The sequence below is a fragment of the Procambarus clarkii genome, chromosome 54 (genome assembly GCF_040958095.1).
Source record: "Procambarus clarkii isolate CNS0578487 chromosome 54, FALCON_Pclarkii_2.0, whole genome shotgun sequence".
NCBI lineage: Eukaryota > Metazoa > Arthropoda > Malacostraca > Decapoda > Cambaridae > Procambarus > Procambarus clarkii.
Genome location: NC_091203.1, coordinates 6,825,534 through 6,897,622, shown reverse-complemented (window position 1 = coordinate 6,897,622; position 72,089 = coordinate 6,825,534).

Below are 72,089 nucleotides of genomic sequence, written 5' to 3'. Positions count from 1 at the left end.
CCTTCTTCCTCTCTCCCCCACTCTGCTTATCTCCCTCTCTCCCTCGCTCTCCCTCACGCCATCTCTCCCTCGCTCTCCCTCACTCCCTTTCACACCCTCTCTCCCTTTCACTCCCTCTCTTCCTCTCCCTCCAGCCCCCACCAGTTAACCCCACCTCCCACCGTGGCACCCCCCACAATAAACACACACGCACACACACACACACACTGTACTCGGTCCTATCTTGCTCCTGATATATGTAAATGATCTCCCAGAGGGTATCGATTCATTTTTCTCGATGTTTGCAGACGATGCTAAAATTATGAGAAAGATTAAAACAGAAGAGGACTGTTTGAGGCTTCAAGAAGACCTAGACAAACTGAAGGAATGGTCGAACAAATGGTTGTTAGAGTTTAACCCAACCAAATGTAATGTAATGAAGATAGGTGTAGGGAGCAGGAGGCCAGATACAAGGTATCATCTGGGAGAGGAAATTCTTCAGGAGTCAGAGAAGGAAAAAGACTTGGGGGTTGATATCACGCCAGACCTGTCTCCTGCAGCACATATCAAGCGGATAACATCAGCGGCATATGCCAGGCTGGCCAACATACGAACGGCATTCAGAAACTTGTGTAAAGAATCATTCAGAACTTTGTATACCACATATGTTAGGCCAATCCTGGAGTATGCAGCCCCAGCATGGAGTCCATATCTAGTCAAGGATAAGACTAAACTGGAAAAGGTTCAAAGGTTTGCCACCAGACTAGTACCCGAGCTGAGAGGTATGAGCTACAAGGAGAGACTACGGGAATTAAACCTCACTTCGCTGGAAGACAGAAGAGTTAGGGGGGACATGATCACCACATTCAAGATTCTGAAGGGAATTGATAGGGTAGATAAAGACAGTCTATTTAACACAAGGGGAACATGTACAAGGGGACACAGGTGGAAACTGAGTGCCCAAATGAGCCACAGAGATATTAGAAAGAACTTTTTTAGTGTCAGAGTGGTGGACAAATGAAATGCATTAGGAAGAGATGTGGTGGAGGCTGACTCCATACACAGTTTCAAGTGTAGATATGATAGAGCCCAATAGGCTCAGGAATCTGTACACCTGTTGATTGACGGTTGAGAGGCGGGACCAAAGAGCCAGAGCTCAACCCCCGCAAACACAACTAGGTGAGTACACACACAGGTGTAGTTGGATGTTATGGAGGTTGGTTATTACAGGAAAGAGATGGTTGGGTTGACTGCATCTATCTGGACCTAAGAAAGGCTTTCGACAGAGTTCCACATAAGAGGTTGTTCTGGAAACTGGAAAATATTGGAGGGGTGACAGGTAAGCTTCTAACATGGATGAACAATTTTCTGACTGATAGAAAAATGAGGGCAGTGATCAGAGGCAATGTATCGGACTGGAGAAATGTCACAAGTGGAGTACCACAGGGTTCAGTTCTTGCACCAGTGATGTTTATTGTCTACATAAATGATCTACCAGTTGGTATACAGAATTATATGAACATGTTTGCTGTTGATGCTAAGGTAATAGGAAGGATAAATAACTTAGATGATTGTCATGCCCTTCAAGATGACCTGGACCAAATAATTATATGGAGCACCACTTGGCAATTTAAATTTAATGTTAATAAATGCCATGTTATGGAATGTGGAATAGGAGAACATAGACCTCACACAACCTATATATTATGTGAGAAATCTTTAAAGAATTCTGATAAAGAAAGAGATCTAGGGGTGGTTCTAGATAGAAAAATATCACCTGAGGACCACATAAAGAATATTGTGCGAGGAGCCTATGCCACGCTTTCTAACTTCAGAATTGCTTTTAAATACAGGGATGGCGATATACTAAAGAAATTGTTCACGACTTTTGTTAGGCCAAAGCTAGAATATGCAGCGGTTGTGTGGTGCCCATATCTTAAGAAGCACATCAACAAACTGGAAAAGGTGCAAAGACATGCTACTAAGTGGCTCCCAGATCTGAAGGGCAAGAGCTACGAGGAGAGATTAGAGGCATTAAATATGCCAAAAACAAGAAGACAGAAGAAAAAGAGGTGATATGATCAGTACATACAAAATAGTAACAGGAATTGATAAAATCGATAGGGAAGATTTCCTGAGACTTGGAACTTTAAGAACAAGAGGTCATAGATTTAAACTAGCTAAACACAGATGCCGAAGATATATAAGAAAATTCACTTTCGCAAACAGAGTGGTAGACGGTTGGAACAAGTTAGGTGAGAAGGTGGTGGAGGCCAAGACCGTCAGTAATTTCAAAGCGTTATATGACAAAGAGTGCTGGGAAGACGGGACACCACGAGCGTAACTCTCATCCTGTAACTACACTTAGGTAATTACACACACACACACACACACACACACACACACACACACACACACACACACACACACACACACACACACACACACACACACACACACACACACACACACACACACACACACACACACACACACACACACACAGAGGTCAAGCAGGATGGTAAGACAACAGAACGAAACTGGAGGAGAGGGACTGGATGAGTAACACATGGAGATGATTGCTAAGGCATGGAAAGAAATCAGTGGGGAATTGAAGGACCTGAGGGAAACTATATGTAAGCTGCAGATAGAAGTAAGTGCAGCGCAAGAGGAGATAAAAAGCCTAAAAACAGGTCCTCATCAGACTCTGGCCCAGGGGACCAACCCCCAGGTACCAGGAGATGTAGCAATGGCAGGGATTCCTTCAATTGGTCCAACCTTTGCTGAAATGCTGAAGAGCCCAGGAGCAATGTTCACAGTCAAGGAAGTTGTAATGAAAGCAGTAACCTCACAGGAGGCAGCTAGAAGCACAAGCCAGCTAATGGAAAGGAAAAGAGCTGTAGTAGTGGTAGGTGTGATGGAACAAGAGGGTTCCACAAGGGAGGAATCGAGGACTAAAGACAAAGCTGCAGTGGCAGGGATATTAAAGGAGATAGGAATGGAAGGGGCTGAACGAGACAGAACAGATTTTCCGGATTGACCAGTACAACAGAGACAAAAAGAGATTGATCAAGATAGTGTTCAAGAGCGAGGTCATCAAAGAGGACATCCTTGTAAAGAAGAGCAAACTGAGGTATGCAAGGAACTACAAAGAGGTATATGTTCAGAGGGACATGCCCAGGGACGAGATAGTAAGGGCAGCAGATGCAAGAAAAAGGCGCAGGGAGAGGGAAGGGAACCAGGGAACCTCAGCCTCCAACCCAGCAATTCCAGAGAGGAGTGGAGAACCCCAATCCTGCAACTCAGGAGCCCCAGGGGGAATGCAACACCCCAGCCCACCACCCAATAGGCGCCCCCTATCCCCCAGCACGAACCCTTCCTTGCCCCTGCACAATGCCTATCATAAAACGCAAATACTCCCTCTCCCCTTACCCCAAGTATCCCCTGCTTTCCTATCCCCTGGGCTTCTTCCTGCCCCAAGCAGGCGCAGGCGAGACCTAAGCCCTCCATCCCCCACTCCACCTCCCCCCAAACCCCTGTCAACTACACCGCAAGAGGGCGTGGCCTCTCCCCAAGCAACCCCTGCCGCCTCACCCCCAGGACTTCTTCCTGCCCCAAGCAGGCCTGAGCAAGACCTAAGCCCTCCATCCCCCACTACACCTCCCCCTGAACCCCTGGAAACTACCTTACAGGAGGATGAGCCTGCCCAAGTAGCAATGACCATGGAACAACTTCCTACACTTGTGGGGAGTGAGGGTGAAATTGGATATAAGAAAGTGAGCTTCAAGGTAATGTATTCAAACATTGATAGGATTATCAATAAAGCAAGTGAACTGGCAGAAAGGACCCAAGAAGAAAACACTGATGTAATAGGACTCACGGAAACAAAATTGTCAGGAGTCATAATAGATGCTGTGTTTCCAAAGGACTACTATATAGCAAGGAAAGACAGGGAAGGGAGAGGAAGTGGAGGAGTGGCCCTGCTGACAACGAAGGACTGGAGTTTTGATGAGATGGAAATTTCGGACTGTGAAGGATTCAGAGATTACATAACAGGAACTATAACAATGGGTGGACCTAAGATAATAGTGGCAGTCATTTACAACCCACCCTTAAATGACAGAAGACCTAGACAAGAGTTTGATAGGAATAACATGGCAACCATTAATATAATAGAGAGAGCAGCTTCAGTTGCCTTCAGGAATGGCTCAAGACTCTTAATCATGAGCGATTTCAACCATGGAAAGATAGACTGGGAAAATGGGGACCCACATGGTGCTGCCGATACGTGGAGAGCTAAACTCTTGGAAGTGGCAACAAGGAACTTTCTGAGCCAGCATGTCAAGGAACCCACAAGAGTGAGAGGCAATGATGAACCACTTGACTCGACTTGATATTCACTTGAATGAGTCATAAATAAGGGAAGTCATAGTTGAAGCCCTCTTAGGAATGAGTGACCACAGTGTACTGACTTTTGAGTACTTGGTGGAGGTAGGGATAACCTATCCAAGGATGGGATCGGAGGGAAAAAGACTAAATTACCGAAGAGGAAAATATGACGAGATGAGGAACTTCCTCAGAGGACTACCATGGGAAACAGAATTTAGAGACAAGAATGTGCAGGTCATGATGGATTTTGTCACCCAGAAGTTCCAGGAAGTTGCAAACAGGTTTATCCCTGTCCAAAAGGAGAAAAACGAAAAACAACAGAAAAACCCATGGTTCAACCAGGAATGCAAGGTAGCGAAGCAACTGAGTAAAAGAACATGGAGAAACTACAGAAACAGCAGAACACAGGAGAGCAGGGAGAGATACCGAAGGGCCAGAAATGAGTACCTCAGAGTGAGGAGGGAAGCAGAGAGACAGTTTAAAAATGACATAGCGAGTAAAGCCAAGACCCAACCAAAGCTGCTCCACAGCCACATCAGGAGGAAAACAGCACTGAAGGAACAAGTGATGCAACTGCGAAAAGGGAATGGAACGCTTGTGCTATCTAGAGTGGAGTACTGCTGCACAATGACAGCCCCTTTCAAAGCTGGAGAAATTGCTGACCTAGAGAGCGTGCAGAGATCCTTTACTGCTAGAATCCACTCAGTAAAACATCTAAATTACTGGGACCGACTAAAGAGCCTAAATCTGTACTCCCTTGAGCGCAGGCGGGAGAGATACATAATAATTTACACGTGGAAAATAATTGAGGGGCTGGTCCCAAACCTGCACACAGAAATAACACCACATGAGACCAGAAGACATGGCAGGATGTGCAGAATACCCCCGTTGAAAAGCAGAGGTGCAACAGGTACTCTGAGAGAGAACTCTATCAACATCAGAGGCCCGAGACTGTTCAACACGCTTCCACTACACATAAGGGGCATAACTGGCAAACCCCTCACAGTGTTCAAGAGAGAACTGGATAAGCACCTCCAAAGGATACCTGATCAACCAGGCTGTGACTCATACGTCAGGCTGCGAGCAGCCGCGTCTAACAGCCTGGTTGATCAGTCCAGCAACCAGGAGGCCTGGTCGACGACCGGGCCGCGGGGACACTAAGCCCCGGAAGCACCTCAAGGTAGCCTCAAGGTAGGTAGGTAGGGGAGAACAGATACACAGAGAATGACAAGGTGTGTAAAGAACTCAACTAGAGATTCCAGGAGGTCTTCACAATAGAACAAGGAGAAGCCCCTGCACTAAATGAGGAAGAAACAGACCAAGCAAGCTTGGAGGAATTGACCTCACCAGTGATGCAACTGGTGAGGTCAAACATTATAGCACCAAAACACAACATTTTTAGCACAAGACATTAACTATTGTAGCACAAGACCAATCACTGTAGCACCAGACCATAACCATTGTAGCACCAGACTACAACCACTGTAGCACCAGCCCACAAACACTGTAGCACCAAACCACAACCACTGTAGCACCAGACCACAACCACTGAAGCACCAGACCACAACCACTGAAGCACCAGACCACAACCACTTTAACACCAGACCACAATTTCTATAGCACCAGACCACAAACATTATAGCACTATACCACAACTATTATAGCCCCAACCAACAACGATTGTAGCACCAGACCACAACCACTGTGTAAGGAATCGTTCAGGACCCTGTATACCACTTATGCCACAAGACGAAGTTAGAGAAGATTCAGAGGTATGCCACCAGACTGGTCCCAGAACTGAGAGGAATGAGTTACGAGGAAAGGCTAAGGGAGCTGAACCTCACATCCCTGGAAAACAGAAGAGCAAGGGGAGACATGACAAGCACCTGCAAAATTCTCAGGGGAATTGACAGGGTGGACAAAGACAAACTCTTTAGCGCGGGTGGAACACGAACAAGGGGACACAGGTGGAAACTTAGTACCCAGATGAGCCACAGAGACGTTAGAAAGAATTTGTTTAGTGTTAGGGGTAGATAACAAAGGGAATGCATTAAGTAGTGTTGTTGTGGAGGCTGACTCCAGACACAGTTTCAAATGTAGATATGATAGAGCCCAAAAGTTCAGGAATCTGTACATCAGTTGATTGACAGTTGACAAGCGGGACCAAAGAGCCAGAGCTCAACACCCGCAAACACAACTAGGTGAATACAACTAGGTGAGTACTGTAGCACCAGACCACAATGATTGTCGCACCAGACCACAACCACTGAAGCACCAGACCACAACCACTGTATCACCAGAACACAACCACTGTAGCACTAGTCTACAACCTCTGTAGCACAAGACCACAATCACTGTATTCCCAGACCACAACCACTGTAACACCAGACCACAACCACTGTAGCACTAGACCACAACTATTGTAGCACCAGATCACAACCACTGTACCACCAGACCACAACCACTGTACCACCAGACCACAACCACTATACCATCAGACCACAACCACTGTAACACTGGACCACAACCACTGTAGCACCAGACAAGAACCACTTTTACACCGGACCACAACCATTGTAGCACCAGACAACAACTATTATAGCACCAGACCACAACCATTGTAGCACCAGACCACAACCATTGTAGCACAAAACAACAAACATTATACCAACAAACACAACAATTTTAGCTCAAGACATTAACTATTGTAGCACAAGACCACAACCATTGTAGCACCAGACCACAACCTCTGTAGCACCAGATTACAACCACTGTAGCTTCAGATCACAAACACTGTAGCACTAGACCACAACCACTGTTGCACCAGTCCACAACCTGTGCCGCACCAGACCACAACTACTGTAGCACCAGATCACAAACACTGTAGCAACAGGCCACAACCATTGTAATACCAGACCACAACCACTGAAGCACCAGATAACAACCATTGTAGCACCAGATTACAACCGTTGAAGCACCAGACCACAACCACTTTAGCACCAGTCTACAACCTCTGTAGCACAAGTCAACAAACACTCTACCCCCTGACCACAACCACTGTAGCACCATACCACAACTACTGTCGCACCAGACCACAACCTTTGTAGCACCAGACCACATCCACTGTAGCACCAGATCACAAACATTGTAGCACCAAACCACAACCACTGTAGCTCTAAACCACAGCCGCCGTCGTCCCAGACGACTACCACTGCAGCATCAGACCTTAACCACTGTAGCACTAGACCACAACCACTTTAACACTAGACCACAACCATTGTAGCACAAGACCACAACCACTTTAACACCAGAACACAGCCACTGTCGTACCAGACCACAACCACTGAAGCACCAGACCAAAACCACTATAGCACAAGACCACAACCATTGTAGCACAAGACTACAACCACTGTAGCACCAGACCACAACCATTGAAGCACCAGACATCAACCACTGAAGCACCTGACCAAAACCACTGTAGCACAGATTACAACCGCTGAAGCATCAGACCACAACCACTGTATCACTAGACCACAATCACTGTCGCACCAATCTACAACCTCTGTTTCACAAGACTGCAAACACTGTATCACCAAACCACGACCACTGTAGCACCAGGCCTCAACCATTGTAGCACCAGACCACAACCACTGAAGCACCAGACCAGAGCCTCTGTAGCACCAGATTTCAGCCGCTGAAGCACCAGACCACATCTACTGTATCACCAGACCACAACCACTTTAGCACCAGTTTACAACTTCTGTTGCACAAGACCACAAGCACTGTATCACCAGACTACACCCACTATAGCACCAGACCACAACCACTTCAGCACCAGACCACAACTACTGTCGCACCAGACCACAACCATTGTAGCACCTGACCACAACAATTGAAGCACAAAAGAACAAATATTATAGCACCAAAACACAACAATTTTAGCACAAGACATTGACTATTGTAGAACAAGACCACAACAACTGTAGCACCAGACCATAACCATTGTAGCACCAGACCCCAACCTCTGTAGCACCAGACTACAACCACTGTAGCACCAGACCACAACCACTGTAGCACCAGACCACAACCATTGAAGCACAAGACCACAACGATTGTAGCACCAGACCATAACGATTGTATCACCAGACCACAACCTCTGTAGCACCAGACCACAACCATTGTAGCACCAGACAACAATCACTGAAGCACCAGACCACAATCATTGTAGCACAAGACCACAACCACTGTAGCACCAGATTACAACGGCTGAAGCATCAGACCACAACCACTGATGCACCAGACCACAACCACTGTAGCACCAGACGACAGCCACTCTATCATCAGACCACAACCACTGTAGCACCAGACCACCACCTCTGTAGCACCAGACCACAAATATTGTAGCACTATACCACAACTATTATAGCATCAGACCATAACGATTGTATCACCAAACCACATCCACTGTATCACCGGACCACAACCACTGTATCACCGGTCTACAACCTCTCTAGCACAAGACTACAAGCAGTGTATCACCAGACCACAACCACTGTAGCACCAGACCACAACCATTGAAGCACCAGACCAATACCACTGAAGCACCAGACCATAACCACTGTAGCACCAGACCACAACCATTTTAGCACCAGACTACAACAACTTTAGCATCAGATTACAACCACTGTAGCATCAGATTACAACCACTGTAGCATCAGATTACAACCACTGTAGCACCGGACAACAACCACTGAAGCACCAGACCACAATCACTGTCGCACCAGATAACAACTGCTGAAGCACCAGACCACAAACATTGCAGCACCAGACCACAACCACTGTAGCACCAGACCACAACTATTGTAGCACCAGACCACAACCATTGTAGCACCAGACCACAACCACTGAAGCACCAGACCACAACCACTGTAGCACCAGATTACAACCGCTGAAGCACCAGACGAAAACCGCTCTATCATCAGACCACAACCAATGTAGCACCAGACCACAACCATAGTAGCACCAGACCACAAATATTGTAGCACTATACCTCAACTATTATAGCACCAGACCATAACGATTGTATCACCAGACCACAACCACTGTAGCACCAGGCCAAAACCATTGTAGCACCAGACCACAACCACTGTAGCACCAGATTACAACCGCTGAAGCACCAGACCACAACCATTGTAGCACCAAACCACAACCGCTGAAGCACCAGACCACAACCATTGTAGCACCAAACCACAACCACTATAGCACCAGACCATAACGATTGTATCACCAGACCACAACCACTGTATCACCATACCACATCCACTGTATCACCATACCACATCCACTGTATCACCATACCACATCCACTGTATCACCAGTCTACATCCTCTCTAGCACAAGACTACAAGCACTGTATCACCAGACCACAACCACCGTAGCACCAGACCACAACCATTGTAGCACCAGACCACAATTACTTTCGCACCAGACCACAACCCTTGTAGCACCAGACCACAACCACTATAGCACCAGACAACAACCAGTGTATCACCAGACCATAACCACTGAAGCACCAGACCACAACCACTGTAGCAACAGACCACAACCACTGTACCACCAGACCACAACCACTGTAGCACCAGGCCAGAACTGCTGAAGTTCGAGACCACAACCACTGCAGCACCAGAACGCAACCACTGTAGCATCAGACCACAACCACTTTAACACCAGACCACAACCACTGAAGCACTAGACCACAACCACTTTACCACTAAATCACAACCACTGTAGCACAAGACCACAAGCACTTTAACACCAGACCACAACAACTGTAGCACAAGACCACAACCATTGAAGAACTAGACGACAACCTCTTTAGCAGCAGACCAGATCCACTGTTGCACCAGACCACAAACAATGTAGCACCAAACCACAACCCCTGTAACTCTAGACCACAACAGCTGTAGTACCAAACCACAACCACTGTAGCACTACACCACAATCACTTTAACACCAGACCACAACCTCTGTATCACTAGACCACAACCACTTTAACACTAAACCACAACCATTGTAGCACAAGACCACATCCACTTTAACACCAGACGACAACCACTGTAGCACCAGACCACAACCTCTGAAGCACCAGACCACAACCATTGTAGCACCATACCACAACCACTGTAGCACCAGTCCACAACCATTGTAGCACGAGACCACAACCACTGAAGCACCATACCACAACCACTGTAGCACCAGATTACAACCGCTGAAGCACCAGACGACAACCACCCTATCATCAGACCACAACCACTGTAGCACCAGTCTACAACCTCTGTTTCACAAGACCACAAGCACTGTATCACCACATCACAACCTCTGTAGCCCCAGACACAACCACTGTAGCACCAGACCACAACCACTGTAGCACTAGACCACAACTACTGTCGCACCATACCTCTGTATGGTGGTGTGGTGCGACAGTAGAGCTACAACCATTGTAGCTACAGGTCAAGAGCTACATCTAGAGGTCATTGTAGGTCAAGAGCTACAACCATTGTAGCTCTTGACCACATTTATTGTAACACCAGACCGCAACCACTATAGCACCAGACCACAACCACTATAGCACCAGACCACAACCACTGAAACACCAGACCACAACCACTATCCCAGCAAACACAAAACGTTGTGGAAACCTTCATCAAAGTCTCAACATGGTTGTGAGGAGAGATAAGTTTCCTGTGTGGTTCAACAAGCACATGAGCAACTTTTAACTTATGAATGGTTAACATATTTCTTTATGTAATACAGCAAATGCTGCATTTTCTTACACAAGTTTCACCTATCTTTATTAAAAAAAATATTTTGTTCATGTTTAAATATTAAATTTATTTACATTATACATATAAATTGTGAATGCTGTGTCTTAGTTGTATGATAGGTGTGCGAAACATTTACTTTTTATTATGATCTTGCTAAAAATTGTTTTTATAGCCCTGTTTGCTAAATGTTGTATTCAGTAATACTGTTTTTATGTTTAAATTAAATTTTGGTACTTTATGCATAATACATCAACATAAATGGAAAATGCTGCTGCATAGGTGTATGAAGGACACACACAACATTTAATCTACCTTTTTTTTTTAATAAAAAATTAGAGTTCATCGAAATACCTCTTTATCACATGTATCTGTATAACTAGGAGAGTACATGTAGTTAGGTGAGTACCCCTTGGTGAACACTGCTAGATGAATACAAGTAGGTGAGTACAACTACATGAGAACTTTCAAGGGGAGTGCATGTATTTGAGTACAACTTAGTGAGCACTGTTAAGTGAATACAAGTAGGTGAGTACAACTTGGTAAGCACTGTTAGGTGAATACAAGTACGTGAGTAACCTACTCATAACACGAGAGCAACTAGGGTACTGTACAATGCCAGTTTATCAGACACACAAGTCCCCACTAGCATGGTGTACAATGCCAGTACAACTGACACACTAGTCCCCACTAGCACGGTGTACAATGCCAGTACAACAGACACAATAGCCCCCACTAGCTTGGTGTACAATACCAGTACAACTGACACAATAGTCCCCACTAGCATGGTGTAGAATGTCAGTACAACTGACACTCTAGTACCCACTATCATGGTGTACAATACTAGTACAACTGTCACAATAGTCCCCACAAGCATGGTGAACAATACAAGTACAACAGACACAATAGCCCCCACTAGCATGGTGTACAATACCAGTACAACTGACACAATAGTCCCCAATAGCATGGTGTACAATGCCAGTACAACAGACACAATAGTCCCCACTAACACGGTGTACAATACCAGTACAACTGACACAATAGCCCCCACTAGCATGGTGTACAATACCAGTACAACTGATACAATAGTCCCCAATAGCATGGTGTACAATGCCAGTACAACAGACACAATAGCCCCCACTAGCATGGTGTGCAATACCAGTACAACTGATACAATAGTCCCCACTAACATGGTGTACAATACCAGTACAACAGACACAATATTACCCACTAGCATGGTGTACAATGCCAGTACAACTGACACAATAGTCCCCATGTTACGGATATGAGCCCAGCGTCCGAGCACGGATCTGTGACGACCACGCCATCCGTGGGTCAGCTCCCGAAACCCCCTCCAAATGGACAGCGCCATCTAGTGAGGACGGGATCTATCGGCCACAGGGGCTGGTTTCTCGTCCTAATCAGCTCGTGACATAGTCGATGCTGACCTCTGAGGTGACGCTTAGACAGCAACGCCATCTATGGAGTGGATAGGTGGGCGTTTGTGTCTAAGCCTGTAAGTGAGGTGCCCTAGAGTGTAACTAATACTGATGACGTGTCTGATTACAGAGTCGACCTGGGACTGCTGTAATGGACGTTTGATCAGTCTACCCAAGGCAGCCGTAGTATCTCCACGCATTTGCTGCAGAAGCTGTGAGTCACAACCCCCCCCCCCTCCCCGATGAACACTGTTGTGTTAGCCTGCCTGTGAGGTGGCAGAACCAGGGATTGTCGTACCCGGGGCTGACTGGTGGAGAAGAATAGCCACTGGGGTGTTGTGGTGAGGAGAGTGATCTGTGGAATCACACGAGGCTCCTGCCTAGGGCTCGCAACCCTAGTATCGGTCGTGGAGTGGCCTACGCAGCGTAGCTGATTGGAACCTGCCAGCTACAGGCTGGATTTGTGGTTGAAGGCCTCCACGACGGTGCACCCAGTGGGACCGTGATTTGACTGACCTGTGGCTGGGGTAGACTCGTCTAGAGAATCTGAGGATTCATCATGAGGCCACGAGAAGAGGACGAAGGGCTAAGCATCGTTGAGCACCGTGGAGCATCCCGTGTTTTCGGAGGAAGACGAGCTATTGTAAATAAGAAGTGTAGTAATAGTAACCGCGTGTGACTGTGATATACTTATTAATGGTGATGGAATAATTATATATTTAATTTAGTGCTGTTTTATCCCTTCTCCTTTAATTTACTTGCATTAGGGAACACACCTCTTGAAAGCCACTACTAACTTGGGGCCGGATACCCAAACTCTACTAACATCAGAGAAAGAACCCAGTTGCGACCCAATAGGGCCGTAACACCCCACAAGCATGGTGTACAATACCAGTACAACAGACACAATAGTCCCCACTAGCATGGTGTACAATGTCAATACAACTGACACACTAGGCCTGGCCACACACTATGTGTGTGTGGCGTGTGTGAGGGTGTTGGTTGAGGGTGTTGTCGTGTGTGGGTGTAGCCAGTTGAAGGTGTTGTTGAGTGTGGGTGTAGCCGGGTGCGAGTGTAGCTGGTCGAGGGTGTAGCCAGTTGAGGGTGTAGTCATGTGTGGGTGTAGTCAGGTGTGGGTGTAGCCGGGTGTGAATGTAGCTGGTTGAGGGTGTAGTCATGTGTGGGTGTAGCCAGATGAGGGTGTAGTCATGTGTGGGTGTGTAGCCGGGTGTGAGTGTAGCAGATTGAGGGTGAAGCTGGTTGAGGGTGTAGCCTGTTGAGGGTGTAGCCGGTTGAGGGTGTAGCAGGTTGAGTGTGTAGCCGGTTGAGGGTGGAGCTGGTTGAGTGTGTAGCAGTGTGTGAGTGTAGCTGGTTGAGGGTGTAGCTGGTTGAGGATGTAGCCAGGTGTAACAGGTTGAGGGTGTAACCACTTGAGGGTGTAGCCACTTGAGGGTGTAGCAGGTTGAGGGTGTAGTAGGTTGAGGGTGTAGCAGGTTGAAGGTGTAGCTTGAGGGTGTAGCCGGGTGTGAGTGTAGCTGGTTGAGGGTGTAGCAGTTTGAGGGTGTAGCAGGTTGAGGGTGTAGCCGGGTGAGGGTGTATCAGATTGAGAGTGTAGCCGAGTGTGAGTGTAGTCGGTTGAGGGTGTAGCTGGTTGAGGGTGTAATCATGTGAGGGTGTAGCCAGGTGTGAGTGTAGCCGGGTGAGGGTGTAATCATGTGAGGATGTAGCCAGGTGTGAGTGTAGCTGGTCGAGGGTGTAGTCGTGTGTGGGTGTAGCCAGTTGAGGGTGTAGTCATGTGTGGGTGTAGTCAGGTGTGGGTGTAGCCGGGTATGAATGTAGCTGGTTGAGGGTGTAGTCATGTGTGGGTGTAGCCGGATGAGGGTGTAGTCATGTGTGGGTGTGTAGCCGGGTGTGAGTGTAGCAGGTTGAGGGTGAAGCTGGTTGAGGGTGTAGCCTGTTTAGGGTGTAGCCGGTTGAGGGTGTAGCCGGTTGAGGGTGGAGCTGGTTGAGTGTGTAGCAGTGTGTGAGTGTAGCTGGTTGAGGGTGTAGCCGCTTGAGGGTGTAGCCGGGTGTAACAGGTTGAGGGTGTAACCACTTGAGGGTGTAGCCACTTGAGGGTGTAGCAGGTTGAGGGTGTAGTAGGTTGAGGGTGTAGCAGGTTGAAGGTGTAGCTTGAGGGTGTAGCCGGGTGTGAGTGTAGCTGGTTGAGGGTGTAGCAGTTTGAGGGTGTAGCAGGTTGAGGGTGTAGTCGGGTGAGGGTGTATCAGATTGAGGGTGTAGCCGGGTGTGAGTGTAGCCGGGTGAGGGTGTAGCTGGTTGAGGGTGTAATCATGTGAGGGTGTAGCCAGGTGTGAGTGTAGCCGGGTAAGGGTGTAGCTGGTTGAGGGTGTAATCATGTGAGGGTGTAATCATGTGAGCCATAAAGATTAAGAGGCTTGGTGACTGTTACAGGATCCGGTCAAACCTTCAGTGTTTCCCTCAAATGCAATATTTTTGTTTTTAATATATCTTAATAATATATGTACATTTGTTCCAACTTATATTACAAGACAGCAAGGAAAATAGTTATTACACTAAAATTATTATCTTGCTATATATTGCTTATGTTGGGATTTAAATTTAAATAAATATGCACATAAAAATGGCAGCCGGGCAATACGGACAAGTTACCGGCAGGTCAAACTGTCTCCCCTCAGTCTATCTACAGCCCTTGTAGGACACTAACACACCCTCCTCTGGTTAGTAAGAATTGAACACCACCACACACACCACCACTACCACCCCACCACTAACACTACACTACCCAACACCCCCTCACAACACAACACCACCCAACACCTTCGCTCAACACTACACCACCCAACACCCCCTCTCAACACCACACCACCCAACACCCTCTCTGATAAACAAAACCCCACCAAAGATCAGAGGGTATGCATCCTATAATAACAGTAACGCCACAGGCCTATTAACATACGTCAGAAGTGATTTACCGCACATTCTTGTGAGCACGTCACACAATGTACACACACAGTACCATCATTTTCATGTACAAACTACAGCAGGCCACTTTTCATTCCTCAACATATACGCCAGAAGCCAGAAACTCAATGTAGCATTGTTCCCGGATCTAGACAATCATGGGACAATATACATGGGAGATTTTAATGCTAGACATATTATGCTGGGAGACATTACTAACAACGATAATGGATGCAAATTTATAAAATATGTTTATGACAACAGATTAACCGTGTATACTACGGATACCCAAACTCATTTATTGGGAGGCAGACTTGATTATGTAATGGGTAGAAACCTTGTGCAAGATAGGATGGAATGTTCGTTGGTAAATCACTTAGTTAGTGATCACTATGCAGTTTCTGCTTCCTATGAGGTACAGTGTGATGTACCTAATAGGCATCAGAGACGGAAAATGAATACTCCATATGGCTTGCATGACCACTTTATTAATTGTATTTCAAAATGGTATCAAGATTACATAATAACGAATGTACAAGCCTTCTCCAGAGATCTCGTTGATACGATTACTACCTACTATGACGCATGGGTGTGTTGGGGAACAGGTCGTAAGCCTAGCAGAAGTGGGCAACACCTACCACCACCCAAGTGGGTCCTTGACCCCGTATTTGTTAAAGAGGTTGTTGCCTGCCTGGCTGCGTGCTGACGTGGCCGTTTAGACATGGGGGGCCTGGCCATTCCTCCTGTGTTACGGGTAAATTCCGTGGGCCTGGAATTCACGTGTAAGGCTGGTTATCCGGCCATTGAGTTAGTTATGTGCAACATGCTTCGTGTCCCGGTGGAAGCTGTGTATGGCGTTGAGCTTGTTACGGCCCACCGGGTGATTGTCAAGTTCGTGGGGGAGTGATTGTCAAGTTCGTGGGGGAGGAGGAGTATCGGGATTTCCTCCGGCGGAACGAGGGGCGTTCATTGCAGTTGCCGGATGGCGCCGGCTCCGTTACGATCTCGGACCGAAGTGGTGCCCAGACATATGTCAGTGTGCACGGTGCGCCCCTGGAGTTCCCTGAAGACCTTCTCCGGCGCTTCTTCGGGAGGTATGGTGTAGTCATCAGTGTGCGGGTGAACAAGCAGTCCTCGGGGAAGTATGCTGGGAAGCAGACGAACGTCCGTACATTAGGTATGCGCCTGCGGTCGGATATCCCATCTTCTGTCCGGCTGCTGGGCTACTACGTTTGGGTGTACTATGCCCGGCAGCCCTGTACTTGTTTCCGGGGTGGCCAGTTGGGGCATCAGGCTGCCGGGTGCTCTGAGACACCTGCTGCACCTGTTAACTTATTCCGGGAGGAGGATTTCCCGCCGCTCCCTCAGGGCGTGGATTCCGGAGATGAAGTGGAGCAGGTCCCAGTCGCTGCTGATGCGGCCCCTCCTGCATCACCCGACATGCCCCCGGTGCTTGTTGTCCCTCAGCCGAGTGCCCCTGCGTATTCCTCGACTCCTGCTGCTGCGCCTGGTCCTGCACCCTCGCCAGGTGTTCCGGCTGTGCTGGGTGTTGGGGGGGCTGTGGAGCATCCTGTTGTGTGCGGCCCGGTTCCCCATGTGGTTGAGGCTGCTGCAGTACTGCGACGGGCGTTGCTTCGCCCGGTTCGTGAGGGCCGTGGTTCTGGGTCCGCCTCCGGCTGTGAGGATGTGCGGCCAGTGCCCAAGCGTTCTAGGCGCTCTTCTACTGCTTGGGCTGATATGGAGGACTACGACGCAGGTGGAGCTTCGGGAGATGGTGTGGCGATTCTGGGTGCCTCGTGCTCTACGACGCTGGTGGTGGCTGATGTCCATGTGTCAGCTGTTGACGATGATTGTGCGTCTAATTTACCTCCTGTTCTTTCTCCGGCAGAAGGTTCTCCGCAGTGGGAGGTGGTTGCTCCTACGGGCGTGGATGGTGCGGATCCTGGTGCGAGCCGGGGCATCAAGCTGGTGCTGAAAAAGGATGCCAAGCGTGGGGGGTCCCAGCAGATACAACGTTCGGTGGTTGACGAGGGGCCCTGTGAGGCAGCTGAGGAGGCTCCTAGTGTGCTGCCCATTGCCCGGCCTCATGGGAAGGTGCCTCTCCCTTTCATCTTGGTCTCCAGAGTGGCGAATGATGCTGACCATCCGTTGAGTTTTGATATTGTTGACCGTGTGCGTCCTGATCCGTGGTGCCCTTCTACCATCTAGATTCGTCGGGCTAAGTGTTTTATTGTAGGTGTGCCAGAGTTAATGCCTGATCCTCGTACGCTCAATAGTGACCATGTTTCGGAGGACATTATGCTACTTTGGGAGGCGTATTGTATTCGCTTCCCGGCGGAAGAGTGGCCGGACAAGTATGAGATCTTTTCGTAGTCTGTGTGCTTGCTGTGTGTTTGGTGTGGTGTTGTGATGTTTTGTTGTATTTTTTCTTTTGTTTTCTTGTGTTTTTGATGTCGGCCCTTCAGGCCGGTGTTTTGTGATTTTGTATGGTTGTGTATTAATTTGTTTGTTTCTTAATGTACTTTGTTGTTGCATTCTTGGTCCTTCAGGCTAGTTGTTGTGTTTATGCCTGATTTGTTTTCAGGTGTGCGTGTTTATTGTAATTGTTTATTTTGGCCTCGCCTTTTGTTTACGGGGCGGATGGCTTGGTTTTTTTTTTTTTTTTTTTTTTTTTTATTAATGTATTGATTTTATGTTGCTTTACCTGTTGTACGTGTTTGGACAGTCTTGTGTTTGCACTGTTCTGTCTCCTGCTATGTCTCTTGTTGTATGTTTTGTCTTTCTGGAGGTGTTTTTTTGTACTGTGATTGTTGGATTGCCATTGTATTCTGTTTTGTGCTTTGATGTATGCTGTATTTTTTATGTTTTTCTTGTGTATGTGTTTTGTTGTGCTATGCTGTTTTGTTGTGCTATGCTGTCGGCCCTTCTGGCCGGTGGTCTGTGGTTTTCCTTTATGTATTCTGTATTTTTATTGTATTTAATTTGCATGCTCTGCATGTAAAAAAAAAATAAAAAAAAAAAATTACTACCTACTATGACACATGGGTGTGATGGGGAACAGGTCGTAAGCCTAGCAGAAGTGGACAACACCTACCACCACCCAAGTGGGTCCTTGACCCCGTATTTGTTAAAGAACATGAACGAGTAAAGCAACTTGGAGATTCGTACAAACGAACCAAAGCACAAGGTGACTTGCATGCATTTCTAGTTGCAAATAGAGAGGTGAGAGACATGAGCAACGTCATACGTAATAAACACTGGGAAGAGTTTCTACAAAGTATAAATGAGCAAACAACACTTGTTGAAGTTTGGGAAAAGATACGAAAAATCTCTAGAAGCAGCCCAACCAAACCGCTGCACCACAGCCCACTAGAACAAGCAAACATCCTCCATGATCAATGGGCACTAACATCGAGCTACGACTCACTCCCAATTAACATACAGCACAAACTTGATGACACACGCCCCAACAGACAACGAACCATCAATCTTGCCTGTACAGCTATCGACGTGTCGGACCTTAATGATGTAACTGAATGGGAATTAAATCATGCACTAAAGATGGGAAAATCAACTGCTCCTGGATAGGATGGTATTACTTACAGTCTACTGAGATTAGTCTCACACGTACCAGGTAGTCCATTATTAGTGTTGTACAGAATGAGTTTACGTGAAGGAGTATTACCTGATGCTTGGACAAAGAGTGTCATTGTTCCCATCCCCAAACCACACTCAGATAATTATAGACCCATATCTCTAACATCGTGTGTTTGCAAAGTGCTTGAACGTATTGTTCTTAACCGGCTCATGTATCGTACACAGGGGCACCTGTCACCCCAACTGTTTGGATTTATGCCTGGGCTCAGTACACAACACTGTTTTGCTGAGTACTTCGCACATATTGAAGCTTCCCCTCAAACAGTCTTCATCGACCTAGCAGCAGCTTTTGATACAGCAAACAGAGAAATCATACTGGAACAGCTTGCCGAGCTGGGAATACAAGGAAAATTACTGAAATGGATAAAGGGCTATTTGTCTAATCGAACAGCATATGTTTTGTTTAATGGCGTTAAAAGCACAGAGAGCAAACACTTTGAACTGGGAACTCCACAAGGAGGGGTCCTCAGCCCCTTGTTGTTCAACGTTCTAATGCATAAACTTATTAAAGATCTTCCAACTAATAACGAAGACACTGTCATTTGTTATGCTGATGATATATGTTTACAGGCTGCCTCCGAGCCTAGAATGCAAGTTCTGCTCGACGCTTTTGCTACTAGAGCTGAGGAATGTGGCCTCCTTATCTCTGTACAGAAAACTCGTGCCCTCATTCCATGTGGTATTCCACCACCCAATTATCATATAGATGGGTGAGCACTTGAGAACTGCGAGTCTTACAGATACCTTGGTGTCCCCATTAACGACCCTGGGTACCTTTCTTCTCTCAAGAGGAGACTTTGGGAGAGATTAAAGCCCTTGCGGGTCCTTGTTGGTGTCAATCATGGACTTTAACGTGAGACTTGCTAAAATGTTTTATGTATCATTTATACGCTCTGTGATTGACTACAATGCTCTACATCTCACACTGTATACTGACAAAGAGCTGAAATATCTTGAAACCTTGCAAAATGAAGCTATGCGTCTATTATAGTACTGTGTTGGTGGTGTTGTCGTCGTTGATCCTTCTCTACGGACAACCCAACCCACAACTCGGTAGAGTGCTTATACTTCACTAGGAGATCACTCTTGGCGCTTCTGGCTCTTGGAGAGGGGCTCAACGTCACACATTTAGGGGATGCGGCTCCCACACCTAGCCTCGTTGTCACGTGCACACACCCACTCGAGCCGCTGTGACTCCCCACTCTCTCCTTAGGTAATATGATCTCCTCGATCCCCTTTTGGCTTATTAGTACTACCTTCTACCCTGTCCACAGCAGTGGTTCTTGGTTCTATCTCTCTCTCTCTCTCCTTCTTTACTACTTCCTGGGAAGCCTCACTAGGACAAGGGCAAACACCAGCAAATTGGGATACATTTACTGGACAAAGCACATACACAATACATACACATATAATAATAATGAATCCGATACTCTATAATATTACAATCGGGTTGCACTCCAACACAACCAGCACTCTACCATCAGCTTATCAAGTGGTATCCTATCTCCTGGTTCACCACCTGATACTATCAACCACCTCAAGTTGATCAAGTCTACATACACTGTTGCACTATCAGCAAGAGAATATATATATGTATCTATAAATATGTACAAAGAAAATCAGCATTTGAATGCAATAACATATATCAGTATAAATGTTCATTGATACACAACAATGATCAATCGATCACTCTATCAGTCCTAGAACGCATACATCTGTAGGTAATCCAGCCTACGACTGTAACTCTAAACTTCAGTGTAAAACACTCCTTGACATAAGAATGCAAACAGTCACTCACCTCTCACTGCGTCTTGCACGCTAATGACAACCAAACACTATCAACTCCCTACAAGTAATCCACCAGAACTTCCCCTTCCACCTCTGGAAGTTCACTACCCTGATATCTTCAGGTTCTTCCGGGCTTCACTACCAGGATCCTCTGCAGCTCCTCCAGGCTGCTATCATGAAGATTCCTTGAGCAACTATGGTGCTCTACTACTTCTGCTAGGTTCCTCCACAGCTCTCTTGGCTGCTACACCATGAAGTTTCCTCGAGCAACTATGGTGCTTCACCACCTCTACAGAAGCACGTGACACTCCTCTTCACCGCTTCTCCTCACAGCTCGAGGTCCTCTACTCCACTACCTTGGAGTCTCATCAGCTACTTCATCTGTGCTGGCTTCGAAGTTCTCAGCAACTTCTTCCCCAAAGACAAACCACAGATCGTCTGGTCGAGGGCGCTATCCCTCTGACAGAGCTTGGTCAAGGCGCTTCCACGGCCCACAATAATGCCTCTGGGCGGTTTAAAACTCTCCCCTTCGACCAGGACTTGAGACCACAACGTTCCCAGCTCAGTTCCACAGCTGGCACGTCTGCACACTTCTCTTCTCTTCGAGATATATCACTAGGGGTTCCCTTCTGACGGGAGCTCAACGGAGCGCGGCTTTCCCCTGCGATGTCTGGCACTCAAGTGAGGTCAAGGTCCTCCGGAAGCGAGCCTCACGCCTCCAGCAAAATGTCCACATCTCCTAGCCAGTCATCTATCTGTTTTCTTCTTCATTACCCATAATCTCAAACTGTTATACATATCCAGTCAACTATTTTACATATGCGTTATCACCTCAATATTTGCTAGACCTTCTAATCAGGTCAGGCTTGATGAATAACTCTCAAGGAGGGAGACTCGTTTCTCCTGCAGGCTGAGATCATAACACGTCTCATCCTTGGGGCTCCAAAGTCCACGAGAATAGTTAATATGAGAGCAGAGTTAAAATTACCTACCATAAGTGAGAGAATTTTGTCTATTAGCACAGTTTTCGGCGTGAAGGCATTGAGTAGATCTAGACAACACATGAAGTTTCAAGCTAAACTTTCTAATATGCTGCACTCACCTGAGGTCAATAGAAGAAGAACGAAATCTGATTATGTATATTGGTTCTACAAGGTAGCCAACTCCATCAAAATATTAAATATGTACCCAACTCAACTAATGATTAATCAGCCAATTACTCCATGGGATAACTGAGATCTATCAGTTGATTTTGTAAATGCGCCCAAGAAAGATAGTGTGCACAATACATTATTAAAACAGTTAACACTGAAAAGCATCACTGAAAGTACTCAGAGTATGGGTAACGATATTTATCAGTGCTATACCGACGGCTCTGTAGAAGAAGGTGGACGATGTACCCGATGTGCATGTAACATATTTCAACAATCTTCTCTCGTACATACAGCAATGAAGCGAGTCAATTACTGGGCAAGTACAACTCAAACCGAACTTGCAGGCATATACCTTGCCACTGAATTTTTAAAAGACAAAGGCAGTGGACTTATATACTGTGACTCGCAGAGTGCACTCCTGGCACTGAATGCACATAGTAGTGACACCCAGAAAATAGTCAGTGATATTCGAATGAATGTTTTAGCTGCTAAAGAAAACAGATTTGAGATTAAATTCCTATGGATACCATCACATGTTGGCATCTCAAGGCATGACACTGTTGATATGCTTGCTAAGACAGCCTGCAGAAAACCAGTGGTAGAAATTGATATGGGTGTTTCATTAGCAGTGACAAAGAGAATACTTAAACAAATATCTAATGAAAATCTCACCGACCTAACAAATTCACAAAGACCTGAAAGTTGTAGCATTAAATATTATGATAGATATCGTGAGGAGGCATTCACATATGGGACTAATTGAACAAGAACCCGGCAATGTGATGTTATAGTGGCCAGAATACGCCTGGGATATAGACGTATCTGGCAGCTTTCTCAAAACTCAAATGTCGAGTACACAATGTGTCAACTTTGTGAAAGAGAAAACATGCACTCTCTTGAACATTATATTGTAGAATGTCCCATACTGACTGACTTTCGCCCTCCTGGGCTGAACTCTGTAATTACTATATGAGTACTGGAACACTTGATGATATATTGGACTTGTATCCAAGATTGACCATGTAATATATCATTTATTCAATGTATATATATGATGTAACTATATAACCTGAGCTTGTAAAAGCACCTTCATCACCTTCAGTGATTAAGTGCTTAATTGCACACTAGTTTCTTTATCAGCTATTTCACCCTGTCAGAGTAAATGAGACAGATGTATGTGAATGCATGTGTGTGTATATGTGTATGTATATGTATGGGTATAAAGTTTATATGGAAGCTGATCAGAATTACATTTCACCTTTGTGAATGTACATTAATGACACTATGTAAAAAACACATCAAACACTTTAAGTAGGGCATATGTAAATCTGTGTATCTATGTATTTACGTATGTAGGTTAGCTTAGCATTTTAAAAGCACCGAATCACCTTCTGTGATTGAGTGTTCAATAAACCCTTGAACTCTATGTTTAACATTTCTCTAACCCTGTCCATGGAGGACAGAAGAAAATGTATATATGCTGGTTAGCATTGTAAATGTGTGGCCACGTCTGTGGTAAAAAATAATGATAAAAAAGACACCCTCTCTCAACATCACACCACCCAACACCCCCGCTCAACACTACACCACCCAACACCCCCTCTCAACACCACACCACCCAACACCTCTACACACCACGCCACCCAACACCCCCGCTCAACACTACACCACCCAACACCCTCGCTCAACACCACGCCACCCAACACCCCCTCACAACACCACCAAACTCCCTCGCTCAACACCACACCACCCAACACCCCCTCTCAACACCACTCCACCCAACACCCCCTCTCAACACCACACCACCCAACACCTCCCTCTAAACACCACACCACCCAACACCCCCTCTCACCACCACACCACCCAACACCTCCCTCTCAACACCACACCACCCAACACCCCCTCACAACACAACACCACCCAACACCCTCGCTCAACACCACGCCACCCAACACCCCCTCACAACACCACCAAACTCCCTCGCTCAACACCACACCACCCAACACCCCCTCACAACACCACCACCCAACATTCGCTCAACACCACACCACCCAACACCCACTCTCAACACCACACCACCAAACACCCCGTCTCAACACCACACCACCCAACACCCTCTCTCAACATCACACCACCCAACTCCCCGTCTCAACACCACTCCACCCGACACTCCTTCTCAACACCACACCACCCAACACCCCCTCTCAACACCACTCCACCCGACACCCCCTCTCAACACCACACCACCCAACACCCCCTCTCAACACCACACCACCCAACACCCCCTCTCACCACCACACCACCCAACACCCACCCAACCACCACTACCACCAGCAGTACCATACTACCACTACCACACCACCAATACCACACCACCACTCCTACAACACCACCACTAATACACCACCAATGCCACACCACCACAACCTCACCACCACAACCACACCACCACAGCCACACCACCACAACCACGCCACTACAACCACACCACCACTACCACAACCTTACCAACACAACCAAACCACAACAACACCACCACTACTACCACCACTACATCTCCACTACCACACTAGCAATACCACCACAATCAGCAGTACGACATCACCACTACCACACCACAACAACCACACAATCACTACTACAACTACAACACCACTATAACACCACCTCTACCACCACTACTAGCACTACCACATCACTACCAGCACTACCTCACACACCACCACTATCACACCACCACCACCACTACCAGCACTACCACACACACCACCATCACACCACCACCACCACATTACCACCTCCTCCACTACTACCACTACCACACTACCACTACCACAACTACAGCACTACCACACTACCACACCACCACTACCATACCACCACTACCACACTACCACTTCCAAAACTACAGCTGTACCACACCACCACTACCACTCAACCACTACCTCACTATCACTAACACCACTACCATACCACCACTTCCACTGCTACCACCATCACCACCACTACCACACCACCACTACTACTACTACACCACTACTACTACACCACTACTACTACACCACCATTACCACACCACAACTAAAACACTATCACACCACCACAACTACCGTACCACCATTACCAATGCCACCACTTCAACACCACTATCACACTACCACACAATCACTACAACCGCTACCACCCCAAACACCACTACCACTACTTCACCACCACTACCACACTACCAACACCACATATTACTACCACCACCAAACACTACCACCGCACACTACCACCATACACTACCACCACCACACCACCAGGCTACTACACCACACTACTACACCAGGCTATTAAACCACGCTACTACACCAGGCCACTACACCAGGTTACTACACCACGTTACTACACCAGGGTAATACATCAGGCTACTACACCACACAACTTGACCACGCAACTACACCAGGCTACTAAACCAGGCCACTACAGCAGGCTTCTATACCACTCTACTATACCAGGCAACTACACCAGGCTACTACACCTGGCTGCTACACCAGGCTGCTACACCACACTACTACATCATGCTACTACACCAGGCTACTACACCACACTACTACACCAGGCTACTACACCACACTACTACACCAGGCTACTACACCACACTACTACACCAGTCTACTACACCTGGCTGCTACACCATGCTACTACACCACACAACTAGACCACGCAACTACACCAGGCTACTAAACCAGGCCACTACAGCAGGCTTCTATACCACTCTACTATACCAGGCCGCTACACCAGGCTACTACACCACGCTACTACACCAGGCTACTACACCACACTACTACACCAGGCTACTACACCACACCACTATACCAGGCTACTACACCACACTATTTAATTGTTTATTTCAGAAACCTATTTAATTGCACACAAAATAAAGTATCTAATGCGAGAAAAAAACGTTTCCAATTCTTTCTAACACTTGCTAGGAACGTTTTGGAAACTTAAACATATATCCTGGGATAGCACCAGACCACAACCGCAATAACACCAGACCACAAACATTGTAACACTATACCAGAACTATTACAGAACAACACCACAACGATTGTAGCACCAGACCTCAAACACTGTAGCTCCAGTCCACAAACATTGTAGCACCATACCACAACCACTGAATCACCAGACCACAACCACTGAATCACCAGACCACAACCACTGTAGCGCCAGTCTACATCCTCTGTAGCACAAGACCACAACCACTCTAACAGCAGACTACAACTATTGTAGCACATGACAACAACCATTGAAGCACCAGACCACAACCGCAATAACACCAGACCACAAACATTGTAGCACTATACCACAACTATTATAGCACCAGACCACAACGATTGTAGCACCAGACCTCAAACACAGTAGCACCAGACCACAACCACTGTAGCACCAGACCACAACCACTGTAGCACCAGACCACAACCACTGTAGCACCAGACCACAACCACTGTAGCACCAGACCACAACCACTGTAGCACCAGACCACAACCACTGTAGCACCAGACCACAAGCACTGTAGCACCAGACCACAACCATTATATCAGCAGATCACAACCACTATAGCACCAGACCACAACCACTATAGCACCTGACCACAACCATTATAGCAGCAGACCACAACCACTATAGCACCAGACCACAACCACTATAGCACCAGACCACAACCACTGTAGCACAAGACCACAACCAGTGTAGCACCAGACCATTGTACCACTAGACCACAACCTCTGTAGTACCAGACCTGAACCACTGCAGCACCAGACCATAACCATTGTAGCACAAGAGCACAACCACTTTAAGACCAAACCACAATCACGGTAGCACCAAGCGAAAACCACTGAAGCACCAGACAACAACCAACATACCACCAGACCACAACCGATGAAATACCAGACCACATCTACCGCAGCACCAGCTCACAACAACTATAGCTACAGACCACAATCATGATAGCACCAGACCCCAACCACTGTAACACCAGATTACAACCGCCGAAGCATCAGACCACAACCACTGTATCACCAGACCACATGTACAGTAGCATCAGACCACAACCACTGCAGCACCAGACAATAACCATTGTAGCACAAGATCACAACCACTTTAACACCAGACCACAACCAAGGTAGCTTCAGACGAGAACCATTGTAGCACTAGACACCAACAACTTTAACACCAGGCCACAAACACTGTAGCACAAGACCACAAGTATAGTAGCACAAGACCACAACTATTTTAACAGCACACCACAACCAAGGTAGCACCTTACGACAACCACTGAAACACCAGATCACAACCACTATACCACCAGACCCCAACCATTGTAGCATCAGATCACAATAACTGTAGCACCAGACCACAATCATGGTAGCACCAGACCACAACCATTGTAGCACCAGATAACAACCATTGTAGCACAAAACAACAAACATTATAGCACCAAAACACAACAATTTTAGCACCAGACATTAACTATTGTAGCACAAAACCACAACCACTGTAGCACCACACCATAACCATTGTAGAACCAGACCTCATCCTTTGTAGCAAAAGACTACAACCACTGTAGCTTCAGACCACAACCACTGTAGCACCAGTCCACAACCTGTGCATCACCAGACCACAACCACTCTAGCACCAGATCACAACCACTGAAGAACCAGACCACTACCTCTGTAGCACCAGACTACAACCACTGTAGCATCAGCCAACATACACTGCAGCACAAGACAACAACCACTCTAGCACCAGATCACAACCACTGAAGAACCATACCACAACGTCTGTAGCAGCAGACCACAACGACTGTAGCACCAAACCATAACCACTGTAGCACCAGACAACAACTGCAGTAGTATCAGACCCCAACCACTTTAGAGCCAGAGTACAACCACGTAACACCAGACCTCAACCACTTTAACACCAGACCACAATCACTGTAGCACCAGACCACAATCATTTTAACAAAAAGACCACAACCACTGTAGCACAAGACAAAAACCATTGATGCACAATACCACAACCGCTATGACACCAGGCCTACAAACATTGTAGCACTATACAACAACAATTGAAGCACCAGATCACAACTATTTAATCACCAGACCAAAACTATTGTAGCACAAGACCACAATCTCTGTAGCACCAGACCACAACCATTGTACCACCAGATCACAACCTCTGTAGTACCAGACCACAACCACTGTAGCACCAGACCACAACCACTGTAGCACCAGACCTTAACCATTGTAGCACTTGACCACAACCACTTTAACACCTGACCATATTCCCTGAAGCACAAGACCACAACCACTTTAACACTAGATCACAAAATCTGTTGCACAAGACCTGAACAACTTCAACACCAGACCACGACCACGGTATCACCAGACCACAACCACTATACCACCAGACCACAACCACTATACCACCAGACCACAATCATGGTAGCACCAGATTACAACCACTGAAGCACCAGACTACAACCAATGTATTACCAGACCACACCCACTGTAGCACAAGTCTACAACCTCTGTAGCACCAGATCTCAACTACTGTCGCACCAGACAACAACCATTGTAGCACCAGACCACAACTATTGTAGCACCAGATAACAACCATTGGAGCACAAAACAACACACAATACAGCACCAAAACACAACAATTTTAGCACCAGACCATAACCATTGTAGCACCAGACCACATCTTCTGTAGCAAAAGACTACAACCACTGTAGCATCAGACCACAACCACTGAAGCACCAGTCCACAACCTGTGCAGCATCAGACCACAACCACTGTAGCACTAGATCACAACCACTGAAGAACCAGACCACAACCTCTATAACACCTCGACCGCAACCATTGTAGCGCCAGCCCACAAACACTGTAGCACAAGAACACAAACACTGTAGCACAAGACCACAACCACTGTAGCACCAGCCCACAAACTCTATAGCCCCAAACCGCAACCACTGTAGCACCAGACCACAACCACTGTAGCACCAGACCTCAACTACTTTAACACCAGAACACAACCACTGTAGCACCAAACCACAAACACTGTAGCACCAGACCACAAGCACTGTAGCACCAGACCACAAACACTGTAGCCTCTCTCTTCTTCTTCGTCGCAATACGTGCAGTTTGCATGAAGGGTTTGTCCTCCCGATGACTGCAGCCTCGTTTCTTCTTCTTCTTTTTGGTAGTAGGTGCTATATGCATGAGGAGTTTGTCCTCGAGATGACTGCACAGCCTCTCTCTTTGTTGGTTTACTCTCTACTCGGTTGGCTCCTCCTCCGACGCATCTCATAAAAATACGGTTCCAATTTCCTTGTCCTATTGACTTAGGGAGGTAACCTTTAGTTTTTTTGATAATTATATAAGATCCAGGCATTGAGAATTTTTTTGTTTATTAATTCTAACGTCTAGACCGGAGTTTAAGAGATACGTGTGTTGTTATATGAATATATATTGTGACGTCATGGATAGTCCATTTTCTGTAATTCGTTTACTGCCTAACTAAGGTAAATTAACAACATCAGCGATTGTTATGTTAGTATATTAGTATGTTATGTGTTGGATTTCCGACAGCTGGTAACAATAGAGAACCACTCACGAGGTGAGTATGATGTGAATATTTAACATCCACTCACAAGATGAGTATTATGGGAACAATAAACAACCACTTACAAGATAAGCATGATGGAAATAATAAAGAACCACTCAAAACATGAGTATGATGGGACCAATAAACAACCACTCACAACATGAGTATGATGGGAACAATTAACATCCACTCACAAGATGAGTATAAGGAGAACAGTAAACAACCACTCACAACATGAGTATTAGCGTACACAATATACTCATGACTTACGTGTACTCACCACAGGTACCAAAAACCAAAACAATCCTTCATGATTTTCTCTAGATGTTCAACCCCGGAAGCGTTGCCATTGGTGTATTTAAATAGAGAGGAGGGGGGGGGGGAAGGGGAGAAGAAACCCCCCGTTGTTACCATGGTAACCAGAGAAACTTTACAATTACAAATCGAACTGACCCCAAGATGTGCGCATCACTCTGCCAGGTGACGAGCCACGGTCACTTTAGGTGGGTGGCCGTAAGGAGAGCCTCTCCACCTCTGCTATGGGGACCTCGAACAACTCGTTCTCCTAACAGAACGTCCCATTCTGATGTATACTCTAAAGCCAAAAATCATCGTACTAGAAAATGGTAACGGCTCGTGTAATCGGCCCGTTTTCTGTTTTGTGTCCTCTGGTAGGTTAGGATAAGGGCACTTTAGTACAATCGTTTCCTGCAACTCGTCTTCAGGAACTTATGAAGTACCTATGAAGACATTACTTAGAGTACCAAAGCTGCATATATTCATAGTTCACTTGTGGTATACATAACTACCACCTATGGCTTCTTATTTCAGTATTTTGGATGAGTTTAAGGCTTAATAATTGAGATTTTTGTTCAGTCGTCAGCGATGATGATAGCTGTTGACAGCTGGATGCTCTCCTTACTAAAATAAAAATAGTTTAAAAATGTTATATTAAGTCTCCACTCTGTGCCAACTAATGTTTCAACGCATGAAGTAAGCCTCTATTCAACAGTGCATACTGTTAATGGTTAACACTTAGGATAAATCTTGGTGCTTCTCAGTAAACTATAATAAGCACCCTATATTATTATATATTATTACATATAATAATAATAAAACACTCTATGTAAATAAAGAGACCTAGTCTGTGGAACTCATTCCCAGACGAATTGAAACGCTGTTCAACCAATGCCTAATTTAAAAGGTGTAGGTTGTTTATTAAAAAAATATAAATACAAAAGTATTAATTTCATCCTCCTAGTTTCCTACCTAGTGCCTTAAACTTGCACTGTATCTTGTGCTACCGACTCCCCCAATATATGTGTCTAGGCTATTCAACCTCATCATTGTCATCACTGCTATCATTTTATATCATGATTGTTATATTGAACACATATTTTACTGCATTATACCTAGAAATAATCCTCAAACTATGCTACAATGTACCTGTTGATAATCCTCAAATTTTACTATAATGTACCTACTAATCTTTGCCAAATTTTCTTACAATGTACCTGTTAACATTTCTCAATTTGCTAGAAATGACCTACTTAATTAAAATTATCTGTTAGATTAAGGACCTGCCCGAAACCCAATGCGTGTTAGTGGCTTTACAAGAATGTAAAAACATCAATGTTATGTACTCTCATAAACCCAATGAACCTATTTGTATATATAAAAATAAAATAAAATTTTGGCCGTACCCGCATTGAACAACACCTCGACATCCTCACAGACCAACATCACCTCAGCACTGAAACAAGGATTATCAAGAAACTAACAACATTATATGGAGGACCTATGGCAATTCCACGACCAAGAGATGGCTTCCTGAACCTTGCAGGAATTAACCTCACTGAGGACCAAGTCACTCTCCTAAATCTGGGCATAAACTGTCATGTTATGTCCAGACCGAGTGAAATGGCCCGGAAAGTAGAGTTGGAAATTCTGTTGGACGACATATTCGACCTCGAGACACAAAAGAAGGTCACTACCAAAGATACCTTACAAGCAGAACTTATTGCAGAAGGAGGAAAGAATCGAGGCAACTACAGAAGCACCATACTGTCCCCCGAGCTTAAAGCGGCAGCTAAAAGCCTTCGTGAGAACAAGGAGATAGTTGTCAGGAGAGGTGACAAGTCGCCAATATATGTCATTCTTAAAAAAGACGAATATCTGGCGAAAATGAACATCATACTCTCTGACCAAACTAAGTTCCAAAGGGTAACGAAGGACACTACAGCCGAATTAAAAGCAAAGGTCAACAAACTGATCGAAACTGTGAACGCCAAGAAATCCGGACTCCACCTGCCAAAGATCATTGGGGAATATAAACCTGGATATGCGTATGGAAATGTCAAGACGCACAAGCCTGGAAACCCACTTCGGCCAATCATTAGCCAGATACCCACACCCACGTACAGACTGGCGAAGCGACTCAACGGCCTGCTGACTCCTTATGTTCCTTGCGCCTTCAGCCTGAAGTCTCCAAAGGAATTTGTGGACTTACTGCGGGGCGCACGGGCCACAGGGATAAGAGCCTCGTTGGACGTAGAATCGCTGTTTACCAACGAACCTGTGGACGAGACAATCGGAATGATAGCCGACAGAGTGTATCGTGATCCAGCCTGTACTCCTCTTGACATGCCAGAAAGTATTCTGAGGAAACTACTCCAAGCTTGTACTAAAGAGGCACCCTTCTTGAGCCCGGATGGGCACATGTATAAGCAAGTAGATGGGGTCGCCATGGGTTCTCCCCTAGGTGTCCTGTTTGCAAACTTCTACATGGGTACCATCGAGCAAAAAGTCTTAGTCGACATGAACTTGAAACCGGCCATATACTGCAGGTATGTTGACGACATTTTTACACAGGTACCTGATGTCAGACATCTGCAGGAGCTGAAGGAGGCATTTGAGCAGAGTTCCGTGCTGCGTTTCACTTACGAGACGGAAAAGGATGGGAAGCTGCCTTTTCTAGATGTAACAGTCATGGAAAAGGGCGGAGGTTTCCACACTGCAGTCTACACAAAGGAAACAAACATAGGAATGTGCCTAAATGCCAACAGCGACTGCCCTGACAGGTACAAGAGGAGTGTTGTTAACGCATACGTCGACCGTGCTCTCAGCCACAGCTCAGAATGGAAGCAAGTCGACGAAGAACTCTGTAGGGTAAGGCAGGTCCTAGTCAATAACGGCTTCTCCAATGGTTTCATCGAAGACATCATAAGAAGGAAAGTGAAAAGCCATGCAACCTCCGAAGAGACAACTAACACAACACCTATACCCCCTATTAGACTATTTTACAGGAACTTCTTTTCCACAGCTCATAAAACAGAGGAAAGGGTCCTGAAAGATATTGTTAATAGAAACGTTATCCCTACAGACAAAAATCAGAGGATACAACTGACGATTTACTATAAAACCAGAAAAACGGCCAGCCTACTCATGAGAAACTCTCCAGACACAAAACAGAACGCTTTAAAAGAGACTAACGTCGTCTATGCCTTCAAATGCCCACTTGGGGACTGTAAGCTCCAAAAAACCCAGTATATAGGCAAGACAACAACATCTCTTTCTAGGCGTTTAACGATGCATAAACAACAGGGCTCCATTAAGGAACATATAATCTCTTCCCATAACCAAACCATCGCCAGAGAAATCCTAGTAAACAACACAGAAATCATCGATAGATACAGCGATAGCAGGCGGCTTGACGTTTGCGAGGCACTACACATCAAGAAGTCAACACCAGCAATCAACAGCCAATTATTGCACAACTATATTCTACCCACCTCAAGACTCCGCTCCAATATAGAAGCATCAAGAAATATGGACCAATAGGCTTTCTACAAACACTTCTATTCAATACCCATTGTTTCTGTTCTGTCTTGTGTTGATACTTTTAATACCCTATTAATATCCCCTAGTGTTCTGTCTTGTGTTAATGCCACATCACCCTTCCCACCTCACTCAAATGTAATGCCACATCACCCTTCCCACCTCACTCAAATGTAGATATAAAATCAGGGAAACGCAAGTTCTAATCAGTTGTGTATTTGTGAAGTCTTTGAAAATGTAATAAGTTTTACGAAACGCGCCCGTGTCGCGTCAGACTAGAAATAAAAATGAATTTTGGAGAAGTGATTTTTGATTTACCTCCAACAGTGAAGCGTAATGTACGAAAGATTGAGAAAATTCGTGTTAGAATTATTAATCTTACTTTTTCGGTCATATTTAATAATATATGTCTACAGGAAAGACTGCTACCAAAATATACTAATGATAAAAATAAAAATAAATAAATTAATAAATAATTATGCTTGTGTCAAACAATATTATATACAAAAGTATATGCTTTTAAAAATTAAAGAGAATGTTTTGTTCAACGGGAACAGAAAACGAAGTAATTTTGGAATGTCTATTGGAAACTCTATTGCATACAGGATGGATATAGGGTCCTCAACAAGTCAAACGATGTGTATGGGGTCCACTTCCACCCGTAGGATGGGTATGGTGTCCACTACCACCTGTTGGATGGGTATGTGGTGTATTACCACCTGTTGGATGAATATGGGGTCCACTACCGCCCACAGGATGGATACATGATCCACTACCGCCCACACCATGGGTATTATGGGTCCACTATCGCCTTCAGGATTGGTTTGGGATCCACTACCGCTCACAGGATGAGGATGCGGGTTCACTACCGCCCACGGGATTGGTATGGGTTCCACTACCAGCCACAGAATGGGTATGGGGTCCAATACCGCCTGAACGATGGGTATGGAGCCCACTACCACCCACAGGATGGGTATGGGATCCAATACCATTCATACCTGGTTGATGGGGTTCTGGGAGTTCATAGGATGGGTATCGGGTCCACTACAACCCTCAGGTTAGATATTTACCTGATTTTACGTGAGGGCCACTAATAATTCTAGTGGCCTCGATGAGAACAGGAAGCCAGCACCTTGGCAAACGTCCCTCTATTTGCCTTGAAGATCTTTTTCATGTATATTTTAAAATGCAGCACTCATGGCAGTTACTGCTTCAGCGGGTAGGCAGTTCCATGGATTAATAACCCTGTGGATGAAAAAGTATCTCCAGTTCTCAGTCATACATTGTGCCCTGTTGAGCTTTAAACCATTGTTCCTTGTCTATATAACATCTGACCTTATGAAGAAAATATCCAGATCAACATCCTCTAACTTGTTCAGTATTTTAAGTTTCAATGAGATTCGCCCTGTCATGCCGGGTTTGCAGTGAAGTTAGCCATGTGGCCTTCAAGCGTTCCTGATATGAGAAATGACGTAGCTCTGGAATGAATTTTGTTTCCTGGTGTTGCACATTCGCCAGAGCAGCCATGTCATTCTGAAAATTAGGTCTCCATGCTTAGATACAGTAATCTAAGTAGGGGGTGCACAAGAGATTTATACAGATGAACCATTGCCTTCTTTTCCTTATAGTCAAAAGTATGCTTGATTATCCCAAGAGTTTGGTTAGCTTTTCTATTTTTGGAAAAGCTTTTTCTTTTTTGGTTAGGCCATCTAGGTTGCTGTACCCACCTGTGTGGGTGGGTGCAGCATTCTTTCTTCATCCCTTTTTTCATCAATCTGCTGTAATGTAATGCAATTAATGTGGTAGCTGTGGCGTGGGTTGTTATGCCTCACATGCGGCATGCATTTTTCGATATTAAAAAGCATTTGCCAGTCTTCTGACCATTTTTTGAGTTCATGTAGATATATCTCTTCGTAAAGCTTCAATATCGTTATCATTTTCCAATTTATTATAAATCTTTGTGTCATCTGCAAATTTAATGATGTGGATTGTAATATTCTCGTCTATTTATTTATTTTGATACACATATTTATTCAAGAGTTCTTATATTCTTGTACAACCACTAGCACACATAGCGTTTTGGGCAAGTCCTTAATTCTAATATTCCCCAGAATACGACCATCCTAATTGTTAACAACCTGGTACCCATTTTACTGTTGGGTAAACAGAGTTATTACGGTATCAGCACCATTGCTGGAGTGTGGAGTGGCGATTTCAGCGCCATCTATGGACCTGCACTCCAACTCTAAGGTATTAGGTGAGATGCAGACAACGCCGTCTGTTGGCATTGGTGTGGCATCGGTGAAAGGCTCCTGTTTCATACCTCAGTTAGGAGGTGAGATCGATGATGATGACCTCTAGCAGGTGGTGTAATGATATCAAGGCCATCTAGGTTGTGCAAGCAATTATAATTTCAGTTCCTCGGTGGAAGGGTGTTATCCTAAAGTCACCCAGTATACTGTCTGTCTAGCTAATGATGTTTATGTTCACAGAAGTGACGTGAGGAGGCGGTTGCGCTGAGGAGGGCAGTTCACCTTGGGCAGTCTAGAACTTTTGACTTGGTCCTGTTAAAGGACAAAGTGGCTGCCGTTGGTAGTAACAGTGTTTTGGTTGCTGGCTTTATGCATTATTGTATGGACTGACGTACTTGGGATTTGACCAAGAGGAGTTACGAGATGCCAGTAGTGTTCGTCTGTTGAGAAGTGTTGCCTGTGTGTAGTTAGACTTCTGCCAGGGTGTTACCTACCCTTATATGTGAGTATTTGAGACCCCCTGTCAGCTTGTTGCTGAAACCCTTTGCCAGTGTGATTCTGAAGAGCAGATGTGTGGTATTGGGACATTATGACGATACAATGTGTGGACTGGCCCATGTTGAAGGTGAACTTGCTGGTGATTACCTTTGAGCATGGACAACGTATATATGAAGATAGTGGACACACCGGGACTTGATGAACACTGCAGATCTATTGAGTGTCCTGGGTGAGAGCGACAGTGTAAATATGTGTAGTAATACTTAGATATAAAATATATATTGGTGAAGGTGTCAATGAAGGTGATAATATATTGGTGATGGTGTAATTGGGTCTTGTTTAACCCTCTTTATTCCTCACACTGTTACTTGCTACTGCCAATTCTTGAGAACTTGCCATTGACTTTGGGTAGGATCATAAAAGAAGAGGTTACAAGATACGTAAACAGAAAGAACCAGTTTACTGGCTCAAGCTGGCCATAACAAGAGTAAACAGGAGTTAAGGATTGGTACCCAATATATCCTACCCGGCCAGGATATGAACCCAGGCCAAAGCACTCGCGAAACACCAGGTGAATATCTTACCACTACGCCTGGTAGCGTCATTGATGTTTATGACAAAAAGGGTAGGTTCCAAAATGGACCTTGTGACACCCCACTTATCACATCTCGCCATTTAGATACATTTCCACTTAGCACGAACCTTCGTTTTCTTTCATTCAACCATTGTTTTATCCATTTTAATGTTTTACCCTTTATTCCATGGGCCTGTAATTACCTTACCAGTCAGTCTTTCATGTGGTACCTTATCAAAACCTTTAGCAAAATCCATGTATACTACATCCCTCGGAAGGTCTTTGAGTAACTAGTTACCTTTCCATAAATGTTAGCAAACTTGCAAGGAAGGATCTGTCTTTAACATATCTGTTGTGACTATTGTATAAGATTATTCACTAAAAGATGGTGAATGAGCCCCTCCTTGGGTTTCTCTCCATGATCTTGCAGATGTGTGATGTCAAGCTGATCTGCTGGTAGTTTTCTGCTGGGACGGGCTGAACAAGCTGATTGTTCCCAAGATCACTATGCTGTCATGTTGAGACCTGGTCCCTGTTGTTATCGTGACTATGATGAGCTGTGATCGTCAAGGTGGTCGTTCATCCTAGTGATCGTTAATCCTAGTGATCGTTTGTCCTGGTGATCATTTGCCCTGGTGATCGTTCATCCTGGTGATCTTTCGTCTTCATGATCATTCGTCCTGTCGATCGTTCATCTTGGTGTTCATTCGTCTTAGTGGTCGTTCGTCCTGGTGATCGTTCGTCCTGGTGATCGTTCGTCCTGGTGATCGTTCGTCCTGGTGATCGTTCGTCTTGGTGATTATCCTGATGATCGTTCATCTTGAAGATTGTTCATCCGGGTGATCGTTCATTCTGGTGATTGTTAGTCCTAGTCATCGTTCGTCCTGGTAATCGGTAGTCCTAGTGGTTGTTCATCAGTCATCGTTAGTCGTGGTGATTGTTAGGCCTAGTGATCGTTTGTCCTGGTGATCGTTAGGCCTAGTGATCGTTCGTCCTGGTGATTGTTCGTCTTGGTGATGGGTTATCTTGGTGATCGTTAGTCTTAACAATCATTCATAATGGTGATCGCTCGTTCTTGTGATATTTCGTTCTGGTGATTTCACACAGGCAATACTAAGACCAATTAGTTTTTTCCCGAGGGACGAGTTTATTGGGCAGCGCCACTCACCCTGTGAGTGGCCGCACAGGCAAAGCAGTTTGTACAACATCCCCCAATAGAAAGAAAACCCGCTGGGTTGTTCATCCAGTCACTTGTACCCAGTCACAACCGGGACTTGTTTAACTATCTGAAATTAACAGCTTATCAATCAAGATTAACCTTTGTCAAGCCTTAAAAACTGAAGTTATCTTGCTGGTGTAAAATGGTGAAATCTTTAGAGAACAAAATATATATTCTAGAGATAGTATTTTCCTAACTAGCACAATGTGGGGTTTACTATTCTACACACATTTATAATGTCTTAGATGTTCACATTATCTCTGTTAGTGGTCAAGGCGATGTCCGTCACTCTCACTACAAATTCTGCAACTCCACTACTCAGCTGTTGTTTCCATCCCGAATCGCTATAGATATTTGTATCCAAGACAAATTCTTATTACCAATTCGTTCACGCGGCCACCTCCTCTTCGTCCATAATGATTAGGATTGCCAGCTGCAACCGCATTTTACCAGCGTACAGATTCATTGGTTTGTGCCTCTGTCCTCCTTTCCTCAGTTACCCTGTCACGGTGATGATGCCTGATAATACCTCTCATTTGTAGAAGAGTCTTAAGGAGGAAGTATTAAACTTGGTCTCCTTCAGTATCCTCAGCAGCAAGCACATCTTCTCGATCATTTCTTCACAAAAAAATCCCAACACGGGAGGGAATCCACAGAAATTTGACGACTCTTCCGTGATTGGTTAGTACCCTCACAGCTCTTCTTAATTTCAGCAACTATCGCAAGGTTTTCTGTCCAATTTTTATTAAGGCTTTGTAGTGCTGCTTTTGAATCAATGCAGATCACTGCACCGTTAGTGTTTCTTTCCAGAAAACTTAACGCCATGACAATGGCAATTAGTTCTGCTTGCGTAGAAGAAGCATAGTTCTCAATACATTCTTTTTCTTCTCTTGCGTTTTGAAAGGCCTTGTTCCTTATTACAGTGTATGCTGCACCAGTCTTGCCATTGGCAGGATTAGATGACTTATCAGCGTAGATTTGATCTAATTCATTTGCAGCTTCTTTATAAATTTTCTCAAGATATTTATGCCTCATTTCTTGTGGTATCGTTTTGGATTTTTTCATTGTCATCTCGTTGATGATAATCCTACATGGTTCGTCCTACCAGGGCGGTAACCTCTCTACAGGCTTACATACAGGCTTCACCTGCTTGAGCAAGCTCACGGGCTTGCTCAAGTACGTGAAGATCTTCTAGGTTGCAGACTGAGCGGAGTTGCCATTTTTTTGGTTTTCCTGTCTCCCCCTGTGAGTAGCACAGAACTCAGTTTTTCCTTGGCCATATCATTGTAATGGGGGTCTTTGGCTATCTTAATTGCATGCTGAGCATTCAGTTCCCTGAATCTGTTTTTAACACTGGGGAGAAACCACTCCTCCTGTTGATTAGATGTTTTGCCAGTTCTTGAGACTCAAAGAATGATTGCCAGGGCTTCATCTTGTATGATTTCAAGCCCTTTCATATCGCTTAGGGAGTAGGTGCATAAAACTGGTGCAGCATAGTTTATGACGGAGCGCACATAGGCTGTGTACATCATTTTTAGCACGACAGTAGAGGCCCCATGGCAATTCCAGATCATAGCTTTCAGTGCCCCGAGTCGATGTTTGTATGTTCCTATGAGTTGGTTGAGCTCCTCTTGCTTCCCCTTGTTAGTCACCTTGCCGACAGTGATACAAAGATACCGATAGTGGTCAACCCAGTAAAGTGTTTCACCATTAATTTGCAGTTCTTCATTTTCTCTTCGCTTGTAATGACAATATGCTTTTGTTTTGTTTGTGGAGAGAGTGAAAGCGAGTTCAACAAACTTCCTTCCAAAAAGCTCAATTGACTTTTATTTCTCCCAAGGGTGGGGCTTGTATTATAACATCATATGCATATCCCACTTTCTGTGTTCCTTCCGGAAATTCAGTATTTGCAATCGCGTTCATAAGTATGTTGAATAATGTGGGGCTTAAGATTCCTCATGGTGGTCCAGAGTTTCATACTCATTGTTTTTTTAGACTGCTCCGTTGAAGCCGACCTTGGCTTTCCTCTTTGTGAGGTAGTCTTCAGTCTATTTCATGAGTATTCCCTTGACACCCATGCATGCAAGCTCGTCAAGGATCGCCATCCTTTGTGCTTTGTTAAAGGTTCCTTTTGATATCAACGAATACAGAGTACTTAGCTGTGTCATTAGCTAAGTAATTGATTATACAATTTGTTGTGCTCCGTCCTTTGACAAATCCACGAGAAATGTTTTCTATTAAGTTGTTGATCTTCTTTTCGTTGTACCTACCAAAGATGCTATGGAACCCTTGGTAGAAGTATACTGATATGACCCAGTTATGACTCTTATTTACTCAACTAATATAACTTATTTTAGGTATATAAATGAATAAATATGACTTATGACTCTAGTATAAAGCATTAGTTAAAATAAAGACACATAAGATTCAGACATTTATTGAGGTTTTTGATTTGTGTCGAGTGATTATACTGCGGGTGATGTATTTGTGTATGTTTATGCAATGTATTGTTATATTGTATCAATAGATGTGCGCGCGTGCATGTTAAACTTGGAGTGAGCTGATATTCTAGGCCTCGCGGGGACATGGTGTGACACGATGTGAGCACCAAGGGCACCAACTCTGAGTTGTTACGTGTGTTCTTGAGAGATTTGACATGTGTTGCTACTACTTGTTTAGAGTAGTTTGAGACCATGGAGGCAGCATACATAAAGTGTGTGCATTAATGCGTATAAGTATATGTTTGTTATCATCCTATATAGGGATTATTCAGTGTTGATTTCCCAGTTGTGCTGGGAAGCATGAGTAGGCAGGTCGCTTGACGACCACACGGTTGTTCTGTTGCCAAGTATCCTGGTTCATCATTTGTATAAATATCACGTATACTCTTAGTATTTATTTAGCAGCTTTCCTTGAGAAATTGCTTATGTACTTTTCCATTTGTGTGTGAAGGTTTATTCCTTAGTTTTGCCTAAGAGAATTTTAATTAGATTTTGTAATCACCTGAGGTAATTAAGAGGGCTGGTCAGTGCTACCACCCTAGTTATAATGTAGACATATATGTGTGTGTGTGTATATATATATATATATATATATATATATATATATATATATATATATATATATATATATATATATTTATATATTTATATATATATAAATATGTATTTATTTATATATATACCTAGAAGAGGTACCACCTCTGGTGCAAGTGTAAGGACCCATAGCCTCAGAGAAGACCTTGTGGATCCTCATTGAACACTGATATTTTCATCTCCTACCACCCCTATTCTTTTGATATGTGTGAATATATATCTAACTTTATATGAAAATGTCATTACACTAAAAGGGTTACAACATTGGTTACATGCAGGGTACAAGGCTACTTGTCACAAGTTGTAGAACTCCTACAGCTCCTCAGATGGCGGGCAGAAACCATGGATGCAGTGAGCATTTCCTCTCTGGATCGCTACACTAAGGCGCTGAAAGAGAAAACTGGCAGCTCTAGGGTCTTTAGTTGTTTCTTTTAGCTTGGACCCCTAATCCTTCAAAAATCTAGCAGCACTTTTACCCCAGGCACCAAGTGTCTCTGAGGCAATGGGGACAAAATTGTAGTGGTGCTCAAGGTCTCTGTATTTACGTGATTTGGCTGCTTCCTGGTGATTGGCAGCACCTCCTGCTTGTGTAGCACTGAAGTCAACATAGGTGTTGGCTAAAGTTGAAACGCAAGTGTAGTCCCACACCAACTGTCTACCATTCTTCCAGGGGTTCACCGTGATTCCGTCTGGGCGACCGACTGGCTCATCAGAGTTGCGGGACATTAGGTAACGGAGTTCTCTCTCTGCTGGACAACCGGATGTGGTAAGGCTTCTCTTGATAATGTCGTTAACCTCGCCGTGTCTTGCATGCCATCCTCCTGTCCTTTGGCAGAGAAGGTCATGCCGTCAGCACTTGTCCGCCTCTGCCTCGCCGCAAATACACCTGTATTCGGTGTTGATGGGCTCCGCCACGGCAATTCGGAGGGCCTGTGGTGTGAGACGGGTGCCGGTTGCAGACATTGGAGTTGCTAATAGGAAATCACCTGCATGGGGAGCTGCTACAGCTCTATGTTGGGCAGTGTCATGTGGTGTTGTCGCAGCTTCTAGCAAAGTCGCACCTTCTTGGTCGGCAATGGGGCGATCCCAGCTGGATTGCTTATGGGCTTCAGAAGGCGGTGGTTGGGGTGCTGGTCCTGTGAGAGAGACCCATTTGGTTGTGCAGTCTGTGAAGCTGGGATTATGTACCCCTGCCTGTTGAACAAGATGCTCAGGTAGGATTTCCTTCACCCAGTTGTCAAACGCCACTGAAAAGGACAGGAATGCTGGTACAGCAATTTGTGTTGCTGTGCGCACGCCAAGGCCCCCTGAGTCTGACAGGAAGGGAGGCCTGTTTCCACTATGAGTCGCTGAGGGAAAGGTTAAGGGCTTTTTCTAGTGTTGATTTCAGCAAGCTGTCGTACTCTTCTAATTTAATATTGTTGAAAGATGGCGAACATCTTCAAAAGTAAGTCAGCCTGGGAAGGGACAAGCATCTGGTGATTAGGTAAAGTGCATCATGAACATCGATGTCTTTAATCCTCTCGTTCATCCTCTTCAGGTCAGTGATCTTCTTACCAAGGACCTCGTCGATGGAGCTCCCTCCAAGAGGAGCACCTAGGAGTGTGCTGTCCTCAGGGTTGATTGTATGAATATCAGGCAAACAACCATTAGTTGCTCTATTATGTGCTGGTTGGTGGAAGTTATTTCGCACTTGGAAGAGTTCAGGGTGAGGCTTGCTCCTTGAAGACTTGCTCCTTGCTCCTGAATTATTATTATGTCGTCCAAGAATGTGGCTGAGGAGCCGGCTAGAATACCATCGTCAAAAACCAAATATTGAGCTCACTGGACAGGTTATCAGTGACTTCCTTAATGACTAGGCAGAAAAGAAAAGGAGCAAGGGGGTCACCCTGTTGGACACCTTGTGATTCAATATCATGTTCCCCGAATAGCAGAGTTAGATTCTTGCAGTAGCATGAGTTTACAAACGGGTAGAGGGAAGGAAAAAGGCGATGAACCGCACTGAGTACTGCATCTCTTCTAACCAGATTGAAAGCATTTTTGAAGTCCAGTTTTATCAGTGTGAGATTTTTTTTCTTTGACAGGTTATCAAAAGAATTAAGTGCTACTGATGTTACGTTAATCGTAACTACCTCGCAAGAGAGGCAGACCTTAAACAGCAAGAGCTGCCAGTGGCAGATATTTAATCTTAAAGCCTAAGATCATAGGACCGCGGGAGCAAACCGCCAGGCGAAACCACACGGGTAACACCTGTCACTTAGGTCGCTGGCTCCTCCTAGTTGACAAACTAGTAAAGGGTAGCCGACGGATTCTCACCTCATATTTATAGAAGTGTGGTGCTTTGCAATGGACTCGAGCTTTAGATACAGACTTAATATGAACATAAGCAGGCAAAGCGTTGCAGAACATAAAATGTGGGGCAGTAATATTGAAAGGTTTGACGTAAACGACCGTTTTCTATAACAAAACAATTTATTCACAAAACAAAACTAGAACTACTACACAGTGAATTTACGTTACTTTACTGTCACTCCAGTGGCACATTCAAGAACAGCTAATCAACAGCCTGATGGACCCACGGTATCCTTATCCCGTCGTCGCTGACTGACTAATGACACTAACTGAACAAAGCGGTGCCCACTGGTGACGCAAGCTTGCAATCAATATTGTCACGGCTTCACGGTGATCAATACTATAATCACAAAGACTTGACTGGCGCTCGCTGCCCTCAACAAGGTACCAAGTAACAAGGAGGTTAATCCAAGAATGATCACGTAAGATTTTTTATAAGGGGTTAACACTTGTCTCTCAGGACAATCAAAACAAAAGTTACTCTAATTGAATTTAAACAATTACTTTAATACACACGTGTCACAACGACACTTAAATGGCGGCAATAACTCGTACATCAATTAATTACATCAACTTGAAAGTCAAGCATTCGGTGAGTAATTCCCAATTAATTACTGAATACAACAGCCTATTAATTCAGACGAGTATTGATAAAGCCTACTGTCTCTCAACTGACAGTTTACTTCCGTTCTTACGACAAGATTACCTTAACGAGGGTAGACTACTGTACCACATGTCATGTTCACAGAAAATGGTACCATCCGTTTTCTATGTGCGGCGGCTGGGACGCCAGAGAGAGATTGGAGGTAAACAATAGAGCGTAGAGGACGCCCGCCAAGCTTGGTAGCTACTAGTCATGTAATCATATTAAGTATTAAAGTCAGTAACCAAGTCATGACTTTACATCAACCCTACAACCAAGACTTTCTCAGTAACACACAAACACCACATTGGCGACGAGGATGAACTGTGAACGCAGGTATTTGTTCAGTTTCAAACACAAGGGAGAAGCATGCTGCCTGGAGGAGGAAGAGAAGCTGTGAGCGCCATACCCGATGCTGTGTGCTAACCAATGCTGTGTGCTAAACGATGCTGTGTGCTAACCAATGCTGTGTGCTACCCAAGCTGTGTGCTACCCAAGCGGTGCTGAAGAAACAGTACTGAGGAATCTGCCGACGTTGTGTACGAAACGACGCTTTGATGTGTACAAAACCTGATGTTTTGGTTACGAAACGACGCTTCGTGCTACAAAATTCATCACACTGAACTGACTGCTGCACCAACTGCTGCACCAACTGCTGTACCAACTGCTGTACCAACTGCTGCTGTACCAACTGCTGCTGTACCAACTGCTGTGCCAACTGCTGTGCTGCTGCTGTGAGTAGGAACACATGTACACAAGGGCTAGGTAAGAAGTCAGTTGCTGCTATAGTGTGCACTGTTGTGAACTTTTGCATTAAAATGCTTGTGTGCTTTGCAAAATTAAAGTAATTACAGTGAATTCTTGACTAACATATACAGTGCAGTAAGTGTTTAATATTCTGAGGAACATTTAAGTGATAAGTTACATTTATTCAGTAAAAATGGCAAATATACCTCAGTTTCCTGCATTTGATCCTGACTGTGACCAGACAAACCTGTCACAGAGGTGGGTCAAATGGCTTAAAAGGTTTGAAAATTTGTTGATAGTTTCTGACATCAAAAGTGCTGAAAGAAAGCGTGCCTTTCTACTTCATTATGCAGGTGATAGAGTTTGTGACATCTTTGACACACTGAAAGACACTGGTGGTGCCAAAGATTATGACACTGCCAAAGCCAAACTAACAGAGCATTTCAAACCAAGGCAAAATACTGCAATGGAAATTATGCATTTCAGGAGAGCAAAACAACTCTCTAATGAAACTGTGGATCAATACCACACACGTCTGCAGGGTTTAGCAGCCCATTGTGAGTTTGCTGATGTTGACAAAGAAATCAAACAGCAAATAATTGAAACATGCACATCTACACGTCTTCGTCGAAGAGCTCTAGAACTTGTTGATGATGAAAGTTCTCTTACCAAGATACTGGATATTGCTCGTCGAATGGAAGATGCTGCACGTGATGCTCGTGTCATGGAGTGCAGTGCCAATAACGGTTCTGCCACTGTTACTAACAGTGATGAGGTATGTAAAGTTCAGGGAGGACACCGTGATCAAAGAAGATATCATGGCAAACCTAACAGTAAATTTAGCCGAGAACCACGTCACAACTGGGGTCAAGGAACAAGGCTCAAGCAGTCACAACGACCCACATCAGAGGGTGTCAACAATAAATGTTACAATTGTGGAGGAGACTACCCACACCAAGATAATGTTTGTCCTGCTCAAGGTAAGAAGTGCTATGTGTGTGGAAAACTAGGTCATTTTGGTGCTATGTGTCGTTCCGCACTAAAGAAACCACAGTCAATGAATAAAAGCACTGTACGAGGATCAGGTCATAGGGGTCGAGGTGGTAAACACAATATTGCACCTCATATCCAGAATGTTAATAATGTGCAAGACAACATTTCATTACAACCATTCTCAGATGACAGTGAATGTGATTATACTTATGGAGTACAAGCAATCACAGAATGGGATGATCTTCCAAACAACCTAGAGACATGTGTATACATTGCTGGTATTTGTCTCAAGGTTCTCATTGACATTGGATCAAACATTGACACCATTGCTGAGTGCCACTATGAGAAATTTAAAAAACAGTTCCCAAAGCTTGAAAACTATAATGGCAAAGCCACTGCCTATGCTTCAAAGGTAGCCTTGCCAGTGATTGGAACTTTCACTGCAGAGATTAAGTCAAAGAATGCAATGCTCATTACTACATTCCATGTTGTTAGGAATGCAAAGGAGTCTTTACTCAGTTACAAGACTTCAACTAAATTGGGGCTACTTCAGCTTTCTAATGCTGTAGCAGTGGAATCTGCAAACAATGTGGATGCTATTGTTGCTGAATTTTCTGATCGATTTAAATCCATAGGTTGTTATACTGATAGCAAAGTACATCTGCATATCAACCCAGATGTAATTCCAGTTGCCCAACCACATCACCGACAACCATTCCATACTCGCAAGAAAGTCGATGCCGAACTGGATAGGCTGATAGAACTAGATATCATTGAACCAGTAACAGGCCCAACACCATGGGTAAGCCCAATTGTCACTCCACCAAAGCCGAAGAATCCAGATGAGATACGCATTTGTGTGGACATGCGTGTTCCCAACAAGGCAATAATGCGTGAACGCCATCCTACACCGACTGTAGATGATATGATCTACCGCTTGAATGGTGCAACTATATTCAGCAAGTTAGATTTAAACAAGGGCTATCATCAGCTTGAACTTGATGATGAGAGTCGCTTCATCACAACGTTTACGACACATCGAGGTCTGTATAGGTACAAGCGCCTGAGTTTTGGTATCAACAGTGCTGCCGAGGTATTCCAGCACATCATCAGCCAGGTATTGCAAGACATACCTAATGCTGACAACATGTCTGATGACATCATTGTTTATGGCCGTACCCAAGCTGAACACGACAAAGCTCTTCGTGCAACATTGCAACGCTTACGAGAAAAGAATTTGACGTTAAGCCGAGCAAAGTGTGAGTTCAATCAACATAAAATTGAATTCTTTGGACATGTACTTAGTGACAAAGGTCTGTCTCCAGATCCTAAGAAAGTTGCAGATATCAAGAACGCTGCACCTCCTTCAACGTCCACTGAAGTACATAGTTTTCTGGGAATGGCAAACTACTGTTCTCGCTTCATTCCAGATTTTGCTACCATTACGAAGCCTCTACGTGAGCTCCTGAAGAAAAATGCATCATGGTACTGGAGCGATATCGAGCAAAATGCATTTGATGCTGTGAAAGATGCACTAGTAGAGAATGCGACTGCTGCATACTTTGATCCATCAATGGACACTGAGTTAACGGTGGATGCTAGTCCTGTTGGTTTAGGTGCTGTTTTAGCCCAACACAAACCTGGTCAACCAGATTCCCGAGTAGTAATTGCCTACGCCAGCCGTTCTCTCACAGATGTTGAGCAACGATACAGTCAGACAGAGAAGGAAGCTCTTGCTCTTGTATGGGGCTGTGAACACTTCAATGTGTATCTGCTTGGTGCACCCTTCACCACGATAGTCACTGACCACAAACCGTTGGAGACCATCTTCAATAATCCAAAGTCCAAACCACCAGCTCGCATTGAGAGATGGGCTCTTCGTTTGCAACCATACAACTTTACGGTGAAATACAAGCCGGGTGCAGGCAATCCCGCTGATTACATCAGTCGGCATCCTGCCAACAGTTTCACCATCACCAAGCATCAGCAAGTTGCCGAGGAATATGTACACTCTGTAACCTGTGATGCAGTCCCTAAGGCTCTCACTCTTGATGAAATCCGTACTGCAACCCTAGAGGACCCAACTCTGCAAGCAACAGTGGATGCATTGACTAAGAAAAAGTTTCCACGCATCCCACCCTCAGGAGTTGACCAAGATGCATTCAAAGCACTTGAACGCATCCAGACAGAATTAAGTGTTACGCAACAACGCGACACTGTGCTGCGAGGTACTCGTATCGTGATTCCAGCTGTTCTCCAGCAACGTGCTCTGAAGCTTGCACATCAAGGACACCAAGGTCTTGTTAGGACGAAACAGCTGCTACGAGAAAAGGTGTGGTTTCCTGGCATTGATCGTCAAGCAAAGGATATGCATGATGCCTGTGTCCCTTGCCGAGCTGCAGTGGATACTTCAAGACCAACACCTCTACAACCTTCACCACTACCTGCTGCACCATGGACGGAAGTATCGATGGACTTCTGCGGACCACTACCAACTGGAGAGTACTTGATGGTAGTCATTGATGATCACTCACGTTATCCAGAAGTAGAAATCATCAATTCCACATCTGCAAAGGCCGTCATCCCGAAACTCGACAAGATCTTTTCAAACTTTGGCATTCCTGAAGTTGTCAAGACAGACATTGGACCGCCATTCAATGGACAAGACTTCGTCAACTTTTCTGAGCATATTGGATTCAAACACCGCCGTGTGATGCCACTACATCCTCAAGCAAATGGAGAAGTTGAGAGATTCATGCAACCTCTCATGAAAGCGGTACGCTGTGCTCATGCCGAAGGACGATCCTGGAAACAAGCTATGTATGCTTTTCTCAGGAACTACCGTGCAACACCACATGGAACACTGGGCAAGTCGCCTGGCGAACTTTTATTTGGACGTCCTATGAGAATCGCACTACCCGTCATGCCAGCCGAGGTAACGGATAAACGTCTCGCTCAGAAGGATGCACTAGCCAAGGGCAAAATGAAAATGGCTCATGATCAACGTGCAAAGGAACAGTTCATAAAGGTTGGTGACACTGTTCTCGTTAAAAAGAAAAAAGAGGGAAAGTTAGATATGCCGTATGATACAAAACCATATAAAGTGATTAGTGTAAAAGGAACTATGGTAACAGCTAGTAATAGAGATCATAGTATAACACGTAATATGGCCTATTTCAAAGTGATTCCATCTAGTGTAGAAAATGATGAAGTGCAAAGTCGTGCAAAAGAAAAAGAAAAAAATAGTTATAACCCGACAAACAATTCATCAAGGGATGTTATTGCATTTAAGGACTCTCGTCCTAAACGTCATGTTAAACGCCCTACACGATTTGATGATTAATTGTGTTCCTATGTAATGAAAAGTATTTACTTATTGTGCTAAACTAAATTTAATATTGTTTGAATAATGCAGATATCTCATTCAATATTTTGTAACTTTGTATTACAGTTTCTTTCATGTTTGTTTAACATTGCATATGTATTTTTAACATTGAAATCCTTTGTGGAAAAGATTAAGTTGTTTAAATTCTTTGTGTGCTTAATTAATGTTAAATGTATGCAGTATCTCTTGATATGGTAATAACTTACTTTGTGTCAATAACTTTGCTTTGTGCTACAAGCATGGTAGACATCCTGTATTCATTCTTTTTAAAGAAAAGGAGGGATGTCATGTTCACAGAAAATGGTACCATCCGTTTTCTATGTGCGGCGGCTGGGACGCCAGAGAGAGATTGGAGGTAAACAATAGAGCGTAGAGGACGCCCGCCAAGCTTGGTAGCTACTAGTCATGTAATCATATTAAGTATTAAAGTCAGTAACCAAGTCATGACTTTACATCAACCCTACAACCAAGACTTTCTCAGTAACACACAAACACCACACCACACAATGTTACAACACACTCCGTGTAAACAACAACATCAACACCTGATGAATTCACTAAGTGGCGGTTACTAATTCTCTCTAATTAGCTACGAGTGCTTAATCACTCTGTCCGCAGACAGATCTGATCAGTCTAACGAATTACAGCAGCTTAATTACAGCGCAATTGACTCCGATCATAACAGACCGTCAACCTCTTACGTTAATCAATCAATTAACGACAGCTCGTTAAATCGTTAACACTACGTTAGTCTTCACTTGACAATTCCTCCACTGCGTGAATTTCACTGTGACTGTTGCCTTTACACGTCCCTACGTTAATCACAACAATGTTCAACGAACAAGTGACCTCGTTAAGTAAAATCGTGACCCCCGGTGACGTTAACTGACTTTAATTCTCACGGAATCCTTCACAGTACACAACGCCTTCCACCAAGGACAAACTTGTCTACGGTTTACACACATAGTACAACACAGTACATCACAGTACAACACGGTACATCCTTGCCACTCACGGCAAAACTTGTAAATGACTTCCCCCAGTAAATTATCCACCAATAATTCACATTTTCCCACAACATACCAGTAAAATTTATAACCAAGTGAAATCTCCCTGTTACCACTTTCACTGCTGAAAAAGGGAATCAAATTACAGCGAATACATACGCGGCACATAGAAAAAATAGAAGCAAATAACTCACTTTACTCTACCTCTGAATGTGTCACTAGGTGTCTTCACACACGTCAAAAATCACAGTTGGGCCCAACCTCAACTTGATGACGTCAAACAGGGTAGACTCACACGTCTCCAATTCCCATTCACCTCACCAGGTGGTCACAGGGACAAAGGACAGATGGAACACTGGGGGCGAACCCAGCTTCAGAGTTTTATTACCCAAACGGAAACAGTGTACTTACATCAATTAGCGGGCCGGCAACCTTCTTGCACACACTCATACACACGTCAAAATCACACTCCCGCTGCTGCTGCTGGATAATGACGTAGGCGTCCTCGCTTCCTACACGTGGTCAGGTGGAGCACAGGGTCCTAGACCACGGGGTTAGCTCCACACACAGAGACCAGGATGGCGCAGACACTCCGCCTTAGGCAGGCCAGGGTGAGCGCACAACAGCAGGGATGCGGTACCACGCCCTTCCACATGACACGGTACCCCAGGATACGACGGTACACGGTGTTACAAGGTACACGAGACCCAAGACGGAGTCCTTCACTGTTCCTCAGAATTAGAACTTTTAAGGTTTCTCTCATAACACTGAAACCTTCACTAGCACGTCTCACAGCAGTACCTTCAAACACAGATACGACAGACGGCGGATGTCACTTTCGTAGCCCGATAATTAATGCCTCAATCAGTCCAGTTGCTCTAAGATGGCGTCCCACAATTTCGCGGCTAGATGACAAGTTCACACGGTTCGGTACAAGCACCTTTCCGATTACCGGATTCTTACGCACGGCACACGGAAAGATAGCAAGATGATAGGCGTGACTTTAGTAACGTTGCAGGCGGTATTTCTCGATGCTTAGCCTAGCATGGGAAATTACGTCCTCCTCAAGCAACGTTCTAGGTAAGAATGTCTTTTCCTGCCAACACTATACCTGGGGTACCATGCGGTACCCCTCAGCGTCTTGGCCAATCACGGTTCAGCATTTCTGAGGCCCAGGCCCTTAGCCAATGGCGCACCTGCCCCATGACGCTACCCCCTCTCTCACGAGGTGGACACGTAATAGAGGGGGTGGTCTACGGCCGTTAACCCCCCATACCTCCCTCTCTACACTTGACTTGTACAAAATTTCCCTGAAATCAGCTCCCTCCTGTAATTTCCTTCACAGACCTGATACAGCGATCAGAATGATATCAATGGCTAGCAAATGTCATGGGCTGTCCAACGACACCCAACACAACTGTGGAAAAGTTATATTCAGAAAGTTGAATCACGGTGCACATCACTGGTGCACTATGGAATTTCGTATTTCATTTAGTGCACGAGAGAGCAGGAAAAATGTCCCCTGACAATCAGGGCTTTTTCATCCGTAATGTTGGCAATGAGGCTCTAGCTGAATGAACCGCTGCCTCACACCCTTGAGGAATGCCAACCCCAAGCTGTTTTTTTCTTCAGCATGTCCGCTGCTGCCTGACTAACTGTTCTAGCATCAGCTTTAACGACGAGGCGCCGAAGTGAACTGCCCATAGCTATCGATCTGATTCCTCCAACTTTTTCCCTCAGGGAACAGAGGGTAGCGCCAAAAAAGAGGCTGAATATATATATATATATATATATATATATATATATATATATATATATATATATATATATAATATAATATGCGAACAAGCCTGAATGGTCCCCAGGACTATATGCGAATGAAAACTCACACCCCAGAAGTGACTCGAACCCATACTCCCAGGAGCAACGCAACTGGTAACTACAGGGCGCCTTAATCCATTTGACCATCACGGCCGTCAAAAGGAAGTGATAGCCAAGGCTATTTGAGCCACTTCCCCGACGGCAACTCGGTTGGTAATCTTGGGCATAGCATTTCACCAAATCACCTCATTCTTTGGGGCACACGTGAGGAACACAAATGCGAACAAGCCTGAATGGTCCCCAGGACTATATGCGAATGAAAACTCACACCCCAGAAGTGACTCGAACCCATACTCCCAGGAGCAACGCAACTGGTAACTACAGGGCGCCTTAATCCACTTGACCATCACGGCCGTCAAAAGGAAGTGATAGCCAAGGCTATTTGAGCCACTTCCCCGACGGCAACTCGGATGATAATCTTGGGCATAGCATTTCACCAAATCACCTCATTCTTTGGAGCACACATGAGAAACACAAATGCGAACAAGCCTGAATGGTCCCCAGGACTATATGCAAATGAAAACTCACACCCCAGAAGTGACTCGAACTTCTGTTCGAGTGGATTAAGGCGCCCTGTAGTTACCAGTTGCGTTGCTCCTGGGAGTATGGGTTCGAGTCACTTCTGGGGTGTGAGTTTTCATTCGCATATAGTCCTGGGGACCATTCAGGCTTGTTCGCATTTGTGTTCCTCACGTGTGCCCCAAAGAATGAGGTGATTTGGTGAAATGCTATGCCCAAGATTACCATCCGAGTTGCCGTCGGGGAAGTGGCTCAAATAGCCTTGGCTATCACTTCCTTTTGACGGCCGTGATGGTCAAGTGGATTAAGGCGCCCTGTAGTTACCAGTTGCGTTGCTCCTGGGAGTATGGGTTCGAGTCACTTCTGGGGTGTGAGTTTTCATTCGCATATAGTCCTGGGGACCATTCAGGCTTGTTCGCATTTGTGTTCCTCACGTGTGCCCCAAAGAATGAGGTGATTTGGTGAAATGCTATGCCCAAGATTACCATCCGAGTTGCCGTCGGGGAAGTGGCTCAAATAGCCTTGGCTATCACTTCCTTTTGACGGCCGTGATGGTCAAGTGGATTAAGGCGCCCTGTAGTTACCAGTTGCGTTGCTCCTGGGAGTATGGGTTCGAGTCACTTCTGGGGTGTGAGTTTTCATTCGCATATAGTCCTGGGGACCATTCAGGCTTGTTCGCATTTGTGTTCCTCACGTGTGCCCCAAAGAATGAGGTGATTTGGTGAAATGCTATGCCCAAGATTACCATCCGAGTTGCCGTCGGGGAAGTGGCTCAAATAGCCTTGGCTATCACTTCCTTTTGACGGCCGTGATGGTCAAGTGGATTAAGGTGCCCTGTAGTTACCAGTTGCGTTGCTCCTGGGAGTATGGGTTCGAGTCACTTCTGGGGTGTGAGTTTTCATTCATATATATATATATATATATATATATATATATATATGTCGTACCTAGTAGCCAGAACGCACTTCTCGGCCTACTATTCAAGGCCCGATTTGCCTAATAAGCCAAGTTTTCCTGAATTAATATATTTTCTCTAATTTTTTTCTTATGAAATGATAAAGCTACCCATTTCATTATGTATGAGGTCAATTTTTTTTATTGGAGTTAAAATTAACGTAGATATATGACCGAACCTAACCAACCCTACCTAACCTAACCTAACCTATCTTTATAGGTTAGGTTGGGTTAGGTAGCCGAAAAAGTTAGGTTAGGTTAGGTTAGGTAGGTTAGATAGTCGAAAAACAATTAATTCATGAAAACTTAGCTTATTAGGCAAATCGGGCCTTGCATAGTAGGCTGAGAAGTGAGTTCTGGCTACTAGGTACGACATATATATATATATATATATATATATATATATATATATATATATATATATATATATATATATATATATATATGTAGAGATGATTCATTACTTAATGTTATGTTTAGCAAGTTAATTACCAGCATTGTATCACTTAGTAGTTTCTAAGTAAAGGATTGTAGGTTTTAGGGATATGGTTAGTTACCCTCCTGGCCGACTGGGAGCCAGTCGGTCGAGCGGACAGCACGCAGGGCTTGTGATCCTGTGGTCCTGGGTTCGATCCCAGGCGCCGGCGAGAAACAATGGGCAGAGTTTCTTTCATCCTATGCCCCAGTTACCTAGCAGTAAAATAGGTACCTGGGTGTTAGTCAGCTGTCACGGGCTGCTTCCTGGGGGTGGAGGCCTGGTCGAGGACCGAACAGCGGGGACACTAAAAGCCCCGAAATCATCTAGAGATGATTTCTTGAGGTTATCTTAAGATAACCCAGGCCTATTGGCCCAGGAATGTTGGTACTGGTGCAGGACGCCTGTAGGCAAGGGCGCGGGTTGGAGTCAGCTGTATAAGGGACGTGAGTGGTGGTGGTAGGGTTGTCCCCCTGAGCGCAGCAGCTTATTCAAAGTTAAGTAATTATGGTTGAGTTGGGCAACTGTTTTAGTTTCTTAGATGTTTCCAGTGTGAGTCCTTAGTGGAAAGTTAGTTAGCCATTTTCTTGCATTTACTTGTGTTAACCTGACTTTTGTTCTGAATACTGGACCGGTTACTTTTACTTTATTATTAAGTGTATGTACGAGTGTATTCTCAAGTAGTGTAATGAAATATTAAAATAAGACAAATTAAAGAAAAACTAAAGTGGAAAAAGTGGTATTCTGGAACTAGTTGATCTAATATTCCACGAATCTATATGAGGTTCCCATCAGCAACAAGTCAAGTGGCACTCGTTTCTCTTGTGCCAACACCGACTGTACCATGTTAGGCACTTACCCTACAGGAATCATGATACAACGTTGGGATAGACCAAAGTGTCTGTCCTTCAAACCTCGGAAAGACAGCAAGAGACAAATAGAAGACAAAAAATATTTGTATATATTTGTCAAATAGACAAATATAGATACACTTGATGACCACCAAAATACACGAATTCAGAATATGACAAAAATCACATTTATACAAACAAGAAAATTATTTATAAATTAAAATAAGACACAAAAGAAAGAATATCCGGTACTACATCTTGAGTGCGGTACTCGGTACGTACCCAGCCGTCGCTCTGATCATCGGCGGCACCCCGGCCCTCCCGGTACTCCTGGAACTGTGACGTCACGCACAGCACTGCATAGGTCTGGAGAAGGGATAAGGGAGATTTGAAGAGTAAGTAAATGGTTTGTATTGGTATCATTGCTTGAGGTGTAAGATATTATTGAGCAAATTCACTAGGACTACAAGTGGGCGAGAACCAACGACCCCGGCATTGCCAGTCGTGTACTCTACCATTAGACCACCGCTGACTTGTAAATATCATTCAACCGGATTTCTACTGAAATCACAGTAAGTCTGGAGGCCTCTACTGAAGCCAGTCCATTTTTTCTGTATGACACACAAGCACCCTTTTGGAGGAACAGAGTAGTCCTACACCTTACGTCTCAACTTCAAAAATACAGAAATCACATTAACGTGATATATATAATGAGAAAAACCCACCAAGGACTTTAGGTGGGCGCGAACCTATGATCCCGGCATTGCCAGTCACGTACTCTACCACTAGACCACTGAAAACTTGTAAAAAGGCATTTTGTATGCTTCTATCATATCTCCCCACTGCCTCCTTTATTATAACGTCGTTAGGTTCAGTTCCTTCAGTCTCTCTTCATATCCCATCCCATTCAAATGTGTTTCTTTAGTTGGGGGCTCCCTGACGGGCTGCATACTCTAAGACTGGTCTTACATAGGCAGTGTAAAGCACTCTGAATGCCTCCTTACTTAGGTTTCATAATGACATTCTAACTTTTTGTAGCGTTGAGTACGTGGCTGTCATTATCTGATTTATATGTGCCTCAGGAGTTAGATTTGGTGTTACATCCATTCTCAGGTTCATTTCTCGAATCGTTACAGGAAGGTAGTTTCTCTTCATTTTGTGTCTCTGTGTGTACTCATCTAGTTGTGCTTGCAGGGGTGGAGCTCTGGCTCTTCGGTCCCGCCTATCAACTGACAATCAACTGGTGTACAGATTCATGAGCCTACTGGACTCTGTCAGATCTACATTTGAAACTGTGGATGGAGTCAGCCTCCATCACATCAGTGCCTAATGCATTCCATCTGTTAAAACACTATCGCACTCTTCGAACGCCTATGGTGTCCGCTTTTTTTCTCTTGAGTCAAAGCATCGAACTGTGCTCGCCTCCGATAAATAAATATTTGTATAAAACTCATTTATTACCCGATCGACTTCGGGATAACTTCAAAATGAGCGCCTTTAGAGTGCGCGTAAGTTGAAAAGAAAATGAAAGTTGTAACACGAAACTTGATGTCAGAACACTTGAAAAATTATAAATACGATTTTGGTCTAAATTTTAAAATGTTTTAAAATTCTATTTATTGGTCTATTATTATGGGACTAGTTTTTAGATGCGCACCTTTAGATTGCGAACAATTTGATATCAAAATGAAAGATGTAACACAAAAATTTATGTCAGAACACTGGAAAGATATAAATAATTTTGTGATGATGAGCGACCAAAATTAAAATATTTGCTAAAATTACAGTTATTGTTTTATTATGATGGGAATAGTTTTACAATACGCGACTTTAAATTACGAACAATTTGATACCAAAATGAAAAACGTAACACGAAAATTGATGTTATCAAACTGAACCAGTATACACATTAGGCTGTGGTGTGCAAATTAGTGCTCGTTCACGGGTAAATTTAGGCTTTGCTGCAGAGTCACGCCAGGCTTTTGGACATTATATCCATAAACACCTGTAGGAAATTCTATTGGAACACATTGATACCAAAACGAAAGACTTAGCACGAGAATTAAGGTGAGAAAACTGAAACGAGTACACACATTTCGGTGTCGCCGCGCTCTCGCCTGCATGATCGCCCGCACACCGGGGGCATGACCTATCAGTTGGTGGCATGCATGCCTGGGGCGCGAAAATGATAATTATTAACTAATCTGACACTGAAAAAGTTTTTTCTAACGTCCCTGTGATTCGTTTGGGTACTCAGTTTCCACGTGTGGCCCCATGTTCGCGTACCACCCGTGTAAAACAGTTTATCTTTATCTACTGTGAAAATTCCTCAAAGAATTTTGTTGTGCGAACTACACAAATTTTGTAGCGCGAATTTGTGTGTACTTATCCCGTTGTACGTACCTACTTGTGCTTCTGGGGGTTGAGTTTTGGCTCTTTGAGCAAGCCTCTCAACAGTCAATCAATCACACACACACACACACATACAGAAAGCAGCCTGTAGCAGCTGTCTAACTCCCAGGTACCTATTTACAGATAGGTGAATAGGGGCATCTGGGTTAAACAAAATTCTGCCCATTTGTTTGCGCCTCCGCTGGGGATCGATCACCCAGACCCTAGGACTACGAATCCCGAGTGCTGTCCACTCAGCCATCAGGCCCCCTTCCCGACCAAAGTGTGTATGTATGGGTGTGTGTGTACTCGCCTATTTGTGCCTGCAGGATCGAGCATTGACTCTTAGATCACGCCTTTCGAGCCATCAGTTGTTTACAGCAATGACTCGGGTCATATTTCCCCTGGCATATCTAGTTAAAAAAATTATGACTTGAATTTGCTTCCACAACCTGCTCCTTAAGTGAATTCCATTTTTCCACTACTCTCATGCTAAAAGAAAACTTCCTAACATCTCTGTGACTCGTCTGAGTTTCCAGCCTCCACCCATATTCCCCTCGTTCTGTTACTATTACGTGTGAACATTTCGACATGTAGGATTCTACTCTTGTAAACATGTCATTAACGTATATTAGAAATAGAATTGGTCACAGCACCGATCCTTGAGGTACTCCACTCGTTACAGTTCGCCTGCCCGACTTCTTGCCACTTATCATAACTCTCTGGTTCCTTCCTGTTAGGTAGTTAATTACTCATGCTAAGGCCTTTCCGCTTACTCCCGCCTGGCTCTCAAGTTTGAATAGCAGTCTCATGTGCGGTACTGTATCAAAGACTTTTGGCAGTCCAGAAATATGCAGTCTGCCCAACCTTCTCTGCCCTGCCTTATCCACGTTATTTTATCATAGAATTCCAAAAGATATGTTAGGCAAGATTTCTCTTTCCAGAACCCATGTTGGTGTTTGTTTACAAACCTAATGTTCTTTAGGAGTGCAACCAGTCTTAGCCTAATTATTATTTCAAGTATTTTGCAGGGGATGCTTGACAGTGATACATGTCTATAGTTAAGTGCCTCCTCCCTATCCCCTTTCTTGAAAATCAGTACGACCTTTGCCCTCTTCCAGCAATTGGGCAATTCCTCCGACATAAGTGATTCATGAAAGATCCTTGCCAGAGGCACGCTGAGGGCGTGTGCTGTCTCTTTTAGTATCCATGGTGATACTTTGTTTGGTCCAACTGCTTAGTTGCGTCCAGTGTTGTCAACCGTTTCAAAACCTACTCTGCTGTCACCTCTACATCTGACTGTCTTTCATTGAGGGGTAATCTCTTCTAACAATGGCAGCTTCTCAGGCTCAGTTGAGAACACCCAATGGAAACTGGCACTCAGTCCCTTGCAGATTTCCTTGTCACTTTCTGTATATGCCACCTCTGTTTTCCTTAGTTTTGTCACTTTGTCGTTCACCAACATTTTTCTACTTATATGGCAGTGTAGTAATTTAGGTTGCTTTTCGCCTTGATCTCAATATCGTTCTCATAATTTCTTTCTGATACTCTTCTTATGTTAATGTAATCGTTCCTAGCTTTATTGTAGTTGATCCTGTTGTCCTCTGTCCTTTGTTTTCTGTACTTCCTCCTACTTCTCATTTTTGCTACCTGACGCTCTATTAAACTATGGGTTATAATATTCACTCTTACTTTTTTCCATTACTGTTGGTATAAATCTCTCTTCGGCCTTCTTGTATTTCCGTGTGACTGTCTATCATATCTTGGACTGTTTTTCCTCTAATTTCTTCCTCCCACTGCACTTCTCCCAGATAGTCCTTTACCCTCCTGTAGTCCCCTTTCCTGTAGTCAACTCTCCGTTATCAGACCTCTTGTCCTTTGGTCACAAGTTGGAGTTCCATCATGTAGTCAAAGACTAGGACACAATGGTCACTGGCCTCCTAGAGGTATTTGATGTTCCAAGTTCTCGATGTCTTTTACGTTCTGGGTAAAAATCAGGTCTAATAGGCTCCGTGCATCCCCTCCTCTTTCCTTTGTGTCTTCCTTCACATGTTGTTAGGAAATTCCTGTCTATAACATCTACTAACTTTGCTCCCCACGTTTCTTCCCCGTCATGGGGATTCCTTGATTCCCAATTTACCTCTCTGTGATTTAGGTCCCCCATGACCAGCAGTTTCGCTCTCATTCTGTGAGCTAATGTTGCTGCCCTCTGCAGTTCATCTATACATGCCTTGTTATTGTAGATTACCAAGATCACAATCTTCCTCCCATATGCTGTCAGAGTTCTATGTATGGAGCTTGTGCCATCATTGCTACCACGATTTTCCAGGTCTTCAAACTTCCATTTCCGCTTTATTAGGAGTGCCACTCCCCCTCCCTGTCTCTGTGTCCTTTCTTTTCTTATCACCTGCTACCCCTCTGGAAAGATTGCATCCGAGATCATGCCATTTATTTTAGTTTCCGCAATTGCAACTATGTCAGGATCTGCCTCACTCTTTCTTTTATCTCTTCTGCTTTATTAGATACCCCATCAGCATTGGTATACCAAACCTTGAGAATCTTCGTGGAAACTCTGGTACCAGATTGCACCCTTTCTCTTGGGGGTCTGGGGGGGGATCTGTGGGGTAAATGCAACCCGTTCTCGCAAATTCGTATAGTCAATATTGACTTATTAACTACGTGCATAGGTGATATACTAAACATAATAGATACCTTTAAAAAGCTTCATACAAAACACCGACCTTACCTAACCTTGTTAGTATGTTAAGATAAGCATCTTATTGCTTCGTAATTACAATTATTACTTAACCTATACCTATAATAGGTTAAGTAACAATGGTAATTACGAAGCTATAAGATGCTTATCTTAACATACTAACAAGGTTATGTAAGGTCGGTGTTTTCTATGAAGCTTTTTAAAGGTATCTATTATGTTTAGTATGTCACCTATGCACTTATTTAATAAGTCAATATTGACTATACGAATTTGCGAGAACGGGTTGGTACATGGGGCTGGGGGGATCCGAGGGGGTGTCTGGGGGGGTGAATGTTGTCTGGAGGAGTGTATGGGGGCGAATGGGGTCTGGGCATCTAGGAAGGTAGGTAGGAATGTCTAGGGTAGTAAGGCTTGGGTTGGTAGGTCGGGAGTCGGAAGGACATACTGGGTCTGAAAATTAGTGTGTGTGTGTGTGTGTGTGTGTACTTACCTAGTTGTACTTACATAGTTGTGCTTGCGGGGGTTGAGCTCTGGCTCTTTGGTCCCACATCACAACTGTCAAGCAAATAATGTACAGGTTCCTGAGCCTACTGGGTTCTATCAAATCTACACTTGAAGCTGTGTATGGAGTCAGCCTCCACCACATCACTTCCTAATGCATTCCATTTGTCGTCGACTGTGACACTGAAACAATAATTTCTAACGTCTCTATGGCTCATTTGAGCACACAATTTCCACCTGTGTTACCTAGTGCGAGTGCCCCTTGTGTTAAAATGTCTTTATCTACCCTATCAATTGCTCTGAGAATCTTGTATGTGGTAATCATGTTCCCCCTAACTCTTCTGTCTCCCAGTGACGTGAGGTTTAATTCCCGTAGTCTCTCCTTGTAGCTCATACCACTCGGTTTGGGTACTAGTCTGGTGGCAAACTTTTGAACCTTTTCCTGTTAGACTTATGCTTGACTAGGTATGGACTCCATGCTGGAGCCGCATACTCCAGGAGTGGTTTGACATATGTGGTATACAAAGTTCTGAAAGATTCCTTACAAGTTTCTAAAGGCCGTTCGTATATTGGCCAACCTGGCATATGCCGCTGATGTTATTCTCTTGGTATGACCTTCAGGGGACAGGTCTGGCATGATATCAACACCTAGGTTTTTTCTCTCTCTCTGACTCTTTAAGTATTTCATCTCCCAAATGATACCTTGTATCTGGTCTCCTTCTCCCTACACCTATCTTCATTACATTACATTTAATTGGGTTAAACTTTAACAACCATTTGTTCAACCATTCCTGCAGCTTGTCCAGGTCTTCTTGAAGCCTCAAGCTGTCCTACTGCGTAAATCCTTCTCATAATTTTGGCGTCGTCAGCAAACATTGAGAGGAATGAGTCTATACCCAGTGGAAAATCATTTACGTATATCGGAAACAGGGTAAATCCGAGTACAGAGCATTGTGGGACTTCACTGGTGACTTAACGCTAATCTGAGGTCTCACCCCTCACTGTAACTCTCTGCTTTCTATTGCTTAGGTACTCCCTTATCCACTGGAGCGCCCTACCAGTTACTCCTGCCTGTTTCTCCAGCTTATGCATCAGCCTTTAATAGGGTACTGTGTCAAAGGCTTTCCGACAGTCCAAAAAAATGTAGTCCGCCCCATTCTTCACTTTGTTGCTTAATCTTTGTCACTTGATCGTAGAATTCAATTAAGCATACAAGGCAAGATTTTCCCTTCCAAAACCCATGTTGATGGGTTGTCACGAAGTCCCTTCTCTCCAGATGTGTTATGTTTTTTCTCACGATCTTCTCCATCACCTTGCATGGTATACAAGTTAAGGACACTGATCTGTAGTTCAGTGCCTCTTGTCTGTCACCCTTTTAGTATATTGGGACTACATTAGCCGTCTTCCATATTTCTGGTAGGTCTCCTGTCTCCAGTGAGACTCAATCTCACTGGGACCTCCCGTCCCAGTGACAGTGGGAGGGTATGGGATGAATATACACGATGGAGAGTGGCAAGCAAAGTGCTCCTGCACACTCTTTCAATAGCCTTTCTCACGTCCAGAACCAACAGATGCCTCTTGACCTAATCTCTTGTAATTTCGAACCCTTCCAAGGCCGCCTGGTTTATTGCCACCTCTGCAAGCGCAGTGACCTCTCCTTGTTCTCTTGTGAAGACCTGCTGAAACTTCTTGTAGAGTTCTTCACACACTACTTTGTCATTCTCTGTGTACCTGTCCTCACACGTTCTAAGTTTCATCTCCTGTTCCTTCACTGTTGTTTTCCTCCCGATGTGACTGTGGAGTAGATTTGGTTCGGTCTTGGCTTTATTAGCTATATCAATTTCATAATTTTTCTCACCTTTTCTCACACGAACATACTCGTTCCTGGTTCTCTGGAATCTCTCTCTCTGTTTCCTGGTGTTCTGTTATTTCGGAAGTTCCTCCATGCCCTTTTGTTCAGTTCCTTTGCTTTCATACAAGCCCTATTAAACTACGGATTCTTCTTTTGCTTCTCGGTTTTTCCTGTCGAGCCGGGATGAACCTGTTTACTGCCTCCTGACACTTTTGGGTGACATAGTCCATCATGTCTTGTACCGACTTAGTTCTGAGTTCTGTGTCCCATGGTATATTCCTTGGGAATTTTCTCATCTCCTGAGAGTTTCCCTTTCGGTATGCCAGCCTTTCGTTTCCCAGGTCTTTTTTGGGGGGGATAATTCCTAGCTCTACCAGGTACTCAAAGATCAATACACTATGTTCACTCATTCCCAAGGGTGCTTCCACCTTAATTTCTCTTATATCCGACACATTTAGGGTAAATATCAGATCAAGCATAGCTGGTTCATCCTCTCCTCTCATTCTTGTCGGTTCCATGATGTGCTGGCTTAGAAAGTTTTTTGTTGCCACGTCCAGCAGCTTAGCTCTCCATGTGTCCAGTCCTCCATGTGGGCCTCTGTTCTCCCAATCTATCTTCCTGTGGTTGAAGTCTCTCAAGATCAGTGGTCTGGATCCGTCCCTGCTAGCTACAGAAGCTGCTCTCTCTATTATAATGATGATGGCCATGACGTTTCTATCATATTCTTGTCTGGATCTTCTGTCGTTTGTTGGGGGGTTATATATGACTGTACTATAATTTTTTGTCCTCCAATTGCTATGGCACCTGTTATGTAGTCACTGAAATCTTCCCAGCACTGAATAACCATCTCTTTAAAACTCCAGCCTTTTATTATCAGCAGAGCTACACCACCTCTTCCTCTTCCTTCTCTCTCTTTCCTTACTACATAGTAGTCCCGTGAAAACACTGCATTTGTTTTTGGTTTTCGTTAGCTTTGTTTCTGTGAGTGCAATTATGTCTGGGTTTTCTTCTAGTTCCCATTCTCCAAGTCCACCTGTTTTATTTGTAATCCGTCTATGAGAGTGTACATTGCTTTGAAGCTCACTTTCTTCTGTTCATTCTCTTGTTCTCTTCTTGGTGAGCGTTCTGTTGATGGAGGAAGCTGTTCTATAGGTGTGAAGATCTGTGAGGTGGTTAACAAGGTTTCAGAGGATTTTGGGATATGGAGTGGGGGGGGGGGGGGTGTTCAAGGGAAGATGGGCAGGTAGGGTATGGGGTAAGGAGTTATGGGGGACATGGAGGATATGGGGTGAGAGGGAAGTAGGGATAGGGAGGGTATGGGATGATGGGGGATGGGGGAAGTGGGAACATGGTGGGAATGGAGTGCTGATTATGGGTTTCCCCCATGTCTCTGGAAATGTTGTGTTGGGGGCTGTCATTTCCTGGTTTACTCCTCTCTCCCTGCATTTCTTCCTTGCCTCTGTCACATGGCTCTCTCCTCTTTCGTTCTGTCTGTCTGGAGGAGTACTTTTTTTTATTCCTCCACATACTGCAGACGACTCTTCCTTTCTAGAATAACCTCCTTTGTGATCTTGTTTGCAAACACTATCTTTACCAGGCGGTCTCTGTCCTTGTTGTACCAGCCCAACCTGAAAACCTTCTCAATGTTTTGTTCAGCCCCTTCCATTTTTAACCCCTTTAGCATTCCATTTACTGCATCTCTGTCCTTTCTGTTCTATTATTGCCTATTGGAGCCCTCGTGTTCTTTGATGCCTACAGCTACCCCTGATCTTTTTCTTTCCAGCAGCTGACTGGTGCACCTTGCTGCTTCCTGTGAGGTAGCTGCCTGCATGACTGCCTCCCTCACTGTGGCCAATTGCTTCTGAGTTCTTTCTCTGTATTTTCGCAAATGTTTCAGGAACAAAGGCATTTCCTTCCAATGCACCATTTCCATCTTTCCTTTGGATGATTATCTGACGCTCAGCCTCATTATTTTTCTCTGTGAGAGATTTGATCTCGTCCTTTGCTGCTGTCAGCTCACTTTGCTGGTTGCTAATTGTATTCTTCATTTCATGCATCTCCTTCCTAAATTCCTCCAAAACTTTGGCTAACATTTCCTTCATATGGTCATGTTGACTTTTCCCTGTGTCCCTGATGCGTTCTTTTGCCATCTTTGTCCCTTTCCCTGATATGTTTTGATAGGGTTAGCAAGAGGGGGGGCGAGAAGAAGGGGAGAGAGAGCAAGAGAGAGAGATAGAGAGAAAGAGAGCAAGATAGAGAGAGAGCAAGATAGAGAGAGAGCAAGAGAGAGAGAGAGAGAGAGAGAGAGAGAGAGAGAGAGAGAGAGAGGAGGAGAGAGGGCGAAAGGGGGGGAGAGAGTGAGAGAGAGGGAGAGAGAGAGGGAGAGAGAGAGGGAGAGGGAGAGAGAGAGGGAGAGGGCGAGAGAGAGGGAGAGGGCGAGAGAGAGGGAGAGGGCGAGAGAGAGGGAGAGGGCGAGAGAGAGGGAGAGGGCGAGAGAGAGGGAGAGGGCGAGAGAGAGGGAGAGGGCGAGAGAGAGGGAGAGGGCGAGAGAGAGGGAGAGGGCGAGAGAGAGGGAGAGGGCGAGAGAGAGGGAGAGGGCGAGAGAGAGGGAGAGGGCGAGAGAGAGGGAGAGGGCGAGAGAGAGGGAGAGGGCGAGGGAGAGGGCGAGAGAGAGGGAGAGGGCGAGAGAGAGTAGAGGGCGAGAGAGAGAGGGAGAGGGCGAGAGAGAGGGAGAGGGCGAGAGAGGGAGAGGGCGAGAGAGGAAGGGTGAGATAGGGAGAGGGCGCGAGAGAAGAAGGGCGAGAGAAGAAGGGTGAGCGAGAGGGAGGGAGGGCGAGAGGGAGGGAGGGCGAGAGAGGAAGGGTGAGAGAGAGGGAGGGAGGGTGGGTGAGAGAGACAGGGAGGGAGGGAGGGTAAGAGAGAGAGAGAGAGAGAGAAAGAGAGGGAGGGAGGGAGGGAGGGAGGGCGAGAGAGAGAGAGAGGGAGGGAGGGCGAGAGAGAGAGAGAGACAGAGAGGAGAAGAGTGTTACTCGGTCTATGATGGCCAGTTGACGTGTAGTGGGGAAGGGGGGCAGTGTTTTGGAGAGTGTGGGAGTGGGAAGGGAAGGTCTGGTGTCCAAGCCCTTCTCTCAGATCTGCGACAAGTTTCCTACCCGTACGGCTTTCGGTGTGTGTGTGTGTGTGTGTGTACTCTCCTATTTGTGCTTGCGAGGGTTGAGCTTCGGCTGTTTGATCCCGCCTCTCAACTGTCAATTATTTTTAACTGGTGTACAGATTAATGAGCCTACTGGACTCTATCATATCTACATTTGATACTGTGTATGGAGTGAGCCTACACCACATCACTGCCTAATGCATTCCACCTGTTAACTGCTCTGACACTGAAAAATTTCTTTCTAACGTTGCTGTGGCTAATATGGGTGCTCAGTTTCCACCTGTGCCCCCCCCCCTTTCCCTTGTTCGCGTACCACTAGTGTTAAACAGTTTATCCTTATCTACCTTGTCAATTTCCCTGAGGAATAGGTAAGAATCATGTCTCCCCTTAATCTTTTGTCTTCCAGTGGCGTGAGGTGCATTTCCGGCAGCCTTTCCTCGTAACTCATGTCTATTAATTCTGGGACAAGTCTAGTGGCATACCTCTGAACTTTTTCCAGCTTCGTCTTGTGCTTGACAAGGTACGGGCTCCATGCTGGGGCCCCATACTCCAGGATTGGTCTTACATATGTGGTATACAAGATTCTGAATGATTCCTTACACAGGGTTTAGTGCCTCCTGCCTATCTCCCTTCTTGTATATCGGGACTACATTAGCCGCTTTCCACATTCTTGGCAGTTCCCCTATTGCCAGTGATTTGTTATACACTATAGAGAGTGGCAGGCACAGTGCTTCTGCTCCTACCTTTAGTATCCAAGGGGAGATTCCATCTGGGCCTATGACCTTTGTCACATCCAACACTAGTAAAAGTTTCCTTACTTCCCCACTGCTAATCTCAAACTCTTCTAGTGGTTCCTGGTTAACTATTCCCTCTCTTATCTCTGGAATTTCTCCTTGCTCTAAAGTAAAGACTCCTGGAATTTCTAATTCAGTTCCTTGCACACTTCCTTGTCTTTTGTAGTGAATCCGTCTGCCCCTATCCTTACTTTCATTTCCTGTGCTTTTATTGTTGTTTTTCTCCTGATGTGGTTCGTATTGTCGTATTGTCTTTCCGCCTCTCTTCTCTACCTGACATATTCATTTCTGTCCCCCCTGGTATCTTTCTCTGCTCTCAAGTGGCCTGTAATTTTTATAGTTTCTCCATGCCATTTTACTTTGCTGGTTATCTAGCTTACATCTCTCATTAAACAATGGGTTTCTCATCTTCATTTCATTGTTTTCTTTTTGGACTGGGAATAACTTGTTTGCTGCTTCCTTACACTTCTGTGGGATGTACTCCATCATGTCATCGGCTGTCTTTCCCTTGAGCTCTGTTTCCCATGTTATATCTGCTAGAAATTTTCTTATCTACTCATTGTTTCAATTTCGGAATGCCAGCCTTTTGTTTCCAGTACCCCTCCTCGAGTTCAATAACTCTTCTTCAACCAGATACTCAAACATCAGTACACTAATGTCGTTCGATCCTATTGAGGCCATGAAACCTATTTCCCTTATGTCGGAGCCGTTCAGAGTGAAGGCTAGGTAGAGTCTCGCTGGTTCATCGTTTCCTCTCATCCTTGTGGGTTCCCTGACATGCTGGCTAAAAACGTTTCTTGTCGCCACCTCCAATAGTTTGGCTCTCCATGTATCCTCACCTCCATGCGGTTCCTTGTTCTCACAGTCTATCCTTCCATCATTAAAGTTCCCCATGATGAGCAGATGGGATCAATTTCTACAGGCAGCAGAGGCTGCTCTCTCAATTATAGTGTTAACTGCTCTGTTGTTGTTGTCATACTCTTGCCTGGGTCTTCTGTCATTTGGAGGAGGATTATATATCACTGCTACTACTACTTTTGGTCATCCCATTGTCATGGTGCCTGCTATGTAGTCTCTGAATCCCTCGCAGCCTGGATAAACATCTCCTTGAAACTCCATTCCTTTCTCATTAGTAGGGCTACTCAACCTCCTCCCCTTCCTTTCTCTCTCTTTCCTTATTACAGTGTAGTCCTGGGGAAACATCACATTCGTTATGATTCCAGAGAGTTTTGTTTCTATGAATCCGATTACATTTGGTATCATTTCTTGTGCTCTATCGCTTAGTTCACTTGCCTTGCTTGTAATCCCATCTGTGTTCGAGTACATCACCCTGAAACTGATTCTCTTCTGTCCTTTCTCAGTATCTATTGCTTCCCCTGAAGTAGGGAAACATGGACGGACCGGGATGGGAGGGCCTATGAAGGGGGACCTGGGGGATCTGGGGTGTGTAGGGGGCTGGGAGGATCTGGTACGGGGTGGGTGGTGTAGGAGGGAGGGCATGGGTGGTAGAAGAGAAAAGAGGGCTTGAGGAGTGGGGAGGCTGGGGAGGCATGGGAAGGGTGGGTGAGAGAGGAAGACTTGGGAAGGGCGGGTGAGAGGGGATGTTTGAGGGGGTGGGTGAGAGGGGGGGAGACTTGGGAGAGTGTTAGATAATGGGAGGCTGGGGGGGGTGGTATGGGAGGAGGAGGGCTTGGGGGAATAGGGGGCTTTGCGAAGCAGATGAGGATGGAGGGCCTGGGGGAAGATTGGGTGAAAAGGATGGCTGAGGGGGATGAGGAAGAAGGGAGGGCTTAGGGGAGTGGGGGAGAAGGGAGGGAATGGGGGGATTAGGGAAGACTTGGGTGGGTGGGGGGAGAAGGAAGATCCTGGGAAGGGAGGGAGTGGGGGGAGGGTGCCCTAGGTGGGTACCTAGGGCACTAGGGGTTGGGGCAGGTAAGACATCTGTAGGGGTGACATCTGTAGTGATGAAGGGATGTATACTCACCTAGTTGTACTCACCTAGTTGTGTTTGCTGGGGGTTGGCTCTGGCTCTTTGGTCCCGCCTTCTCAACGGTCAATCAATCAATGTACAGGTTCCTAAGCCTACTGGGCTCTATCATATCTACACTTGAAGCTGTGTATGGAGTCAGTCTCCACCACATCACTTCCTAATGCATTCCATTTTTCTACTACTCTGACACTGAAAAAATTCTTTCTAACGTCTCTATGGCTCACTTGGGCACTCAATTTCCACCTGTGTCCCTTAGTGCGTGTGCCCCTTGTGTTAAAAAGTCTGTCGTTATCTACCCTATCAATTCCTCTGAGAATCATGTATGTGGTGATCTGTCCCCTCTAACTCTTCTGTCTCCCAGTGAAGGGAGGTTTAAATCCCGTAGTCTCTCCTCGTAGCTCATACCCCTCAGTTCGGGTACTAGTCTGGTGGCAATATCTTGAGGTTATCTTGAGATGATTTCGGGGCTGTTTAGTGTCCCCGCAGCCCGGTCCTAGACCAGGCCTCCATCCCCAGGAAGCAGCCCGTGACAGCTGACTAACACCCAGGTTCCTATTTTACTGCTAGGTAACAGGGGCATAGGGTGAAAGAAACTCTGCCCATTGTTTCTCGCCGGCGCGTGGGATCGAACCCAGGACCACAGGATCACATGTCCAGCATGCTGTTCGCTCGGCCGACCGGCTCCCCAACCTTTGAAACCTTGAATATTGAAACAAAGGCAAACCTTTGAAACCTTGAATATTGAAACAAAGGCAAACCTTTGAACCTTTTCCAGTTTAGTCTTATGCTTGACTAAATATCGACTCTATGTTGGGGCCGCATACTCCAGGATTGGTATGACATATGTGGTATATAATGTTCTGAAAGATTCCTTACAAAAGTTTCTAAATGCCTTTCTTATGTTAGCTAACCTGGCATATGCCGCTGATGTCTTCTGATGCCGCTCCTGATATGAGCTTCAGGGGACAGGTCTCGAGTGATATCAACCCTCAGGTCTTTCTCTCTCTCTGACTCTTGAAGTATTTCATCTCCCAAGTGATACCTTGTATCTGGTCTCCTGCTCCCCTACACCTATCTTTATTACATTACATTTCCTTGGGTTAAACTCTAACAACCATTTGTTCGACCTTTCCTGCAGCTTATCCAGGTCTTCTTGAAGCCTCAAGCTGTCCTCCTCTTTCTTAATCCTTCTCATAATTTTGGCGTCGTTAGCAAATATTTAGTGGAATGAGTCTATACCCTCTGGGAGATCATTTACGTATATCAGAAACAGGATAGGTCCAAGTACAGAGCCCTGTGGGGACTCCACTGGTGACTTCACGCCAATCTGAGGTCTCACGTCTCACTGTAACTCTCTGCTTCCAATTGCTTAGGTACTTCCTTATCCACTGGAGCGCCTTACCAGTTACTTCTGCCTGTTTCTCCAGCTTATGCATCAGCCTTTTATGGGGTACTGTGTCAACGGACTTCCGGCTGTCCCCAAAAATGCAATCCGCCCATCCTTCTCTTTTTTGCTTAATCTTTGTCACCTGATTGTAGAATTCTATTAAGCCTGTAAGGCAAGATTTACCCTCCCTGAACCAATGTTGATGGGTTGTCACGAAGTCCCTTCTCTTCAGATATGTTACTAGGTTTTTTCTCGCGATCTTCTCCGTGACCTTGCATGGTATACAAGTTTAGGACACTGGCCTGTAGTTCAGTGCCTCTTGTCTGCCATGTATGTATGTGTGCATGTGTACTCACCTAGTTGTGCTTAGGGGGTTTGAGCTTCGGCCTTTCGTCCCGCCTCTCAACTGTCCTGTTTATGGCATTAGCCTCCACCACATTACTGTCTAATGCATTACATTTATTAACTATTCTGGCATTGGAAATGTTCTTTCTAATTAACTCTGTAACTCAATTGGGTACTCAGTTTCTACCTGTGCACCCTTGTGCCAGTACCACTCGTGTTAATTAATCCGGCCTTATTTACCATGTCAGTTCCCCTGACAAATGAAAAATAGGGTGGTGATATCTACCTGAACTCTTCTGTCATCCAGCGACGCAAGGTGCAATACATGAAGCCTTTCCTCATAACTCATCCTCTTAGTTCTGGGACTAATCTAGTGGCATTCTATTGAACCTACTCCAGCTTGTCCTATACATGACAAGGTATGGGCGCCATGCTGGAGCCGCCAAGTCGAGGATTAGTCATACGTATGTAGTATACAAGGTTCTAAACGATTCCTGACACAAGTTTCTAAAGGCAGTTCTGATGGTAGCCAGCCTCACATACGTCGCTTATGATATTCTTTTGATATGTGCTTCAGGAGACAGGTTTGCTGCGGGGAAGATGAAACAATGTGTCTACCCTCCAGAGGAAGCAATGGAGGAGAGCAGCATTAGGAAGTCCTCGTCTTGGAGTGCCGTACAGGACAGAAGACTCAAGAATACTCTGACAAGGCCGCCTAAAGCTGTCCTAAAAACCTCCTATTCATTCGCTGTGCTGGAAGACGAGTTCTGTAGGGAGACTGATGTTCACACAAAAGACAAGACAAGGAAGGGAGAGCCGATAAAGGAAGTTAGAAAAAAAATTTGGGTTGTTGATGATTCCCAGGTGAGGTTTTTGGATAGAACTTTTTCCCACGGATAGAGATAGCAGGTTAAGCGTTTGTTCTCCGGGAGCAGAAATTGCGGATATTGTAAACAAAATGAATGATATTATGGCAGGAAATGGGAACAAACCCATTATTTGTATCAGTGCTGGAGGAAATGATATAGGACGAATTAGGAGTGAGGTACTAATACAGAGAAATAAGACAGCCATGATTTCTCCTAACTATGAATTAGGAGAAAGGGAGGAATTCCGATCATATGTGGCATTCTTCCAAGAAAGGGAGATGGAAATAAATGGTTGTCGAGGGCATTTGGTGTTAGTTGCTGACTTGACTAATATTGTAAATCAAATGCAATGTAATTCATTGATAACAGGAACCAATTCTAAGGAACGAATGAATATTTGCCTGAGATAGGGTTCAATATCAAGGGCTGGGATTGTTGATGTTGCAACTCAGAATTTGGTGTTGGAGGGGTTTGTTTGGGATTAAACTGTTAGTAGAAAGTGGTATGGGAATGGATATGGGGACAGGAGGCATTAAAAATGTGAGTTGGTGGATGGAATGAATTGGTAAAATGAGCAGGAATGGAGAAGGGCCTCAAGATAGCAATACCCCTTTAGGTATATTACACGAACAGTACGAGTCTAAGAAACAAAATTGACAATTATTGCAATTACCGAAACATGGATAAATCTAGAAAACAGGAAACTATTAGCTGAATATTAAATAAACATATTTAAACTATTTCACGCAGGTAGATATATTTGACGAGAAGGTAGAGTAATCATATATGTCAGAGAAAATTTTAAATGTTGTCTCAAAGAGGGAATCGAAACTGAGCCATACCCAGAAACTGGTTAGAATTAAACGAAAAAGCTAAAGATTTTACAATTGAAGTTATATACAGGCTACCAAACGTAGACAGACTGGAAGCAAAGCATCTGTGGATG